The sequence below is a fragment of the Taudactylus pleione genome, unplaced genomic scaffold, assembly GCF_031769625.1.
Source record: "Taudactylus pleione unplaced genomic scaffold, aTauple2 ptg001027l, whole genome shotgun sequence".
Taxonomy (NCBI): domain Eukaryota; kingdom Metazoa; phylum Chordata; class Amphibia; order Anura; family Myobatrachidae; genus Taudactylus; species Taudactylus pleione.
This window is the reverse complement of record NW_028285428.1, coordinates 3,743,073-3,813,272: the sequence shown is the minus strand read 5'-3', so window position 1 is coordinate 3,813,272 and position 70,200 is coordinate 3,743,073. Positions and strand designations below refer to the sequence as shown.

At 47.0% G+C, this 70,200-nt stretch overlaps 1 protein-coding gene across 2 annotated transcripts; it reads right to left on the bottom strand.

The window, feature by feature from the left end:
- Positions 1 to 9,516: 9,516 nt before the first annotated feature.
- NFE2L2 (NFE2 like bZIP transcription factor 2) lies at positions 9,517 to 35,416 on the bottom strand. 2 transcript variants are annotated; one of them, XM_088461201.1, is made up of 5 exons: positions 35,184 to 35,415; positions 17,568 to 17,840; positions 17,402 to 17,476; positions 14,257 to 14,439; positions 9,517 to 11,736 (listed from the first exon to the last, which is right to left on the bottom strand). In XM_088461201.1, the coding sequence occupies exons 1-5, from the start codon at positions 35,223 to 35,225 to the stop codon at positions 10,558 to 10,560; spliced, it is 1,752 nt and encodes a 583-aa protein (XP_088317327.1). In that variant the 5' UTR covers positions 35,226 to 35,415; the 3' UTR covers positions 9,517 to 10,557. The 2 variants fall into 2 exon arrangements, with proteins under 2 accessions (XP_088317327.1, XP_088317328.1); XM_088461202.1 differs by lacking the exon at positions 17,402 to 17,476 and having other exon boundaries at positions 35,184 to 35,416.
- Positions 35,417 to 70,200: the final 34,784 nt, after the last annotated feature.

Here is a 70,200-nt window from a genome sequence, read left to right as displayed (position 1 = left end):
GAAGATGAAGATTGCTCTGAGTCTCAAACCATACTCCTTCCGACAGTGTTTGTTCAAACCCAAATAGTCACTCCACCTCTGGGCAAAATCTTTGTGGTTCCTGATTTCCGAAAACTGCTTCTTACGTGGGCCCATGCTTCTTTGTTCTCCGGGCACTCCGGTGTCTTAGACTCTAAAGCTTCTACAACGTTCTTACTGGTGGCCAACTATGGCAAACGATGTAAAGGAGTTAATTGCTTCCTGTGTCAAATGTGCCTGGCATAAGACTCCTCGAAGAAAAAAGTTGGGACTTCGTCCTCTACCTATTCCTACTAGACCATGGTCCCATGTCTCCATGGATTTTGTCACTGTTGTAACCTTTGGAGACGGCAGGTCACTGTTTGGGTGGTCGTGGACCACTTCTCCAAAATGGCCAATTTTATTCCATTGGCTGGACTACCTTCTGCACCTCAACTAGCCAAAATCTTTATGCGGGAGTTTTTCGTCTGCACGGTCTACCATCTGAAATTGTGTCCGGTAGGGGTGTGCAGTTTGTGGCTAAATCTTGGCGAGCATTGTGTTTCTCTTGTGGAGTTAAACTAAAGTTCTACTCTGCATACCACCCTCAATCTAATGGGCAAACTGGGTGAATCAAGAACTGGAAACCTTCTTAAGGTTATTTTGTCCTCTTCTCAGGATGATTGGCTGGATCTTCACTCATGGGCGGAGTTTGCCCATAACTTTTGATACCATATTTCTACAAATTCTACACCTTTTTTCACAGTATTAGGCTGCAGTATCAGAGTGTAATAATGCGGCCTGGGATCGGTCGCTACTCACCCCTACCCCTGCGTTTTCGTGCTTCAAAGCGTGTGGATGCCAGGTCTAGGAATTGGTAGTGGCTGAGTATTCTCCCGAGGGTCTTATAGAATCCACATGTGCGTGTCTTGGTTGCCACAGGCATGGACATGGGCGCTGCCATGTTGGTTCGTGTCATATGACTAGTATCCTCCACTGGTAGCCTGCAATCGGTTAGCTGCCTTGTTTGGCCAATGACCAGCTACCTAAGGGTATTTTAGTTCAACTGCTGGAACAGGAAGTTGCCTGTGCAACTTCGCTTCTCTAGTGTTCATTTGCTGAGATTGCGTCCTAGGCTCAACACTATTCCCTAGTGTTCTCTATCAAGTTGCAAACCTTTGTGTTTCTCATCGCTATTTAGCATCTGGATTCATAGTCGCCTAAAACCTTCGCTACACAGCAAACTCACCAGAACTGTTATCCATCGCTATTCAGCGTCTAGATTCCCAGCTACCTCCCTATTCAGCATCTGGATTCCCAGCTACCTCACTATTAAGCGACTGGATCACCGAAGCTGTTCTTTTCACCATTCAGCGTCTTAGTTCCCCAGTACAACTAATTGTGGCATACAGTCTCTGGATCTCCTGAGTTGACTTCATCGCTAATCCGTGACTGCCACATCTAGCTGATTCTCCTACTTGCTCCTCCAGTACATTCCAAGTCCTGTCCTTGTCTTCCTGCTACTCTCAGATACCTACTTTGGGGCCGCGACCTGTTTACTTGGTGCAGCGAAACCCATATCCCACTTGGAGGGGTCACTGGTGAATAGACTCTGTGCTATGGAGTAGGTCTCGCCAACATTTGCGTGTAGCCTATGATTATATTCTGCCTCCCCGTCTCCAATCTCCAACTCACCATAGCCCCCCGGCTACTGAACCCACAGCTGAGAACAATCCACTATCTGTGCTGTGTCAGGCCCTGATGTAGACTGTGAGCCTCTCATTTACACAAGGCGGGTAGGAGGAGCGACCCAGACGCGGCAAAACCTTTGATGGGTCGGGGGAGGAGCTGCCGGGGGAGAGCCTACCTCCCCTAAGCTGCATCAACCGGCCGGCTACGCTGGCCTCATGGCAGCAGAGGCGTCTGCTGATAAGGCCCCGGTGGTCTAGTGATTGAGTGGATGGCCCCGGGCCCTAACTTCCACGGCTTCCGTTGCATCTCCAGCTCTGGAAGCAAGGACTGCCGCGTGCGCTTCCCCGTAAGCGAAAAATCGCCTTACCTGACCTCTCCGTGCGTCCGGTTGCAGTCCGGGCCCCAGCATCGCTGCTAGCAAGCTTTGCCGTGACCCACCGAAATCACCAGAGACGTTACTAGTGTTGCGGCCCGGCGGAGGTAGACAGTCGCAGTGTATGTGTCTTAGCAGTGCTGAGCATCTTAATTAACTCAAAAACATAAAAATAAAAGCTTGGGACTGCCCAGTCCTCTGTTACAAAGGTTTGCCTTCAGTGCCTCCATTTCGGTTGGCAGGCTGGATAGTTTGCGCCTCTTGACTTGATCGTAAATGTTGTTGGAATGACTCGCAGAGCGACTAATCTTCATTCTATCTTGGGGGGGGTTTGCTGCGGATAAGACATTCTGTTATGGGTAAGTATGCAACAGCAATGTGTATGGCTGTCAGTGAGGCAGGGATGTGCCGCTGTCGGTGAGGCAGGGATGTGCCGCTGTCGGTGAGGCAGGGATGTGTCGGTGAGGCAGGGATGTGCCGCTGTCGGTGAGGCAGCTGGAAGTAGTTCATTCTCCCTCTCGCCCCTAACCCCGTCACCCCCCCCCCCCCCCCCCCCCCTCCTTCTCCTCCTCCCCCGCCCCCCGGGTCTTCAAGATGTTTTCAGCAGTACAGAGATTATTATTTGGTAACAACACAATATCATCCGGAGAATAATATCCCAAGAGTCACATTATTTGACCGAGTAGATGGCCTCACCCCTCTGTTTTTAAATGAGGGTTTCACAGAGTTTGGAGATGCTAGAATGGTGGACATAGAGCACTACAAAAGCAATGTCTCCCATTTGCACGATTTCAAAAATATGTCTAGTGTAGTGTCTGGGGGAGGCAGAGCTTAATGATGCAGTAGTGATAAGGTCATACCTGGCGTCTAGAGATACTAACTATGGGGAGAGGGGGTTGTCCCCCAATTGAAACTATAGTGCTGCTCCTACATTGCACTACTGGGTCTAAATGTAAACTACACCTTTTGTGGAGCCTTCATTAACCAGATATGTGCCATGGAACATATATACATGTAACAATCATCAATATTGTGTAGGTCCCCCTCCTCCCGCCGAAACAGCTCTGACCCATTGAGGCATGGAGTCCACAAGACCTCTGAAGGTGTCCTGTGGTATCTGGCACCAAGATGTTGTCAGCAGATACTTTAAGTTCTGTAAGTTGCGAGGTGGGGCCTCCATGGCTCGTTTTTCTAGCACATTCCACAAATGCTCGATCGGACTGAGATCTTGGGAATTTGGAGACAAGTCAACACCTTGACCTTTTTGTCATGTACCTCAAATGATTCCTGAACAGTTTTTACAGTGTGGCAGGGCGCATTATCCTGCTGAAAGAGTCCGTTGACATGAAGGGGTGTACTTGGTCTGCAACAATATTTCGGTAGGTGATACGTGTCAAAGTCACATCCACATGAATGCCAGGACCCAAGGATTCCCAGGAGAACATTGCCCAGAGCATCACACTGCCCCCACTGGCTTGCCTTCCCATAGTGTATCCTGGTGCCATTTCTTCCCGGGTAAATGACGCGCACTGACTTGGCCATTCACATGATGTGAAAGAAAACGTGATTCATCTGACTGGTAAACCATCATGTTTGAAGTTCTAAAACACTGTTAAAATGCTTTACATCGCTTTATTAGCATGGTGGTGCCTAATGTTCAACCCATCAGTGGCCCCGTTGTCATTAAAGACTTTAAGATTGTTGAAATGGCAACTACATCAATATAAAATAAGTAGCAGCTGATTGGTTGCTATGGACAACATCGCTCTTTAGAACATTTGAGAAATTTTCCTCTGTAGGTTGTTTTATTTCCCCCCAACAGTGCTGTCTACCCTCTTTATAACAGCCTAAAGCACAGGCCAAAAAGGTATTACAAAGGTGATGAATATAATGGAATGAATACAGTGTGTACTGTATTTGGTTACAACTCCTTGGACATTCCTTTATATAGACCAGTAGTCGCAACAATACTGCCCGCTGCGGGTTTAGGACATTGTCCAAGAAGAATCATAAAAAGAACATTTTGTAACTTGCCTTCAGGCTCAGTAATATTTTTTTCTTCTGATTGTTTTACATGGAAATTCTGACCATGGGCCTGATTCAGCAAGGATCGCTATTGCAATTACGTACAAAATTGGGCGATTGTTGCGTTCTGCGCATGCATGAACCCTACACTGCGATTGCAGTGACTACGCAGACCCATCGCAGAGTGACAGGAAGCACCGTTTGGGAGTGTTGACGGTGAGGGGCTTAATGAATCGCGTCACTTAGCCCCACCCTTATTAAACTTTAAGCCAATAGTGACAATGTCCCAAAAAGGGGGTGGGGCTTAATTACGTGAGCTGTCAGGCCCCGCCCCCATCACAGCCCACCTGCTTTTACCAAGGCTTCTCCTGGAGAGGAGAAGCCAAAGGTAGGCAACTATGCTTGAATGCTTTTGCAGGGGCATGCATAAATTATCCATTGCGATGCCATACGAAGCTTAGCAATTATTGAGTAAGGTCAGACTTTGTGCCAGTGTGCGTGAGGCTCCGATGTTACCGATGGTTTCGCAGTCTTGCTAAGAATTATGGATGTGTGTAAGGTAAGGTGGCCGTCCTTATGGAAGGCTGCGTATGGCATTGCTATTGCAATCATTAGCATATCTTCGCAGTGAGACTGCGTGCGTAATTGCTATTGCTATCCTTGCTGAAACAGGCCCCAATGTCTGCTGCTTACAAAAGATGAGTTGGGCTGATATTTAGCATATCGTATGTCTGCTTTTTCTGAGTGCACCTAGGTATTATTGACTATGAATATTTCTTGTGAAACTGAATGATTGTGCAATAAACAAAGCAGATGAAATAGTCCCAGTGGTGTATTTCCAGTTTACACTACTAGCCAAAAGTTTTAGAACACCCCATTTTTCCAGTTTTTATTAAAATTTGGACAGTTTATTTTCAGTACATCGAGACATTAAAATACTTGGAGAAGGGGACGTGAACGGCGTCAGAGATACTAGTTGAGTATGTGAGATAGTGAGTGTCATGTATGTGTTAATAAAATTTTGCTGTTACGATGTGTGTGTGTAATGTCTTTATTTTAATATTTATTTTGCAGTAGAACTACAGGTACCAGTGGGCCCGTAATGCCCCACATGCTGGTACTTGTGGTTCTCCAAGTACCAGCATGCGGGGGAGGCTTGCTGGGAACTGTAGTTCTACTGCAAAAGACAATATTCTTACTTTTATTATGTGCACTACACTATACACCTGGCACCCACCGCTCCAGGTGTATAGTGCCTGGGGTGCCCTGGAGAGGGGGACCCCTTTATTGGGGGGGTCCTCACCTCTCCAGGGATCCCCAGCCTGGGCTGACTAGCGGTCAGAGATAATGCTTTGGCCGGGGGACCCGGTGAAAAGGCTCCCCTGGTTGTGGCATTACTCCCCCGCTAGAAAGCACTTGGTGCTAGTTATGGATAATACAGGGGACCCCCATGCTTTTTGTCACCTGTATTTCCAAAGCCAGGACCGGCTGAGCCCAGTGCTGGTTGTGCTAAATACAGGGGACCCCTACATGTTTTTGTCCCTTGTATTATGTCAACCAGGACTGGCTCTGAAAAGCCCGGTGCTGGCTGTGCTAAATACAGGGTACCCCTGTCGTTTGTCCCCTGAATTTTCACAAACAGGTCCGCCGGTGAAAAGCCCGGGGCTGGTTGTGCTTTTTTGGGGGGGAGGGGGCGCGCCGTTTTTTTTTTTTTACACTGATGCATAGATGGATCTCACTGATCCGTCCATGCATCTGCTTTTTTTTTTTTGTTTAACCACAGCTACTTGCAGCACGGATCGCACTGATGCAGCATCCACTTGTGATTCTTTTTTTTTTTTTTTTTTTTTTTTTTAACACGGGTGCATGCATTACGGATCCCCGATCCATGCATGCATCTGTCTGCTATCGCGCAAATCTAATGATATGCAAATAGTTAGATCATGCATGATAGATCTTGTGTCACATTGTGCAGTTTTTGCTGCACATCGTGTCCTGGAGTGCCGGGGAGAGTTCAAGGGAAATAGTGTTGTTGCCTACATCATTCCCTGTGTAAGGGCCTTTATATCTTTCCAAGGCTTAGTACCAACCAATCAGCTCCTGTCATTTTTTTCAAACACAGCCTGTAAAGTGACAGGAGCTGACTGCTCTCCAAGTCTTCGTACATATCTCCCAGTGTCTTTTAGGATAGTTGGTAGGCGATGATGAATGATAGCTGCTTACATGTATGCAGGATCTCTCAGAGATTCTTCTCAGACCCTGCACGCATGTAGCGCATCCAGTCTGAATCCCTATGAACCACCTCAGTTGCAACGAAAGAAAGCCCACACTGCAGGCCATCGGATGGAACAGGCAGCTTCTATGGGGGAAAGCAATTGACTGGATCTTGCTTATTCCTGTATAAACGTAGCTGCTAGTATATGAAGGATGATAGGCAGCAATATATAATTTGCTATTTCCGGCGCAGGCAGTGAGTTAATAGTGCTGGAAAATTCTCTACTAGACCAATAACTCTGTATGCTCAACGCTTTTCTCCGCACACCGGCAGCTTTTCAAGAAGAGGAAGTCTGTGATATTTTATTGATCAACTACAGGAGTAACTTGCTTGTTGACATAGCTCTATTCTAGTGCTTGGATCCATGTTCACATTGTTGGATGTTATTATAAATTATTTTTTTATAAATATATGTGTGGACCACTAGGTGTTTTGCCATTGCCTTGTTTCAATTTTGGGCTTAACTGTGGTAAGTGATGGCTTTTACAAGCCACTCGGTAAATAAACTTCAAACGCTGAGGAACTTTTTGCCTACTCAACAGTTTACAAAAACCCTGCGTGATGAACCAAAGATTTTAATTGATTCTTCCAGTCTTCAATAGCCAACTGGCGGTGCTGCATGGCCCAGATAAGCCTTTTTTATGTCATTGCTGCAAAACAGCTGTAAGGCCCCTTTTTAAAAATAAAAATCAGAAATTTTGTTTTTAAAATTTTTGCCAATCTAAACTTTTTTCTTTCATTTTTAACATGTGGCAGTTTATCGCTTAAGGCACACATCCACTAGACGATTAAATTGAGCGATTGAACGATATCGTTCAAAAATCGTTTGCAGATTGTTAACAAAAAAAGTTCTTAAACGACAAGCGATGCGTGCTCCCGCTGATTGTTTAGACATCTATAATCGAACAAATATGTTGTACAACCTCACAATAACGTCAGGTTGAGCATGTTTGCAGATGATTGATGAGCCTACACCACTCGTTCAGTGTAGGCACATCACAGACTGACAAACGACTTCACGATTACAATGTTGTAATTGTGCAGTCGTTTGGAGGTCTTTTAGTGGATGTGTGCCATTACTTTTGTACCGTTTCAGATGATCAACGGGCTTAAATTGCAATAAGAACTGGAGAAATGGGGTGTTCTAAAACTTTAGACGAGTAGTGTATATGTATAGCAAGACTGAATGATATTTCTCCCTGCCCTAACAGAATAGTTGCAGTTGACATGACTTGTAATTGTTAGGTCTTTTGGAGTGCCCTGGAAGATTTAATTCAGGAACAGCTGCAGAGGTAGTTAATCTATAAGCATAAATGATAAAAGTCCAAAACTTCAGAAAATGCTATTGTTTCCATAACTGTGATCCTCTTTCTTGAAACTCCAATGTACGAAACAAAGAGAGAAAGGGAAATATGTGCATTACCCAATGATGGGAAATAAATACACGGTGCACACACAAAAAAAAGTGACTAACGTTATGAGGGGTTGGGTGCAGGATGCCGGTTCTCGGGTTCCAGATACCGGCATCCCGACAGTGTTAGGATATCGACACCTGTCGGTAAGTATCCTAACCCTTCCTCCCCGCACCCCAAACCTAACCTCCTTCCCAGTGCCTAAACCTAACCCTCCCTACCTAGTACCTAACCCAAACTCTTACCCCCTAACCCACCCCCTACTTACCGTTGGTATGCCGGTGCCAGGATTCTGACTGGTGTCGGGATTCCAGCGCCGCCATTCTGAGCATCGACATCCCAACAGCCGGGAATTTCAACTACCTTCCGTAATGGGGTAGGTACAGATGTGTCCTCATACATCTTCTTGCGCGTTAACAGTCTTTCTACTGCCATGGCGTGACTAGGTAGCGCAGAGCGTCTTTTTGTGTGACTTTTTACCTTCAAATACATCTTATTCACACAGTGATGTGATTAGCTAGCACAAGCAGCTTCTGCTGATTAAAATGATATGCAGCATGCCTATGTTCTATGTGAGTCTGCGGGTGTATCTGCATGCAAAACGCTACATTACAGTGTTATGGTGCGTACACACAGTACGATATTTATAAACGATAACGTTCAATGATATATCGTTCATTTTTATGCAGTGAACAACCAACGATGCGCGTTCCCGCATGAACGATAATATCTATGATCGTCCATATATGCAGGCCAACTTGCTCGATATCGTCAACTTTGCCTATTCAGAGATGTGGCACGATGACTTCACTAAAAGATATCTTTGAAAGATCATACCGTGTGTATGCAGCTTTTAACACTGTAATGTAGCATTTCACATGCAGATACACCCGCAGATGCACACAGAATATAGGCATGCTGCATATCATTTTAATCAGCAGAAGCTGCTTGTGCAATCTATTCGCATCACTGTGTGAATAAGACGCATTTGAAGGATAAAAAGTCGCAAGAAAGACGCTCGGCGCTACTGAGGCACACGGCGCTCCCGCGTTGTGCGGTGCAACTTGTAGTACATGGAGGATAGATGTATGTGGACACATCTGTATACCTATCACAAATTCCTTAGTTTTCACCAACTTAAAGTTTTTTCCTCAGTGATTTTAGTAGTCACTTTCTTTTTTGTGGTGGGTGGCAGGTCCCAGATGAAACGCAAATGCCTAAAAAGAAGAAATCTAGTGCCTTACCTTTTAACGTAAAAATATTTTATTTTGCATAGATAAAAAAATCCAGATTTAGCAATCCATAAAGTAAAATGCTCTGTACTATAACAGAAATAGATGCTGCTAAAACAGTTTGGATAGACAAGGGTCCAGATAAACTGGATACTCCCGCGAAACCCAGAGACAGGTAGCTCAAAGGGTGCCCCTTCTAACACATTTCGACACCAAGGTGGTTTACTCAAGGATCTTTGACTGTCTTTGTCTCAATAGACTTTTATGAGGATTTAGACTTTTATCATTTGCGCTTATAGATTTTAATTACATTTGTCGGGTTTGTGATTTTATGAATTTGGGGATATTCTATATTGTTCAAATCTGGGGCTGCAAATCGATTGTGGGGCGCTTCAAATTGGTGCTCATCCTTTTCTGTATAGGACATAATTCATGTTCCACAATGAAACCAAAACAATATCCAATAAAGACCATGTTAAATATAATAAATCTAGCAGACCACAGATAGAATAAGTTGATATATGTTTTATTAACGGTCATTGGACTTGCCTAATGGAAACATATATATTTATTTAAAAAAAAATTCAAATTAAAACTGGCAGAGTTAAAATAAATGAAGTCTCTATAAAAAAACAAAAACAAAAGAGAATCTGCAATTACAAATGTGAACTGAAAGTAATTACGCTCTGTGTAGTCACTTTTTTTTTTGGTACATCAGTTAACAAATAAAATTTTATATAAATATGATGTATTGCACTATTTACAGTTATTTTTAGATACAGAAATAGGAAATAAAGTGGGTGCATTTACTGAGGTAAGCATGGTTTTAAATGCACTGAAAACCTACATCAAATGTTCACGGTTTTACCATTTGAACTAGAACAACTGCCTCAGTAACTAGAGGACGACCTCTCCTACGATAGTTGAAGTGTTTACCTCCTTGTTTCTTTGTAGGTTTCTGTGGAACCACAGCCATAAACTTTACAGCCAGAATACGCAAAACTGAATGTTCTTTACTTTGACCTCCCATAAACGCTACCCATTGTATTGCTATACAAATCAAGCCCATACAGATCTACAGTCAAGAGATTTTGGAGCACAGTCGCAAATATAGAACAACAGCGCACACAGAAGAGGAAAGATGAAAAGTCAAAGCCATATTACTTTTACTTAAAATGCCCATCTGTGCTTTAAAATGAACCAGACCACATATTTGCTGGATAAACCTGTAGAATTTCATTCCTGTAGTCCTTCCAGTTACCGACTGGTTATAGAATGGACTTTACAGATTAGACACAATTTTAATATTGTACATAGACATGCCATTCGACGTCATTTCTAAGTCATCCAAAACTTCTTCATCTTAGTATGTTGACAAGCTTAACTGTGTACTTCTATCTAGCTTTAAAGATTTCCATTTTGTTATTCATTGGAAGGAAGTGCTATGGTACAAATAAATGCTAGTTCTATTAGAGCTAACTTTAAAGTACAACTCATCCACCCATCCTTTAAAAGCGTAGGGTATTCAAGGATAATAATGTAATCTAGATTCTAGGTCTCTTTCTTAATCTCGACCTTCTTGGATTTCGGAACGAGGAAGACATTCCCCTCTTTCGTTTGCTGAAGGGAGTACTCGTGGGGAGAGTACGGTTTCCCGTCCTCGTCGTGTAGCCTGTTGAAAACCTCCATGTACAAAGTTCCGAGTTTCTTTTTCAGAAGACGGAGGCTGCTGTTGTATTCTCCCTTCTCCGCAAGCAGCTGCTCTTTCTCGTACTTCAGTTTGTCCAGATCGCTTTCCAACTCCACAATGTTCTCCATTTTCCTCTTCCGGCAGTTCTGGGCCGCTACTTTATTCTTGCCTCGCCTGCGTATGTCTCGAATGAGAGCAAGCTGAGTTTCATTGAACTGATGCTTGGACATTAAAATATTGAAGGCGTCCACCGGCAGATTTACGATTTTATCCACAGAGAACGGTACTTTGAGAGCCTTCGCCCTCTGCTCGTCTCTAGTGAAACGAGCTTCCTGACGGCTTGCAGATTTGTCTTTCGTAAATGGGGTCTTGCTGTGGCCAGGACTAACCGGAAGATCGCTCTCTGGGGAATTGTGAAGCTCCATTTCAAAAGAGGAGTCGTGTGGTATAAAAGGGGAGAGTGAAAAGAACGCGTCCTCTGTAAGTGGCATGATAAACTTTTCCGCATGATTCTGTTGTACGGTTTCAGGGGTGCTGTCCATTTCTTCCACTTCAGAGTCGCTGCTTCCAAAGTGAGCATCTCCATAAATGGATGAGTCCGTGGACTGGCCAGGTGAGGTGGCACAGGGGCTTGTGTTAACGGAGATCCCCGAATCGGAATCGTTGAACTCTCCTGGATTGCTGCCGTTAAAGGCTTTGCACAATGACAAGTCCGTAATGTCAACAGGTTCGTTTAAAAGTTCAGTAAGGGACTGGCCCGGATTGTCTGTCAAAGGCACATTGGTCACTTTTGGGTCAATAAGGGTAAATAGATCATCACAAAAAGATTCTACATTAAATGTTGCATTGTTTACTGTGGGTACATTAGTAGGAAAAGAATCTACAAAGTCACTAGAGAAAACGGGGGTAGGGTCAACAAGTGGTTTTACGATGGTCGGTAACGGATTGTGGAACATGTAGTTGGGCGATGTCTCGGTCATGGTTTCTGGATTCGGATACATGCTCAGATCAACCAAACTTTCAATCTGACTGCTGAGACACTGTATGAAAATAAGATTTACAATATGTTAGGCACCGAAATTTTTTTATTTTTTTTTTATTTGTATAAAATAAAAAAACTAGACATGGTATAATAATTTAAACACTCATTTTATTGCAATCTCTTTACTCGAAGACCATTTCTACACCCAAGTTATTGTTTTAATCAGATATTAAAGGAAAACAATCCCTATAAGGTTCTTGATGTGGCTTGTTTTATCTCTTTTGGTTTTCAACTTGTTGCCAATAATGCAATCACTGATTACTGTACTCTTGTGTACCCTTTTATTGATATATTTGCTACGGATGGAGCACAAATTATTTAGGAATGCCTAGTAGAGCGCAGTCACGCATTGTCCCATTATCTGGAAACGTGTTGCTCAGGAAACCCCTGAAAAGATATATATATTTTTTTTTTTCTTTTTTAAAAAAGAAAATTGATGTCTTTCAGTCATTTATTTATATACAAGGATATAATCACTTAGGGTTCTATGTACAAAGAAAAATATGAAAAATAAACATGGCTTATTTCCACTGTTTCCTCCGGAATTGCCTTTCTCCGCCAATTTGTGGAGCCATCCACTACCGGGAGGGTCTGGGGTGTGCGTGGTAATAAGCTTAATCGTTCCTATGTAGCGTATGTTCTGCCCCTATCCTCAGTACACCAAAATCATCGCCACCCCAGAAATGGCCAGAGAGGTCAGCTCTGTTTTGCTTTTGGAGAAGAACAGCAATGTATTTAATAAACAATGACTCTGACTAGTACATAGCACAGAGCCTAATACTGGGTACACACTAGGCAATATATTATTTATACAGCCACGAACGATAAATCATTCAGTCCATCTGGAAGTGTGTACACACAGTATATCTGTGAAAAAAGTAGTTCACAGATACGTGTATTGCATCGGCCATGCTGCACGGCAGATGCAATATATTTGATTGATATATCCTTCACATCTGTTTGTGTGTGCACGCGGCTGACCGACGGATCCATATGCTGGCTACAAGAACCAGCGATAATGACATCACAGCTGGTTCTTCTGGCCAGACATATCAAGTGGCCAATTGGTAAATGTGTACGCACATGGTCATTTGTGCATAACCTTGCCAAATCATTAGATTGGCCGGCTGCTCTAACCATGTACCCCACATTGTAGGTTATTGTGGAAAAAACCTTGCTCACATCTCTATGGGGTGATTGCAAAACGAGCAAAGTTTTTCTGCTGGATAAACTGCATTTTGATAGCAGCGGGTGAAGTCAGCCGAAAACTCGCCTGTAATAGAAGCTCCCCCTTATGATGCAGAGCTCTGCTAAACAACAAAATGAAGCAGGCGACCGCCAAGGGCAGTGTGGAGCATTGCATAGGCATCTTTTGTTTTATCATGTACATTTTAGGCATACAGCTACAAACTATTACTGAATACAACAAAGAAGTTGATTTTAAGTGAAGCAACCAGGTCAGTGAAATAGGTTTTCATGCAAAATTACCCTGAGCTTTCTCCCTGTATAGTACCAAAATGACTATTAAAATCCAACATGTACAGCCATTGTACAGCCATTGTACAAATACCATGAGAAATAGCAGGAATGAAATTACAGGTCAGCAATATGTCTGACAAATGTTGTGTACAGCAGTGGTTCCCAAACCTGAAATAGGTTTTCATGCAAAATTACCCTGAGCTTTCTCCCTGTATAGTACCAAAATGACCAATAAAATCCAACATGTACAGCCATTGTACAAATACCATGAGAAATAGCAGGAATGAAATTACAGGTCAGCAATATGTCTGACAAATGTTGTGTACAGCAGTGGTTCCCAAACCATGTTTGAATCATGGTGCCCTAGAGTATCGGCATTGTTTTCATGGCACCTCTAGGCCAAAAGTTTGTTTTTGAGAAATTCAGAAAAAATGTAGTATAGTGCAGTAGTAAAGTGAAGTAAATTGTGCTTACCTGTCATCCTTAGGTTCAGTTATGTCAGGGGTCTTCAAACCTTGGCCCTCCCGCTGCTGTGGAACTACGTGTCCCAGCATGCACTGCTACCTTTTTGATATAACAGCATGCTCAAACTATGGCAGTGCATGCTGGGATGTGTAGGTCCACAGCAGCGGGAGGGCCAAGGTTGAAGACCCCTGAGTTATGTGGTGGTGGTGGACAGGTTTGTGCTGCTGTTTGTACATTACATTGACCATAAATAATTTGCTTTCGTGCTCAACAACCAACCTGAGGCACCCCTGCAAGTGTCCTGAGGCACCCCTGCAAGTGTCCTGAGGCACCCCTGCAAGTGCCCTGAGGCACCCCAGCGCACAGTTTGGGAACCACTGGTGTACAGTATGAATTGAAGATCAACACATCTTTTAGCTTACAATACTTGTGCACTACTTGTGCAATACTTGTGCAGGCTGCCGTTAAAACAAAACTTAAAATAAAATAAGCTCCAATTTTTGGCAGCACTCGGTAATTCTGACCTTGCTTGTGATTGGTTTATAGGCAGAAGACACAATAGCAGAAGACTGACCTGCAGTTCAGGGAGAGACAGTAATTCTTCCCATGCAGTTTCCACTTCTTGCATGTTGCCTGCACTAGCTGCAGAGTCCTGCAGACTGTCTGGAGAAGGGAGCTGTTCTGGGGGTAGAAAGTTCTGGCTGGCTTCTATTTGAGGATTGGTTACCGGTGCAGTTTGGTAGGTCATTGCAGGTGCCTGAACGAGGACAGAAAATAATGACTGAATGTTCTCATGCTGAAAGAAAGAAAACTGTAAAAGGAATTTTTTTTCGACATATAAACAGTAAACTATTATAACACAAACAGGGCAATTCAATTTGGAGCGAAAAGTCATTTTTTGCAATCATTTCACACCGATGACGTCATTTTCGCTGGTTTTGGTTTTACGCCGTATTCAATTTCAAAGACTTTTCGCAGGTTCAAAAAGTCTTTGAAAAAAAAACGGGGATAACTTTTCACCACTGAATAGGTGGCCAAAAAAAGTGCAGAATTGGGGTTTAGGGGTGCAGGCTTAAAAAAAAAATAGCCTGCATCCCTGGGAATGTCATTTTAAAATAAACTGTGTCAAAAAAAGTTTAAAAAACAATAGGGACACCCCAAAAAAATAATTTAAAATTTGGGGTGAAACAAAAAAAAAAATGGGAAAAAAAAGTGTTTAAAAATAGTGAAATAGGTTCAGGGCTATTCTGCATATATGCGGCAGGTGTATTCTAGAATAGGCTATTAGCGGCAGGTGTATATTTGCAGAATTTTTAAATAAAGACTTTAGGGACTTAAAAATATGCTAGTACCCATTTTCATGTACCCCAAATTTGATGGGACCACTTAAAAAAACGAAAAAAAAAAAACCTAAGTGCTCTTCTGCAACACTTGTTCAATGTCGGGAAAAAAACACCTACCGCGGCTATTTAAAACCACGACTCATTTGCAGGCTAAAACGGGGGTACCCATAGTGATCCCCCATGTTTTTACAGCTTTAGGTGGGTCCTACAATTTATTCCAGGAAAATTTCGTTTTTTTTTCGCCGATCCAACTTCGCCGGGTCCCGTTTTCGTAGCTTTTATATTGAATACAGGGATAAAGCGGGCGCGCGCCCGATACTTTATCCCTGGAAAATCTTCCTATGTGGAGCGAAAAGTCCAACATGGACTTTTCGCTCCCATATTGAATACCCCTGAATGACTGTAGACCTTGATAAAGGGAAGAAGTTCAATATGGATGAATGAATTTGGCAGTAATCATGGCAGATTGTAAAATGTATTGAATGAAAAGTTAGCAGGCTGATTGAGACATACAATCTTTTATTGCATTGTGTATTGTCATTCTCAATTATTTGCAACACAAACGTATTGTGGCAAGATTTTAACGTGAACCTACATCTGAGTAGGTCCTTTACTGTACATAACTATGATGCAGAAGTTCTAAGGCAGTGTTTCCCAACCTCAGTCCTCAAGGCACCCTAACAGTCCAGGTTCTAGTGATATCCATGCTTGAGCACAGATGGTTAAATCAAAATAACCAAGGTACTAATTAACACACATGTGCTCAAGTGTGGCTATCCTTAAAACATGGCCGGTTAGTGTGCCTTGAGGACCGTGGTTGGGAAACCCTGTTCTAAGGTCTCAAATATGAAAGGGAAGTGCTACAGGGGCTGAGAAACGTTTAATCTAAACTCTGCAGAGTGCCATTGTTTTTGTCTCTATGCCATTATTCCCTTGTCTGTTTCCCAAGTCTTCCTTTCAGTTGTATTGATGCGCAACAATCCTCTCACAATAGTGAAGCCTGCAGATATGCTCTAGTGGCAGGAGGCCAGTTTCACATCACTATGGCATAGTATGAAGTCTCAGTAAGGGTGGGTATAACCAGGTCCTAAAATCTGAAAATATGTCAAATACCAATATGTTTGTTTATATACTGTCCAGAGAATGAGATACAACAATACTATTTCTAGCATAATGGTGCATACACATGATCAGATTGAAAGAACGATATAAACGATCGTTTATAGCGTTCTTTTTTTAACCCCTCAAACGACCAAACGATGGTCGATGCGCGGGCACGGATGGTCGATATAGATATCGACCATCGCCCATGTATGCAGGCCAACCTGGTGGATATCGACCAGGTTAGCCTGTTTGCTATAGGGACCCGAGATCGTCGATCGCGGGTCGTTGCATCGTTTGGAGGTTGGTGCGTGTTGCTGGATGTTCGATATTGAACATCCAGCACACGCAGGACGATCAGACAACTATGGGCCTGATTCAGAGCCACTCGTAAGCGGCAGCTCGTTCGCTCCGAGCGATGTTTGCCCAACTGCGCATGCGTACGGATCGTTATACGCATGCACGAACCAGTCAGTGCGGCCGAAATTCATGTGCTCGCAAAATAGCGAATGCCTGCTATTTTGAGTGACAGAATGAGGCGTATGTGGGTGGCAACAGGGGAAGGTGCTTGAAAACGGAGAGTGGAGATCCGATCGCAGGCGTGCTTAAAGGTCAAAACGGGCGTTTTAAGGGAGTGCATAATTAATACAGCAGCGTCATTGACCACGTCACTTGGTTTTTTTTAACTTAGAACTGCTCGCAAAATAGTGGTTGAAAAAACCAACCACAAGAATAGCGAGCAGTTCAGACGCTGTTCGATGTACTCGATTAATCTAATAAATAGCGGACATGACGTATGGTGCGAGCGGCCAGGGGGCGTATTTTTCAAATTTACGTTCGCATGTTTTGCTCGCTCGTTCAGACTTAGAGGCGTGAACAGACCGCAAAGTGCGAACGGTTCATTTGAATAGCCACCCCTTTTTAGAAAACGAACGACCGCAAATAGCGAGTGGCTCTGAATCAGGCCCTATATCTGATCGTTGTCTGATCGTTCCGTGTGTACGGGCCATTAGCCTTACCCTGGCCAAGACACATCCTTGCGGTTAGAATTCATCAATATAATTAATGAAATTATTCACAAACCAAAATGATATTCAGGCTACTTTAAGTGTTTGTTTTTTAAGATTAGCAGTCTGTCCAAAATACGGCATCTCTAGATTATTAAAATGTTAAACCTGAACATCAGTAGTAATATTCTAGATACTATATGTTGGAGAAATGTACAGAGAGGAATATGAACCACTGTTTATAAAAGTCCACCGTTCCGATATTCACCTCATAATGGAATGTATCAACTAAAATCTTCATGCATTCATCAAAGGAGAGTTCTTGCCCGACATTGGACTTATTCTATAAAGAGAAAGGATTTCATCACTATTGTGTTGTTGCTGTTACACGACGTTCCGTGACACGCTACATCAACAAGATCAAGGCTGATTACCTGCAAGGAGCTTGTGCCTGCCTGTGTGACCGCGGAAGCCTCCATGGGTGCTGGCTGCTGGATGGGGATGAACTCCCCGGTCTCCTCATCTAATTGTAGCTGAGCGTATAATGCTTTTTCCTGTTCCTTCAGAAGTTGTTCCTGATGCTCCTTTTCAAGCTTCTTCTGCTTCTCCCGTTCATACTCCTTCTGTCTTTGGTTGTAGTCAAAAACTTCACGGCCAACACCAAGGTCAATGTCTTGTTTCCACAGAATGTCGATGAGATCCATATCCTGAGAAGGGCAAGGTTACATCAATGAAAAATATAATGCTAGGACCAACAACAATATGTTCTACCATATAGGACTGTGCTCAGGGATAAGGGTTTTGTTTGTTTTAAAACCAGATTAAAAATGATACAGTCTCTGCCCACCCTCCCCTGGTATTCCCCTCTCTATTACACCTTGTGTATCAGTGCTCCTCACAGTGACTATGTGGAGATGCTAGGTGATTATGTGGAGATGCTAGGTGATTATGTTGCTGTGCACGACCACAAGAGGCATCAGCAATTATCTTGTTTTTTTTTGGAATGCTCTGGATGCTAGATCCCTGGATAAATAATCCCAGTAACAACCCACCCAGGATCTTCCCTTCCCAAGTTATTGATAACATGTCTGCCCGGCCCACAACGTGGCAGAGTACTTATTCAAAACAGCCCGACTTTTATTTTGAGAATTATTACACCCATCCACTACAGAGATACGAGAGAGTTTGTTATACAATTTAAAAATCACTAAAGTTATGGACAAATACGTACAAACATTACTGCAGTAAATGTTTACAGCCTACAGGTGGCACCTGTGCTTTCAGTGTCCGTGATAGTTGGACAGATCCAGTGTTTCCACTTTTGTTTTCTTTCCTATTTTTCATGGTTGCAGCAGAGATCTGGAGAATAGACAGAAGATCTCATGCTGGTATATGCAGGGGGGCGGCATATCAGGGGCATCGGATTGCCCAGTGTGTGACGGACCGCCCGATACGTTGGCCGTCAGATCGTGCATCGTATCGCTGGGTGCACATTGCACAGTGTATGGGGCCCTTAAGAAAAAAAAAAATGTGCCAGGGAATGTTTCCTGGAAAACCAGGACAGACACTGAAACATTTGAAAATGAAAAGCCTAGACAGATGCCACAAGTTTAGCAGACCTCATCTTCACTACTAGATTTGTATATAGCGCTCTGATCCACTACTGATAAAACATGGGGGTTAGTAGAATGCTAGATCCCACCATGGCTGCCCTCTGTGTACAGCTACACACAGCAGGGTAGGAAGGGAGTAAAGACGGCTTCACACAAGATATTTATCTAAATCCAGTCAAACAAGTAAAAAAAAAAAAAAATCAGATTACTAGGGTCCCTGCCCTATATATTGCCCACCCGACCCCCTTTTGCTCTTCGTGTTAAAAAAAAAAAAAAAAAAAGAGACACAACTTGGACCATATAAAGACCTTAGTGAAAAGCATGGAAGGAATGCATTAAGGTAACAGAATGTATTTAGTGAAAGTTGCAGATTGGCACGTACAAACCGAAAAATTAAGTAATCCAAGAAGACGACCCCTCTTTAACTAGAATTCAATTTTATTTTCTCTTTAGAGTGAATATCCATGTGATAAAGACTTACTTATTGTCTAATTAATAACCACAAATGGTGCCTGTGCTATATTTGGTTATTCTGTAGGGGTATACCGGATAGGCAATCTCTATTTTGACACTAATACAGTTCCCAACATACCCTGGGATCCAGACCTACTGATAGCCACGGATTGCCTATGTCAGCTGTAGATCTCAGCGGCTCATATATAAATGTACATCTTTTGTGCTAAATCTAAAGATATCCAAATCCATTATACACAAATGACTTTGATCAGGGGTTCCCACCATGATCTAGGTTATTATCTGCCCTAGGGTACAGGAAGTAATTTGTTTTTTCCTTGGGCCCAGCCCCTCCTCCCCAATAGGTTTTGCAATCACAGGCAGTGTCACATGAGATCCCAGCCAGCAATAGGGAACTATCAGAGGAACTGGTGCTCATTTCATTTCCTGTCAAAATAATATTCTATTGCGCACAATGGGCTTAATCTAACTCAGGAAAGAGAGGGGGAAAAAAAAAAAAACAGTGTTGCGATTCTGCAAATAGCTCACATTTCAGGATCCAAGTCTAACAAGCATAAAGAAATCCTGATATATAACCACCTGTAAATCATTATTCGCTACATTTATTTATTTATTTATTACCAGTTATTTATATAGCGCACACATATTCCGCAGCGCTTTTACAGAGAATATTCGGCCATTCACATCAGTCCCTGCCCCAGTGGAGCTTACAATCTATATTCCCTACCACATGCACACACACATACACACAATAGGGGTAATTTTGTTAGGAGCCAATTAGTGAACTCTTTCATATGAGACAATGCAAAGGTCGTCGTTAACAACACAATGCTACCTATGGTGTCATTTTACCAGCTCTAGTTACAAGTGTTCATTTATTTTCCCAGTTATGTTCTTGGAATATCTATAGGATTAAAAAATAAAAAAATAAAAGATGGTGCGACATTATAAATAGACTTATCGCCTCGGTGACACAGATATTTATGAATTTATGGCATTTGATTTGATTGATTTGTGTTCATTTATACGTCACAAACGTGCTTCTATTGATTGAGCAAGTTGTTCTTTAATCTCATTTGGCATAACTGGAGCAATAATGTAATAGAAGTAAAAATATATAGTATTATACAACACATTCGTCTGGTTAGTGTTACTGTATGCATATGAAAGGCTCAGACAGCAGACATGCCAGGCTTTGTATTGAAGAAACCGTCAATGTCATTCCAATTATATGCATGACATGTCAGACGCTTGTTAAAAGGGTCATTGTTTTAGTCTCAAGAGAATTTAGGCCAATGAATGCCTGGGAGAGATAAAAAATTACAGACGATATAAAAATTCTGAAACGTACACAATATAGAACTTATATAATGGTTTGGTGACACCCTAGCATCCAAGCCAATTAAGAACTCATTAATGCTTTATAAGCTATAAGATGTAGCAACATTTAAACCCAGTAAAATGGCAAGTATAGCTGACTCTTATGGGTGTTTGCACTACGCCACCTCTCTGATGGCCACGATGGCTGTGTGATGCTCCTAGGGGTACTGACAATTTCATGGGCAGGATGAAGAACACGTGGAACGATTTCCTTAGAGCACAGGTTCTCAAACTCGGTCCTCAGGACCCCAAACAGTGCATGTTTTCCAGGTCTCCTCACAGAATCACAAGTGAAATAATTAGCTCCACCTGTGGATCTTTAAAATGTGGGTGACCTGCAAAACGTGACCTGTGTGGGGTCCTGAGGACAGAGTTTGAGAACCACAGCCTCAGAGGGTACCTTGAAGAGTCACTTTTCATTTTTACCCTTGTAAGCCTCATCTCCATGTATTACTTACCTCACACACTGTAACCTACGTAGTGCATCCAAGATGGCTTCCTCATGGGTAAGATGAACAATGCATTTAGCTAATGATTTTGTAAGGATCATGTACTTTGCTTTAGTATGCTGTATTTCCCCTATTACCTGTCATCTCTTCCAGGCTTTGCCTGTTCCACTCAGTGTAACTTATGAAGTGCGCCCAAGATGTCTGCATAGCCTGGAAACTTCATAGGTAAGAGGTTAGAAATTATGTGCACCCTTAGGGGTAAATTTACTAAAGTGAGAGTTTTTAGAAGAGATGTTGCCCTTAGCAACTAATCAGATTCTAGCTATTATCTTCTAGAAGGTGCTAGTTCAATGTTAAATAGAATCTGATTAGTTGCTATGGACAACATCTCTTCTAAAACTCACTTCTAAGAACTCTCACTATAGTAAATTTACCCCTTATAGTCATAGTTTCTCTTTTTCTACCAATCTTAACCTCTATATTACAGTGATGGTTTCTGAAAAGCACCTTGGGGGCAATTCAATTAGCCGCTGGATTTTTAGTTCCCAGGTTAAGGCCGCAGCTATTCAATCACTGCCCATGGAAATCCCAGAAGTTGCACATAACACACTAGCCCTCAGGGTGTGCTGTTCGGTGCGAACAGAAATCCGCGTACAGCACACCCTCAGGGCTAGTCACGGGCACGTGCTGCTTGGCCAAGCGGATGATATCGCAAGCGGCCTCCTTGCAGGTAGTAAAGGACGGAACGAGGTATCGTTCCGTCGTTCATATGTGTACCCAGGGCCGGTATATCGGCCAGGTAGACATCGCTCAGTGTGTACCCACCTTTTCATAGCTCCGGGAACACATGCGACCAATAGCGTGTCCCTGTACATACAATTTTTCCAGCTTAGGAGCCAATCACTACAGTGCACTGGACCTCGCTCTAGGACTACAGAGACCATCATGCAATGCAAGTGCAATGTAAGAACGGCTCGCACGACCTTACTCGCACCTTATAGGACTAATAAGTTAATTTGGTACATGTATTGTTGTGGGAGGGTAGACAAAACCTCTCTATACGTGCAGCAGCGCACTTTGTTGTGAATTTTATATACACTCCTGCTGGTGCCTGGATTATTTGTTGCCTAATAGGACTGAGCCCAGTGTATGTGCACTGCACTACACTACACACACAGTATGTATAAAACAAGAAAAAAAATTCAAAGATGAAAAATAAATATACATATCAAACGCCGCAAACATTGCTCCATCTGCCCACCCTATGTACGGTACAGACATGACCACACACATATAGGGGGCGATTCAATTGTTTCATTGCCCCCTATCTCCCGTCTAAAGAGACGGAAGATCAGTGTGCGATACTCAATTGTGTTTGGGCGGCCATGCATATCGCGCCCAAACAGACAGGGTTTAGCTGCGTAAAGCGGCTAAACCCGTCTAAAGTCCCACTTTGGGTGCCCAGAGTGCCAACTTATCACACATTTCAGCTCGCAGCCCCTGGAGCTGTGAGCTGAAATGTATGCTCCCGCGGTTGTACGTGCCTTTACAGAGCAACAATTGAATTGCTCAGTCGGGTGCCTGGCACATGTAGCCACGAGGGTTAGCAATTGGATCACCCCCATAGTGATTTAACGTTCCCGCTAGGCAGTTTTAGCAGGGCACCGCGCCGCGCCCTGCCCCATTTCAAAAGGGCAGAATGTGCCCTGCCCCTTTTTGCAGCACTCCACTAAAACAGCCTGCGTGTGTCGTACCCACCCACCTGCTGGCCGCAGTGTCCCGCAGGTGGGGAAAACTGCGGTGTAGCAATCACCGTCAGTGAATAGATGCCAAGAGTATGCGCCCGCCATCTATACACAAAGAAAGGAGAGTTCGGGGGAAGTGCTGGAGTGCCCTTTCTCTAGGTCCGGCACTGGACCTAGAGTGAACACTATGGGCGGAAATCAATTGATTTTGCGGCCCGCATCTCCCGTCTAAAGTGACAGGAGATCGCGGGCCGCTATTCAACTGTGCCAGCGTTTCACGCTGATCGCACCCAAAGTGGTCAGGTTTAGCCGCGTAAAACGGCTAACCCCGACCAAAGTGCTGGGCGCGATCGCGAAAAGTGCTGTTTGGGCTGCGAGCTGAAATTGAGCGCTAGCAGCTGATCGCATCCGACAGGAGCAACAATAGAATAGCTCCGTCGGGTGCGAAGGGGGGGAATAATCAATTGAATTCCGCCCTATGACTACAATGTCAGGCTCCACCCAAATACAAACACAGGGACTGTTAATCCCTCCAAGTCTCCCCCTTGCACCCCCTGTACCATCACCCATGCACCTGTGCAAAAGTAGAACGAGAATCAGAATAATCCGCAGAAGCAAATTCTACCGATCACTTACACTGCAATAGCCTTTTGCCTTTAGTTACTAACCGCATGTCATAAATGTTGTGCAATACATATCAGATGTCAGGGCTCCGATCAGTCCAGGGCTATTGTCCCTAATGGAGAATACAGTGACTGATGTTAATAGCACGAGTGTGTTTCCTCCCATAACAATCACTTCATTATAAAAGGCCTGAAGTAATTAGGGACAAAGCAAACGCATTCTGCAGCCCGGGCTCCATTCAGCAGAACCAGCCTGGGCGCATTCCCTACTGGATTCCACAAATGCAGAATATCTCACGACAGGCAGAGGTGACTTGTGGGACACATTAAACAGCATTAGAACTAGACACAATGAAGACTAAAAACCATTTTAAATTATAAAAATAACCACTGTCCTCAGAAAACCACAGTAAAAGCTCAAATCACTCGAGCCAGAGACCTGCCGTTATGATGAGGCACAGATTAAATAATGGTTATTATAAAGGCAAAGGGGGGAAACAATGGTTTTCTGCATGCCTGCTCTTATGGGAGCCTGACAGAGCAATTCTACTGTTGCTTCTATCGCGCGCAATTACCACGGACACAAGCATTCCTGCTCGCACCCTTCTGACGTGGCAAGCAGAAATGTGCAAAAAGTCGGCTATTTTGTCACTCAAACAACACCCCTTTTCCCATCACACCCATTAGTATAGACGGGATTAGCCGCTTTGCACTGCTAAAACCTGATGCTTTTGGGCTGACAAGCCCAAAACAATTGAATGGCTCCGTCGGGCGCCCATTAATTATGACCGCCCGATAGAACAATTATCACCCCCAAAGACTATGTAGATTTTCGTTATAAAATTATACAGATCCAGCAGGATCCTATAAGGCCACATCACAGACAGCAAGAGTGGTCCCCAGCTGACTGCATTATGCCCACAACTAATAATAATATTATGGAGAACAAGCAGGAAACATCATTGTTTTCCAGCACAGACATAGGTAAGTGTAAATATAAACAGTGAGGTGTAATACGGAAGTCTACCAGACAAACTGCGGCCAGGGCCACTGGATACCAAACCATTGCAGTTCCAGATATACTACTAGTTGAGAGAAGGGGTTAGTGAAGTGGTTCCCAAACTGTGCGCCGTGGCACCCTGGGGTGCCTCAGGACACTTGCAGGGGTGCCTCAGGTTGGTGGTCCAGCACCAAATCAAATTATTTATGGTCAATGTAATGTAGATATGTGGACAAACAGAAGCTTAAACCTGTCCACAACCACATTACTGAACCTAAGTAAGCACAATTTACTTCACTTTACTCCCTTTTTTCTGAATTTCTCAACAGCAAATGTTTGGCTTAGGGGTGCCATGGAAACAATGCAGGTACTCTAGGGCGCCAAGGTTCAAAAAAGTTTGGCAACCTCTGGGGTTAGTGTAAAACTGGTCTGAAGCTGCAGTTTTCCTTCAAACTCAATCATATTTGTAATTTAATAATTTTAATAGAATTCTACAAAAAAAATAAAAAATAAAAAGCTGTAACAGGTGAGTTATGAGAATTCTGCAAATGTTTTTCGCACAGGTCGCATGTTCCTTGCACACTTCAAAGCTCGTGCATCATGCAACGGCAGATCAAGGCGTCAGATTTCCGCTCGCACCTCCGTAGGCTGTTCCAGCCGCTGTCAGTGGCTATTTGGACTTGCCTGACATGTGAATGCAGTTGTGTTTACAAGGTCTCAGGCTCAGGTCTGAAGCACAGAGACTATCACACCTTCACTTCACTTAGGGGCCAGATTCAATTAAACGCGAGCAGCCATCAGCTGCTCTCGCTGTGCATCTCTGCCATTTATAGTATGGGATTCTGCTTGCACCGTCATAGGATGAGAGTAGAATAAGCCCGTTAATTAATGCGCGGAAGCTGGGGGGTTCGGAGTTTAATTGAATCTGCAGGGTTAATAGAAACACGTGCACTCAAGCTGAGAAATCCTAATTATACTGGCCTAGAATATAGAAGTTACAGCCACTCCTTGAAAGGTGTTTTCCACTTCCTTCACCAAATTATTTCTATCTACCTATATCCGTGTTGTGGCTCTATATCAATATTTCAAATTTGTCTCATTCCAGGTAACCACGATGGGCACTAAAATAAATGCAAATTAATATATATAGTGACTTAACATACAAAGCACAAGTGCTCCACCAATGTTATATAAGATTTCAGTTTTTAAAACAATCGAATACATTTAACAAGAAACCTGTGTTGATCCAAACAGCCAACCCCAATTTCATTTGTAATCAATTCTGATGCAAACAGTAGGCCAAACTAAACAGATCTAATGGTTTGGTTGCAGGGTTTAAATGAACAACAAATTGAAGGCCCCGTCTGACCCAATCCTATTTTGATAAGTTTAGTGATACCAAACAAAAGCTAAGTTCAGGCCAACAGGGTCACAGACAAAACCGAGCTGTCATCCGCAATTGTGTGGCTAGCTCTAGCGCTGTTTGGGCACCTTGCCCTGACAGCCATTACGTAGGCCGACCATAAAGTTTACCAGTGTCACAGAGGCATACAGCTATAAGAACGCTGTGACAAAGTCACCCCTGACTGTACCATATACAGAGTGCACATGACATGATAGGTAGCCACGGATGACTGCTTTGGTATGTTAAGTGAACAAGTTCATAAACAGAACATTTAGATGGGGCAGTAAGATAACAGCTGGAACCTAACAGATGTCTCATAATAAATGACCTGCATGTCATTAAGCAGGAGAGCAGATCCTGTAATATATCTAGGCATGCAGGCACAGCTGAGTAGTAACCTGAATATCTAGTGTCAGGCTGGAATGAATAAACTCACATTACAGAACAGTTTGTAGACATATGCACCATCTACAATAGAGACATCACATATATGTACATTAGAATACGGAGGTGTAACTGGATTTGTCTGAGATAATATTTAGGGGTCTATTTACTAAGCAGTGTTAGGAGACAGAGTGAAAAGTGATAAGGTGCCAGCCAATCAGCTCCCAACTGTCATCTCACAGGCTGTGTTTGAAAAATGACAGTTGGGAGCTGATTGGCTGGCACCTTATCTCCTTTCACTTCTCCTAACACTGCTTAGTAACTAGACCCCATAGTGTTCCCTCTATAGCACCTGCATAAAACACATTAACATAAAAATCTGGCTATATAGTGAAAGAAGTGTAGAAGTGTAGAAAGATGGTGACATACCACAGAATAAATGCATTAATACACTTCTGTGCCAAGACTATTGCTGGTGGTAAGGAAGGGTGACCTAATACAGGGTGGCTAAAAAATAAACGCACGTTGGTCTTCTAGACACATAACAGAGGCCTGATACCAAACCATACAGCCCTGTGGCAGCCACTCACAGCGTTCCCCCCTTTATACGCATCACCCAGATTATTACAGTCTTATCACATATATAGCATTCCCGCTAGGTTGTTTTAGCGGGGTGCACAGCCCTGCCCGATTTCATAAGGGCAGAATGCCCCTGCCCTTTTGTCAGCATGCTACTAAAACAACGTGCAGTGTGCCGTCCCCCCTCACGGGCCGCAGTGTTTCGCCGGTGGGAAAAATTGCGGTGCAGCGCTCACTGCCGGTGAATAGATGCCGTGCACATGCGCACAACATGTATTCACAGAGAGGGGAAAGCTTGGGGGCCGCTCAGCATGTCCCTAAGTGCTGGGCACGCCCCCAAGAGTGATTTAAAGGGGCACGCCCCTCTTCTCATGGCCATGCCTCCTTTTCACCGTGCGCAAGAGTGCCCTTTCTAGGGTTGGGCTCCTTGCCCCGCTCCAGGGGCAAGGATCCCAACTTATATAAAGATGTATCGTAAGCATGAGGTCCTGGAGTCACACAAATCTGAAACGGTAACAGCAGAAAATAAAATACTGTTGGTGAATACAATATTAGTATGTTCTAATGCCATGTACATGGTAAGCAAATACTGTATTAAAAAAGTCTGTTTGACGAGCTGCTGCCCATTGCAGGATTCTGAAGTTCAATTTCAGTTATCGGCAGAAAGAGCAAAGTGTTGTGTAGGAGGAACTAAGAGAACCACATTGCAGTTTATCATATATCACAATCTGGTCATTCACAGCAACCGATCACTGGGGCTGCAACGTAACTGCCAGCTTATCACACTGAGGGGTACTTTTTACCTCCCAAGTGGCATTTCCCTGGCATCTAAAATGTTAGGTCTGTGCCCAAGCACTACATCATTATCAATCTGGTTTAAATAGTAAAAATAATGCATTTTGTTTTCATCTAGATGTAATTATTAGTAATAAAAGAGCTTTGTGACTGAAAAGAAATATTTGCACACACCAGCTTATCTGCAGACGTATTGGCCCATGTGATGGGAAAATACAGGCAAACGTGTGAAAAAGTTACGCAGGCTTAACACGCACTGACAGCTGGGATCGGTATGATTTACCGTCGGACGCATGTCCGGCGGTTCAAATCCAGATGCCGGAAGACTGGCACCAGTGAAGTTCCCGACTGTGCTAAAGGTAAGTACTACCTAACCTAACCCCCCACAGAACCCTCCTTTAGGGGTGCCTAACCCTAACCTCCCTCCCTAGTGCCTAACCCCCCTCTAAGGGCCCAAACCTATCCCCTCCGGGGGGGTGCCTAACCCTAACCTCCCTCCCTTGTGCCTAACCCTAACCCCCCTCTAAGGGCCCAAACCTATCCCCTCCCGGGGGGGTGCCTAACCCTCCCTGGGGGGTGCCTAACCCTAAGTTCCCCCAGGGAGCCCCCTAACCATGTGGTGCCCAAATGGACCGGTTTTAGAAACGTAAAATGGCTTCACCCGCCTAAAGTCCTGGTTAGCGTGCCCAAAACACAAGTTTGGGCTACCAAGACCAGGACCTTTTTTCGCATATTTCTTCTCGCCACCTCCGGAGGGTGTGAGCAGAAATTAGTCTTCCCTCTGCAATTCACGCCCAAAACTGAGCAACAATTGAATTGCTCCACCGGGTGCCCATTAGTAAGCCACAGGCTAATTAAGTTATCTATACGTAAGCATGGATATCCTTAAAACCTGGACTGTAATGGCGGTTTTTGTGAAACTCTGCTGCAGATAAAGCTCAGGCATGGAATCGAGGTATGTGACCATGCACGTTCACAGTACTTATGTAGGATTGTGTGGTTTTACCAGTCTATAACTTGGGGAACTGAAAATATGATGTCAGAAGCAGTACCGTCAAGAAATGATGAAGAAGTAAAGAGGGGATTTCACGAGTGCCATGAGAAATCAACCTACATATTCCTCATTTTCAGATTATACAATTCTAAGAAGAAAATCCAATTGAATCCCCCTATCAGTACAATAACATTCAGATTATTTTTCTAAGTATCAGGCCTGGAAATTCTTGTTTTCCAGTCACATGGGAGAGGTGGAGACAGGAGGGTACTTTTATACATGGTATCTCCATGAACAGTCACCAGATTCAGGGAAAGTTCTGTAATCTTACAGTCCCTGCTAGCTGTATGCCCTACCCCTTATCACAATGACACACCCCTTCTCTCCCATGCTATAGCACTCAAGGATATGACAACTAGGTTAGAAAAAATACAGTCTGCAAACAAACCGTAGGACTGGCAGTATATATTGGGGTTAGATACGGGATGCCAGCATTCAGGATCCCAGCGGTCAGAATCCCGACACCGGGCATCCCGACAGAGCTAGCATACAGACACTTGTTGTTAGGTATGCTAACTTCCCCCTCTCCCTACCCTAACCCTCCCTCTTTGGTGTCTAACCCTAATCTCCCCCCTTAGTGCCTGAACCTAACCTCCCCCTCCTCAAACCCTAAACCTAACCCTCCCCCCTTAGTGCCTAACCCTATCCCCGCACCCTAACCCTCCCCCCCACACCGGTACTTACCTTCGGTATCCCGGCGGTTGGGATGTTGGCACCGGGATTGTGATAGGTGTCAGGATTCCTGCGCCGGTAATATCAGCACAGACATCGCTGCTGCTGGAATACTGACTGTATCCCCTGTCAGGATATTAAACATATCCCTAGAAACTATACTGAGAATTATACCTTCATTGCAGAACGGACACAGGTGGGACAGTACATTACAAAACTCAAAAGATATATAATACAACAACAACAATTATTTCAGCCACCAAAATCATCAATCAAAAATAAAGAAAAATGCCCCTTTCAGTGTAATCAATTTCACACCGCTTTATCCAAAATATTCTATCGTCATCATCAGTGAAGAAGACAGCAATGTTTATTAAAAAGTCCAGAATATTTTAATAAGTTTACTAAAGTGAGTTTTTAGAAGAGATGTTGCCCATAGCAACCAGATTCTAGCTATTATCTTCTTGAAGGTGCTAGTTAAATGTTAAGTAGAATTTGACAGGTTGCTATGGGCAACATCTCCACTTCTAAAAACCTCTCTCTTTAGTAAATATAGCCCCCCGGAGTGTATTCACCATCAAGTAATGTGAAGCCGCTGACGGTTTGTGGGTCTATGAAGACTAGCATGTTGTTCACCCATGTCTTATTCATATACATGTCTAGTAACTAGAAGAGCTTGGGCTCGTTGCAGGGAAGTACAGCTCAGAATCATCCGTCGGGGGATTGTGCAATCTGTAAGTAACATCCCTTTATGTGGGTGTAGATGGGCTGCTGAAACCAGATGTAGAAAGGAAAAAAAAATAAGAAATAAATAAATAAAAGGCCAGGAGGCTGCACTTGGCACAGGGAGTGGAAGGGAAGTGCAGCCCTGGTGGTTGTGCAAGAGCCTCAGCAGTCCCAACAACTCCCTGCTGTGCACAGAGCACAAGAGCTCGCACGCAAAGGAACAGGGATCCTCCAAGGGGGCTGCAGACGTGCAACAAGCAGCGACACATTAATCCATGTGCATTGCACTTTTCCCCTGCAGCTTCCAATTTGCAGGTTTGAGAACGGTAAAATCGTCACAGGAAAAAAAAAAAAAAACGTCTTGATCTTATTTCACCAGCCAATCTAACATGAAAGATCAGACCGTACCATGATGCAACCATATACAATTACCAAGTATAGAAGACATAAATATATACATATAAAATATATGTTTAGGGAAATTATGTAAGAGCCCAAAAATTATCACAGATTTTGACAGAAAAAACGTCATCATCGTACTCCACATTCCCTCAGCGCAATGCGCACTTCTTGCTCCCTCAAACCAAGTTTAATATTAATACTGAAGGCTAGAGAGCGACACGTGACGTAGAGCCATTTGGTTTTGATGCCCGTGACGTGTCGGGACATTTATCAGGCGGCCCCCTGGGGAAATGGCCACGTTTCCATATGACTGGGGCACTCATAGGTTACAGCTCTGTCGGAAACCTGGGTAACCGTGTAATTGGCAGTCAGAGGAGCACAGAGTGTGACAGCCAGCTGAGTGAGGTGGACAGTGATGCAATATATGGGGATGTGACAATGAGAAGTGTAGCCAGTCCCACAGGAAACCACTTGTTACAGAATCACAGAGGACGTATTAAAAAAAAAAAAAAAAGTGGAAAATTACTGGAAAAGGAAAATAATAAAAAGCTACAAGACAATTAGCAGCAAACGTGTTGAACAATTAAAAAAGCATGCCCAGACTTCACTTGAGGAAAAGATGGGCATCTTAGATCGCGGCATATCAGTACGATAATCTCTATATGACAAACAGAAGTGTTATAACGTGTATAAAAAGCTTTCCCAAGGTCGTTTGTGACTGAGAGGTCTATTTACTAAGCAGTGTTAGGAGACAGAGCGGAAAGTGATAAGGTACCAGCCAATCAGCTCCCAACTGCCATCTCACAGGCTGTGTTTGAAAAATTACAGTTGGGAGCTGATTGGCTGGTACCTTATCACTTTCCGCTCTGTCTCCTAACACTGCTTATGCTGGGCATACACTGCCAGATAAAATGTCTGTCAGACCGACAGACGTAGAAGTCGCCGGCATACACTGTGAGAGAATTCTCACAGTGTATAGCCCGACATCCGCGCTCCGCCCCCGGGGGAGGAGACATTTCCCTGGAACACAGGAAATGTCTGTCTGTCGGCCACGCTGGGCATACACTGTCCGATGCGGCCGACAGTTTCCCGGGTAAATATCGCATCGGACGGGCATGCTGGACAATCCAGCATGCCCGAACGAGCAATATTTAACCCTCGGTCGCCCGCATACACGCTGCAATTATCGCGGCGATCCGCCGATATCGGGCGGATCGTCCCGATAATTGCAGAGTGTATGGCCAGCATTAGTAACTAGACCTCTTACAATCTATTTGTCATGTTTGTGACTTGTGTCACACAGGTGACTTTGCAATTCTGCGGGGGCCAATTAAAGCCGCAAAAGTGACACTTCATAATTGTGCTACACAGATCCATCAATTCCATAGTATAATTAGTCTCCACAGTAACCCAATGGATGTCCGTGCCAGTCAGGTTTTAGGAATATACGGATTGCCATGGAACCACTGATCTAAGTTAAATATCTTCCAAATTCTGAATATGAAAAACAAAGTTTCTACGGTTTTATTGCTTACAGAGACATATGATCTTTATTAACTGTAAAAGAACCCTAAAAATTAAAATGAGAGAATTTACATTAAGATTTTATTTTTTATGTTTCATTATAGGTATAGCCTTAAACATCACAATTTTGTTTTCCATATTGGAAAAATAAACATAATAGTAGTGGAATTATGTCCATCCATAAACAAAAATTATGGTTTTGATTACTGGTTTCAGTACTTTAACACTGCACACTTTTTAAATAATGATAAAAATAAACAGCAAATGATCACTGTACACCGGTACTAAAGGAAGGGATGGCCAAAGGGGTGTGGTCAAATCAGCTATCAGCAGGGGCCTATAAAGGAACGGCATGGCAGCCATCTTGGAGATATGGTTACACCTCCTTCGCAGTCCCTATATTGAAGCCCCTGAAGAGAAGGCCTTGTTTCTCTAGTTTAAATATAAAATATTATCAATACGCAAAATGTGACCCTTAACCTCATGTCTAACTCCTAGGGCAATATTCAATTGTATTAGCGCACCCGATCTCCCGTCTAAAGTGACGGGAGATAACGGGGCGCTATTCATTGAATGCCCATTGTTGCGCTGATCGTGCCCATAGAAGTCGGGCTTATTTGTGTAAAACTGCTACACCCGACTAAAGTGCTGGGCATGATCTCGAAAAAAGGGCCGTTTGGGGCGCCCAAATGGGTCACTTTTCACGCATTTCAGCTCAGACGCCCCCCCCCCCCCTTTTATTGAATCCATTTATTTCTATTGCAGCTCCACTCCAGGCCTTTACCACATCCAGTACGTCAAACCTAAATGTGCTGCACTCAGGGCCTTACTCAGGTTGGATCGCAAGGCTGCGTTCGCACGCACCGGGCGATGTTTGTGCTCTGTGCATGCGTATTCATCGCAGTGCGCAAGCCGGCCACTGCGATCGGGTATGCGAACGCAGCGGACACGGAACGGCACAAAGAAATTATTGACAGGAAGCACTGTTTGGGGTTGGAGAGGGGGGGTGGTCAGAGAAACGCAGGCGTGCCTTTGCGTTTGAACACAGTTACAGGGGCGTGCATAATTAAGCCCCTGCGATTGTATATGCTGGCAGAGGTCTAGATGGCGACAGGAAGTTTAGCAGTTTGTGAGGTAGGGTCAGGTCAACCACAACTGTGCGAATGGTTCCGATGTTACCGATGTTTTCGCTGACTTGCAGATGCATGTCATGGGAAGTGGGCAGCTTTATACAGTGGTGGGCGTCTTGCTATAGTGCTGCGGTTGCCGTGCGATTGCATTCAATAGCATAGTTTTGCTGCGAGTAGGTGCGTGCTAACGCAGCCTTGCCATCCGTACTGAATCTGCCCCTTAGATCACATATCTGGACCCAGGGCCGTCACTCACTCAACTAGAAATCAGTAAGAAAGAAAGATAGTATCTCTATTGTTAGTTTTGTGTCAAGGGTAATGGGGAGGGGACAGGTCTATTTTTATTGTAGGGTATTTTTCTTGCCTGTAAAATTACTACCAAAGAATCTCTCACTTTCCACCCCGCCGTAAAATTTGGCTACAATTACAAAAGTAGGTAATCCCATTTCTGGAAGTTTTTTCAATTTACTTTAGATCACTGCTCAGTAAAGTGATGGAAGCTTGCTACCAGTGTCCACCGGGGGCACCATTCCACTGGATCCTATAGATGGCGGACCCTCTAACTTGATGCTCTCCATCTCACTTTCCCACTTGCTTCAGTTAAATGAATTAACGAATGATAAAAAAAACAAATACAAAAGCACTTCCAATTAAATACTTAATTCAGCACTGCGGTGAGCCATTTGTGCAGGAGGTTGGGGGGAGCAAGACATTTTGTACTGGATGCAAGGAGACATGTTTGAGGGCCTGCCATAGCCTGGACCCAAAGATGGCAGCCATTTCATTCCCCAGAGGTACACAGTACCTGCTGAAAGGCTGCAGGTCGCCAATAATAATGGTTCACACCACAAAATGTCTGCCACCATTGTATATAGCACTTACAGTCGTATTCAATCTACCTCTGTAGAGGCAGAACCAATGCCCCTCCCCCTCATTTCCATAAAAAATAAGACGGTTCTTTATTCTGGAACGAAATCTCTCTTAATAAAACATAACATTTTCCTTTTATTAGAAATATCCTTCAAATAACCTTAAGAATTATTGAGTGATACTATTAGTAACGTGTACTGTTCCCAGGTTGTAAAGTTCCTGTTTATCTTTATAGATAAAACACAGGCCTCTCCCATGCCACTTTAATGTACATAGCTCAATGTCACAAACAGGCAGCAGATAATGAGTGGTTATATTGTGGCTAAAATCGCTTTTATATAGCACAGAAAACACAAGACAGTTACATTTCATATCCCTACACAAACCCAATGCTAGACAAGCCACCAAATAAACATTACGCCAGCTCACAAGGCACCATGCAGCACTGCAGGGAGAGAATAAGAGCTCGCTAGTCACTTGGAAGGAAAAAAAAAAATACTTAATACATTTTAGGCTGCAAAAACAAACTGGACATTTCAGAGTGGATGAGGAGCGCCTGCTCCTTTGAACCCCCTAAGTAGCCCCCCTGGGTGACTGTGCACATTCAGTTGTCAAGGAGAGAGAGCATGCAAAACTCTGTCCACAGCTCCAGTATGGGGACAGGGGAACCAGGAGACCCACAGTGAGGGATAGTAACTGCAAACCTTAAACACAAATGTTTACCAGGCTGCCAATGTTAGGTAACTACCTGGTTGCACTTTTTAACACACACAAATATATATATATATATACACACACACACACACACACACACACACAGCTAACAAGCCCATGAGCACCCACTTCCAGCACCACTGACAGTAGAGAGGGTGTCTTTGGGGTTGCTGGATCACATATCACAGTCCAGCTGCAGGGGGTTCTGCATAGTCCACCTAGTAATCCACAGCAAGGACAGCCTCCCACACCTGGTAAATCCACTTGGGGAAGGGGTTCAGCTGTTGTGGAGCTATAAGTCCCAGCTGACATCCACGGTGGGAGCTGTGGGATGGCACACACTGCCTGACACCCTGCCATGTATCCTGCTCCATGTAATACAGAGGGTTAGGGAGCACCCCAGCCACCAGCAGATCCCATGAGCTGCCGATCAAGGTGACAGCTCCGGACAGTGGGTCTCTGGTGACCACCGGGCTGTGTCCCGGGACCCGCCCCCAGGTGCCCCCCTCACCTGCTGTGACTGAAGTGCGGGGGGCAAGTGTATCTCCATCATGATGGCCCCTGGCCGGGTGTCTCCTCCTCGGTGTGCTCTGCTCAGTGTGATCCCCTCGGTGTTGCGCGCCCCCCGTCTTACTGTCCCCGGCCCGGTCACTGGTGGTAATCCGCCCAAAGGACCCGTCCTGACTCCTGAGCGATATGACTGGGAAAGTCCAGGGCAACACTGGCAAAGTCGGCCGTCACTTCCTCTCCACCAATAGGAATGCGGCGTTCTGTGGGCCACGCCCACTGGAACATGACGACAGCCACACCAAGTGACGGCTCGGTCTCCGCCCATCACGCCACGCCCTCTTTCATTAACCCCCATGGCTGCCGGAACCTGGAGAGCTTTTGATGGATCTGTGTTCTGTGATGTGCTTATTCTTCTGAGCATGGAAAATTACTCTCTGAATTTAACAAAGTTAATATATATATATATATATATATATATATATATATATATATATATATATATATATATATATATATATATATATATATATAGTAAGTGGCAGGGACCGAACTATTGGAGACAATGGGGGCGCCTGCTGCCTGGCTCCAGCTTTGAAGGGGCATCTCCTCCATTGTCCACAACATATTTACCACACTTAGGGCTATTACTATGTACCCGGAGTGTACCGTCATGGCTCCCCAATACATGGCACTCCTTCCACCTGAGAAGCCACCATACAGGGGCATTTCTAGAGAGGAGGGGGCCGTGTGCAGTCTCCGACATGGGCCCCCTCCTCTCTGTCCGGCGGCCGGAAACGCACTGAGCAGTGTGCGGCCAGCGCTGGAGTTATAAACACTGGGCACTAGCGTGCGCCCAGAGTCTATAGAGTATGAGCTGGTCACCCGGAAAATGGCAGGTGCGGGAAAATGGCCGTGGCGGCCATTTTCCCTGTACTGCGCATGCGAAACAATGGGAAAATAGCCACGGCAGCCATTTTCTGTTCGTTTTTACAGTGCCGGACCCCCGCGCCGCCGTGGGACTCCGGAGGGTAGGTAATACTATGGGTGCAGGGTGTGCTGTGCGGGACCCCCCTGCACCCATTATAGATACGCCCCTGCCACCATACACTAGTGGAGAGCTCCATGTCAGTCCATCAGCTGCTACCTTCGTTTATCTATAGCCTGTCTGCATGCTACATTACAGTGTCAGCGGCTGTGATGGAGGGGGAGGGGTGGCACCAAATTATAACTTGCCTCCGGGCATCTGGGATGAATTTACGCCACTGGTAAGTGGGGTAGAGAACAAGCGCCTAATACTGTAGTAATTTACAGCACAATATTAACAGGAAACAACGTACAAAAGGAGGTTATTTTTGTCTTTTCTGTAAATTCGCTGACCCCTGAGGAAGCCAATTACTGGAGAAACGCGTTGGGCTGCATCCACTTCTACCTATTTCTAAGAGAACAATCAATTGGGAACCAGTTTCCTCCAATATTCATCTTTTCTACATCCAGCAACCAGAATTTACAAATAAGCCAAAAATAACCTCCTTTTGTACGTTGTTTCCTGATTATATTGTGCTGTGAAATAAATGTGTGTAAATGTATATTAAAAAACTACAATATGGAGACTTCTTATATTGAGGTTGAAACTTGATATTAAGCTGAGCAGAGGTTGCAGAATAACCATCAAGGAGCATCAAGTGTATGGGAGATAGAGGCAAAATGCGAGCGGTCGCTCTGAATGAGGGCGGCCACTTGGTTCTTGAAGTGCGGCCTCCTGGTCGCTAGCTAAGCTGTGGGTTACCACCCACAGCTTTAGCGACCGACCAGGTTGATGGTCGCGATGGTCTACCATCGGGGCTTGCGACGAGACCCTAAGGTTGGGTCTCGGCAACCGCAAGCCCCAGGGAGCTTCCTGCTCTGATCGAGCAGGAAGCTCCCCACTGACATCAATTCAGTGCGGCCGCCCACAAAACGGCAGGCGTTTCTTAAGGAACGCCTCCGTTTGTGAAACCACCCCCGCGCCACGCCTACAAAACGGGTCGAGCTGTCGATCACCATTGGCAGTCGCCCCTTTTGTAGTGAGCTCCGGAGCGAGAGAATTTCTCTCTCGCTCCGGGGCTTGTGCACGCGCCCTATACTCTAAATATATATATATATATATACAGTATTTTTTTTCCCAGTCAATTCAGAGATTATTCCCATGTGGAAAATTACAGGAAGTCTCCTGTACAGGGGCAAATGCAGAACTTCTGATGGGGGGCTTTCACATCACACCAGACCATGTAAGAGGCGAGGCTATGACTTTAGGACAGGGGTGGGGAACCTTTTTTATGCCGAGGGCCATTTTTCTATATATATATATATATATATATATATATATCATTATTTGCGGGCCCGGTGCAGTCTACGCCCCCTCCGTGTGACATCACACAGGCGGGACAGCAATCACTAGTGATTACAGCAATGTCCGGAGCATCCTGAGAATGGTCCGAGGAGCAGTAAGGGCAGCAGTGTGACCGTATGAAGCATCCTAAGGATGCTCCAGGTGACACTGCTGCATAGATTCTGGCTGCAGTGTGCCATTCTAGGTACCCTGCTAGCCAGATGAGGCTAGCAGAAAAAAGCTCAGAGGGCCAGACCAAATGATTCCGCGGGCCTTATACGGCCCCCGGGCCTGAGGTTCCCCATCCCTGCTTTAGGACATGCTTGGCCACTCCCCCACTTCCTTCCTATACCCTTAAAATAAATAGCCCCCAATAATACATTTTTAAATCCAGCACACCATTAACTGTTTAAGCCCCGTTACCCCACCATTAAATCATTGGTACACACCTCACTGAGGGGTTTATGTATCAAGCAGCGAAAAGTGTGGAGAAGTGGACCAATGGAGAAGTTGTCCGTTGCAACCAATCAGCTTTGAAGTAGCATTTATCTAGTACTGTCTATAAAATAATAGGTACGAGCTGATGGGTTGCTATGGGCAACTCCTGCACTGGTCCACTTCTCCACACTTTTTACTGCTTGATACACAGACCCCTGGGTGTTTCAGAGGAACAGTGTCAGTGGTAGATGTCCAGCTAGGCACACGCCTATAGGTACCACCTGCTGGGAGTGGCACAACAACCTCCCTCCCCCTCCTTCCTGCACCAGAGCTGCTGCTGATCCTTATTTATGTAGCAGTACCAACCAGGATATGGGGAAGGGGGTAGCAGGCGGCAATTTGTCTGCACGGAGAGGTAGAGGCTACCTGCTGGGTCCTGGAGGCTTCAACTTTGGGACCAACCTTCATGAAGGTGGGGGAGCCAGAGCCGCCTATGTTAATGCAGAGTCGCCCTGTTGCTGTGACAATCAGACCCTCCAACATGACCCCTTGGGTTGGGTATGATATACTGACAAGTGGAATGTCGGTTGTCAATACACAAGCATCCCGATGCTTACAATCCCGACAGGGGAATGGTTAGTAGTATTCCCCTGTCCTATTTACCCCCTAACCATCGTTTCCTGCACCCTAACACTAACCTTTCCAACCCCGCATCCCAACCTTCCCTGTAAGTCCCTAAACCTAACCCTCCCCCATTAGTGCCTAACCCTCCCCTCTTAGTGCCTAACCCTAACCTCTCCTGGTGGTGCCTAACCTTAACCCCCCCTGTCTGGAGCCTAACCCTTACTTCACCCCTCCCGCAGCCTAACCCTAACTCCCCCTGGGCTGCCTAAACCTAAAACTCCCCCCCCGCGGCTAACACCTACCCGGACCCGCTATACTTACGGTCGGAATACCGAATGTCGGGATTCCGGCGTCGGCATCTCCAGCCATGTCGGGATTCCGTCGCCGGTCTTTTCACGCTGATCGGGATTTTGGCAGTCGGCATTCCTGGCCGTCTGTAAATTAACCACATCCTGACCCCTTCCATCAGGTACAAAATGCTTTGATACTGGACTTCCCTCTTTATTTATGATTGCTGTCACCTGTGTTAAAACACATAAATTATCTAGTTCAACACAGGTGACGGTAATCGTAAATTAAGAGGGAAGTCCAAGAGCAGAGCATTTTGTACCTGATGGAAGGGGTCATGTTGGAGGGTCTGGACAGATGGCTCTGAATAAAAACAGCCGCCTCTGGCTCAAGCAAAAGATTCAGGGCCTGATTCAGACCTGCTCGAAAGCGCTATGCGCTCGCAAGCGGGTCAATGGCTGGGCAGTGCGCACGCGCGGTGTGCGCACTGCGCGTGCGCGAGCCCCGTAGCAAGCGAGAAATCACTAGCTGCGGGACTCACTACAAGACGGGATGGCTGTCGATGTTGATCGACAGCTCGCCCCGTTTTGTAGGTGGGGAGGGGGGGTGGCTGGCCAAACGGAGGCGTTCCCGAAGGAACGCCTGTCATTTGGGGGCAGCCCTACTGACATCACGAGTGATGTCAGTAGTGAGCTTCCTGCTCTATTAGAGTAGGAAGCTCACTGGGGCTTGCGGGAACAAGACCCTACCACAAGGGTCTATTCGCAAGCCCAATGGTCGCGACCATCACTACCATCACCTGGCCGCTCGCAAAAGCTGTGGGTGGTCACCCACAGCTTAGCGTGCGGCCAGGAGGCCAGCTCCATAATAAAAATAAACGCCCTGATTCAGAGCGAGCGCTCTGAAAGAGCGTCTGGCTCTGAATCAGGGCCTGATTTAGACCCGCTCGCGAGTCCTGAGCGCTCGCAAGCGGGTCGATGGTGGCCCAGTGCGCATGCGCACGACGGAGCCGACTCCGTCGTGCGCATGCGTGAGACCCGGATAGCGATGGGCAAACCGTCGCTCCAGGTCTCCTACCAAAGGGGGCATGCTGTCGATGTTGAGTGACAGCATGCCCCCTTTGGTGGGCAGGCCGGGGGCGATGTCAGTGGGAGTGCTTTCGGCTCTGTTTGAGCCAAAAGCACTCCAGGGCTTGCAGCAACGAGACCCTACCACAAGGGTCTCGATGCAAGCCCGATGGTCGCGATGGTCTTGACCATCGCGACCATCTTTTTGGCCGCTCGCTATAGCTGTGGGTGGTCAGCCACAGCTATGCGAGCGGCCATGAGGCCTCTCTAAAATCAGGAAGGACGGCCCTGATTCAGAGCAAGCGCTCTGTCAGAGCGTCCGGCTCTGAATCAGGCCCTCAGTACGGTGAGGGAAGGGTGGTTCTGTGTACTCAGAAAGAGACCCTGCGTGCGCCATTGCTGTATAAAGTGACCGGGGTTATAGTTATTGTTGCAAGTTATAAGATGAGGGTTACCTGTCAGTGGTTTATGGAACTTGCAATTCAGCAAAATCTTGTGTAAACCTGGTTGTTTGACTCATATGGGTTATATGCTGCCAGGATGTGTTTACTTTAGCCACAGGCAACGTATGGCTGGGTAGGCAATTTATGCAGAATAAACCATCAATTCTCCACCACAGTGTATTACGAAGGTAACGTATGTGCCTCACATGTATTGTAAGAAAATAAGAGGAAAAAAACTGGGCTGTCCTAAGGACATAATAGACTTAAGACATTTCAGTTATGGCCTCATATTGTTCTATGCCTGGCCATCAAAATGACCGTTCTATCTAAACCATTAAAATCTGGACAGAATGATTGTACGGCAAGGAAAAATTTGGGTGTAATCTGTGGCAGCTGTGAGGTCATCACCTGGCCTAGAAGTACATAATTTACATGGAAATCCATTCTTTGTCCTAAAACATGAATGACTCTGTGCAATTTGACTCAACATGTATGTTGCTAAATGCGGTTGAGCTAATCTATATAACAGTATATTTGTAAGCCTAGACCGCCAAGGTTCTGTCAAACTAACGCATTTTGCTGCCTATGATGCCACAGTGTCATATTTAAAGGTGGAATCTGAAGATCAAAATTAAACATTTCAAATATTATATACCAACTGACGCCTGTCCGCTAGCAGAACGTCCATACAGAGAAATTTGGGCAGCCGAACTCTCAACTCTGGTGAAACGAGGAATTTCTAATAGCTTAGGGTGAGACCTTTTATTTTCCTTTTTCATTCGTTTATTACTGCCTCGTTCCTGATGCACATTTTCACAATAGAGCTATATACATTTACTAATTAAATATTTGCTGTATGTTCTATGTTGTCCATTTACATTGTATTTAGATCTTGACCTGCATTATAGTGTCATCATGCTATATATATTTATCTGTAGTTATGTCTCATTATACATGTACATCTGCATTTTAGTGTCACTTTATGCATATACTGTTGATATGTCATATTGGAGTAGAACAATAGGCACCAGCAGAATTGTGAAGCGGAGTTTAGGCCAGACAGTTTATCCTTAACCAGACTTGCAGATTTATTGATAACAGCAGGATAACAAGTAATGCAGTGGTTAAACCGTGGTATACACACAGTAGTGTTGCAGTGTTAGCCTGGAGCAAGCAAGGGGTTGCTGGGCATTGTGGTGCTCATTCTGCAGAATGCACCATAAGGCTGCTTACTCACTGTGAGGGCCAGGAGTGCTTGGGCACTTAAGCAGTGATGGTACAGAGTGGCCCTTAGCCCTTGTGGCTGTGGCAGGTTCCCGAGCCTATGGGGCACATCCATGCGCCCAGTATGCTGGAGGCGGAAGACGCGAGGCATGGCTGCGCTTGATCAGTGGGGCATTCTGGAGGAGAGACATCCAGAGAGAGCTACGGCGGGTCTTAGTGCCCGCCGGCTCTATGCTTTAAAGTAGGGATGTGCAGGCTCGGTTCTACTCGGTTCCGTTCGTTTTTTTTTACCGAATCTTATTGGCTATCCAAAACTCGTGACAGCTGAAACCCAATAAGATTCGGTAAAAAAAAACGAACGGAACCGAGTAGAACCGAGCCTGCACATCCCTACTTTAAAGTGACGAGACAGCGCAGAACTGCTCTGGCTGGACTTCTTTGGGGCATCACTACTTAACTCTTATTTTTAACACTTTATATCACTCTGTTTGTTTTTTTTATCTTACATTTTCACAAAGTTATATTTCACTTAACACTTCTAACACTAAGCAGATACTTTCACTTACCTAACACTTCAACACTTCACTGCTATTTTTCATTTGTGTGGTGCACCGGGTTGGTTTGGCTGGGCTGGTTTGGGTGTACCCCATGCCCCAGACATGAACCCTTGTAATGTTAGGGACTTTGAATGAGGTTGCATTGACGTTGGTGGGTAAGCGCATAAATTTGGCCAAATTTATGTAAAAAACTTTGTATATGATGTATAATTATGAAATGGTTGTATGGTGCATCTGTCCCCGCTTTTTCCTATGTTGTAGTACATAGGGCTCGATTCAGACTCGCTCGCTAGATGTGTACGTTCGCACCCAGCATATGCAAATTTGAGAAGGCAGGCGATCGCACGGCAAGGCATAAGCACGCCCACTATGTCTTGGCGTGCGATCGCGGTGTGTATGCAGACGTCCACCAGCCTGTCTTAAAACACCCACTTGCGCACGTCATGTCCAGGAAGTGTATGCAACCATCGGTACATCGAATACCATTGGATGTGAACGCAGTGCTTGAGGCAGCCATACTCTACCGCAAACACTGCGAGCACTTCAGTGTAAAAACTAGCCAGGTGACGTGTACTGTGACGCTGCCTATAATTTATGCACGCCTCTGAAACGGCGTTGGCACGCTCAGGCACGCCTGCATTCGCATCTTCACTCCCCAGTGTATAGTGGCCAGCCCCTGTCACCACCCACAAATGGCTTCTCCTGTCACTCTCTCTGCTGGGCTGTCTATGCGCAGCGAGCGATCGCTCCCCGATCTCTCGCTGCGATTCGCGCATGCGCACTGTGATGCATACGCATGCGCACAATGTGAAAATCGGCCAGCTACGAGCGAACGCATCCTAGCGAGCGGGTCTGAATCAGGTCCTAAGTCTCAGCTAGGTAGCACATCACATTAGAAATAGCGCAGAATGCTGATCTACTCTCACCTTATATATATCTGTATTTTACATCACATTCTTGACGGACTCAAAGCACTAATTTGTTTTGTGTTTATTTCAAATATTATAATTAATATAAGATAGAAGTTAATCTTTGCAAAGAGTCTTGCAAATTCCAGTTAAAAAATAATCTACAACTACTAAAACAGTCTTGTGATTGAGCCAAGAGAAAATATTACTGTGCAGGTGGAAAATATGAGGGTATATCATAGTATGAGATATGTTACAATTACTCATCTAGTGTAAGTAACTACATGCAACCAAACAATGGGCCTGATTCAGACCTGCTCGCGAGCGCTGAGCGCTCACAAGTGGGTCGATGGTGCCCTAGTGCGCATGCGCACGACGGAGGGAGCTCCGTCGTGCGCATTCGCGAGACCCAGATAGAGACAGCCAAGCTGTCACTCCGGGTCTCGCACAAAAAGGGGGCGTGCTGTCGATGTTTATTGATAGCACGCCCCCTTTGGTGGGCGTCCGGGGGCGTGGCTGCCAGACGGAGGCGTTCTCATGGGAACGCCTACCATCTGGGTCCGGCCCCACTGACATCACTAGTGATGTCACTGGGAGTGATTTTGGCTCTGAAAGAGCCAAAATCACTCCAGGGCTTGCGGTCACCGAGACCCTACCGCAGGGTCTCGTCGCAAGCCCGATGGTCGCGATGGTCTTGACCATCGCGACCATCATCCTGGACGCTCGCATAAGCTGTGGGTGGTAACCCACAACTATGCGAGCGTCCAGGAGGACGCTCCAAAAAAAAACAAAAAACGCCCTGTTTCAGAGCGGGCGCTCGTTCAGAGCGTCCGGCTCTGAATCAGGCCCTATGTCTCCAATTCACAAAGCTTTTTTGGAAAGGGTGAAAATAGGCACACATCTGTTAAACAAGACTAATGCTGTATTACTTCAAGTGCAAACATGTAAAATTGTCTTAGGGTGGGTACACACCTGCGTGATATCACTGTGTATGCCCAACTGCGTGCTACAGCGGGTCACCAGCGATGTCCTGTGATTGGCCTCCTCCATCGGCTGTGCGCTCGCAAGCGGCTCGATGTTTGCGCACTGCGCATGTGCCGGGTCCGGCGTGCGTGTGTGCGAGCCCCGCTGAGCGACTGAAGTTCAGTCGCTACGGGCTCGCAACAAGACGAGGCGGCAGTCGATGTTGATTGACAGCTTGCCCCGTTTTGTGGGCGAGTAGGGGGGGGTGGCTGCACAAACGCAGGTGTTCCCTTAGGAACGCCTGGGTTTGTTGGGCGGTCCAACTGACATCACTATTGATGTCAGTAGTGGTCTTCCTGCTCTATTAGAGCAGGAAGTCCACTCGGCCTTGCGGCAGCTAGACTCTACCCCAGGGTCTCATCGCAAGGCCGATGGTCTCGATTATCACGACGGTCTCCAGCCCGCTCACACAAGCTGTAGGTGGTCACCCTAAGCTTTGCGAGCGGCCGGAGACCAAAAAAAACAAACGCCCACGTTCAGAGCGAGTCAGCCGCCAGCAGCGAGCGGCTCTGAATGAGCGCCTTAGTTTGGAAGGATTATAAATGTAAACTGTTTTGTTTTTTTGTTTTTCCTAAAAAAGCACTTTCATAAAATTGTTATTTTGTGACAGGCGCCAGCAGGGTTAGTTGGAGGAAGGGGGTCTCAGTCTCTCTTTGCAGCATGTGCAGCTTGAAGACAGGCAGTGAAAACTGAAGAGGGACTGGAGAAAAGTTTAATTTTGATCTGATCTGTAGAAACAGCAGCTATTTGGAAGTGATAGTTTAGGGCAGGAGGCATGATGAATGCCTCCTAAACAGCAGCGTGTTCAAACCATAATTATCACAAGTGGGAGATGATACCCGGGAATTGAGGTTCCATGAGGAGGGGGCGATGCTAAAATAACATGATTCGTGCTGTTTAGCCCCTCCCCTCCTCACAGGCCCTATATTCTCTGCATTTTGCCGCTACGGGGCAGGGCTTATTTATGAAAGTGCAATCCTAAAAAATAATATTTAAAAATAGGCCTCTACTATATCTTTTATGGAGAGATTATAGGGCCTGAATCAGGGCCGGCCTTCTGTTTTTTTAAAATGGCCTCCTGGCCGCTCGTATAGCTGTGGGTGACCACCCACAGCTATAGCGAGCGGCCAGGAAGACGAGACCTTGTGGTAGGGTCTCGTTGCCGCAAGCCCTAGAGTGCTTTCGGCTCTAACAGAGCCAAGAGCACTCCCACTGACATCACTTGTGATGTCAGTGGGGCCGGTCCCAGACGGTAGGCGTTCTCATGGGAACGCCTCCGTCTGGCCAGCCACGCCCCCGGCGCGCCCACCAAAGGGGGCGTGCTGTCACTCAACATCGACAGCACGTCTCCTTTGGTATGAGACCCGGAGCGACAGATTGCCCCTCGCTATCCGGGTCTCGCGCATGCGCACGACGGAGCCGGCTCCGTCATGCGCATGCGCACTGGGCCACCATCGACCCGCTTGCAAGCGCATAGCGCTCGCGAGCGGGTCTGAATCAGGCCCATAGTCTAGAAATAATAATAAAAATATAGATATGGGTGGGTAGATTTTTAACTGAAAGTGGAAAACATTCTATGGTATTTTTTTTTCTTTCTTTACTACATATTTGCTTGAAAGTATTTTGTTCCATGTACTATAGGGCTGTGCTCTTTCTCAGGCATGCTCCCACCATGTAATGTATAGAGCAATCCAGCCCAGGCGTGTTTGTTGGCGATTTGTAAATTTGCAGCTTATTACAAACAACGATTTGTAGTCAGAACACAGAAAGATATACGCATGACGATTTGCGGGAAGTGGTGTTTGGAAATCGTGATTTTCAAGCAATTTTCTAGCGAGTTTAACCCTAACACATCCAACGGTTGGTAACTCACCACCAACAAAAACACTCAAAAACTTGAACAAATCTCACTGTATTGCATTTCCCATTTATATTCTTATATTTTAAAGCACCATGTTACACATGGCTTGTCAGAAAATTTGGGGGAGCAAAGGGCACAATGGAGGCTACTTCCCCCTGCATCTGACCACAATAGAATATTATTTTGGGAAAGGTTCTGTTAGTAACACCATTCAACCTGTAAGTCTTTATTAGTTTCCCTGATGTCTCTCAAACAGCAAACAAGAAAACTTTGTTGAACCTACTTGACTAACGTGCTTGTTTTGTGTGATCAGCAGTTACACTAACATTAACTTTTACCTACTCGTGCTAAACATTCCTGCCAAGGTATTCCGCAGTCATAGGTCACCAGAGTTTTCTTCTGTAATATAATGTTGTGTATGTTTTAAATGTCCCAGCCACGTGTGGTAAATGTTATATATAGTATTTTTGACCTATCCTCATCCCTTCCAGGATTTGTATGGGAGTATTTTGTTGTGTATATATATATATTATATCTCTCTCTCTCTCTCTCTCTCTCTCTCTCTCTCTCTCTCTATATATATATATATATATCACACACGTAAGCTGGCCATACACCTGCACTATTTTGGGCCAATTGCCCGATTTTCGATGAGTCATATGATGGATCTTGTGAAAATTGTGTATTATTTTAGAAAGATAAGATCCGATGTGCGCTTCCGCAACTCCTATAATCGGATCTTATGATCAGATGTGCAGTCATATGTTCCATCGTATCGTGTGCAGATCGTGCCGTTTATTTTGTTCATGCGATCCATCGTGCAGCAATTCAAGTCATTTCAATGACTGTTTCCCTAATGAGCGCGTGAGGCACAGGATTGATCACATGACAGATCCTGTGCTATGAAAAACAACAAACATGCTGCCGGGACTGCCAGGGATCTCCGGGGAGTCGGATTCTGAATCGGAACGTATGCTGGTCGTGCAGGTGTATAGCCAGCATACAAACTCACACTTAATTGGGAGTAAGATGCCACAGGATGTTGGTTGTGGGGCGGTCTGGGCACTTTGCATAATTAGTCCTACCCCCTGGTGAGCATAATACCATGATTTACGCGTGTATATGGAGTGGGTGAAACTAAAATTATTGGCATGGGCCTGGGTCTCAGCAAAGCCACCCCCTGCATGTACCACTGCCATCTGTGTCTATCCAGCCCCATCCCTCATTGTTTTCTCCAGCCTTATTCCCCCACGTGTCTTTCCAGGCTCAACCCCCCATGTCTCCCCAGCCTCATGCCACCCCTATGTCTCTCCAATCTCATCCCCCCTTTGTCTCTCCAGCCTCATGCCACCCCTATGTCTCTCCAATCTCATCCCCCCTTTGTCTCTCCAGCCTCATGCCACCTCTGTGTCTCTCCAACCTCATCCCACCTTAGTCTCTCCAGCCTCATGCCACCTCTGTGTCTCTCCAACCTCATCCCACCTTTGTCTCTCCAGCCTCATGCCACCCCCCGTGGACATGGCCCGCTCTGTGTCTCTTCAGCCTCCTGCTCCTGTGTCTCTTTCATCTCTTTCCCCACTCCGTCTCTCTTTGTGGGGGGTTTGAGGGTGGGGCCATTATGGTGTGCGGGTGTGTGCAGAGGGTTGAGCAAGTGGTCACCAGCTCCATGTTTTGACAGGTGTCTTTTCTCACCTTCTCTTCTCTGCCCCCACACCTGACTTTCTAACCTCTGTCCCTCCTTACCCTGTCTGTTTCTCTTTCATCTGTCCCCATCCCCCCATTTTCATCTCAATCCCACTCTCACCACCTCTATCTATTTAATCTCTGTCCCCCCACTGCATGTCAGTCTAGCAGCCACTAAAAGCTCTGAGGGGGTTGGGGTCTCCCCTTATCTCTAGGGCTACATTTAGCAACGATACTAAATACTGGTAGAATATTTTGTTTAGCATCAAAATGATACTTACAGATATGCCGATGGTATTTAACATTAATTACCTGTCCAGCAAGGTTCTTCGGCGTCCTCCTCCTCAGCAGTGTCCTCTGCCCAGCTCCCAGCAGCCTACCGCCGCCAGCAACTGGTTGATATCTAATGCTTATGCACATTGCACTTCAACCCAGTGGGGACACAGCAAAGCCAGGAAGTTTTCACTGAAGCTGAAAAAGCTGTAGCTGGGTCCCTATTTCCAGAAATGGGGACTGTAACTCAAATTCTATCTATGGTAGGCATAAACGGTACAGTCACAAACAGTGGCAAACTAAGCTGCTAAATACTGAATGGAGGTTATAATCCCCTTTGCTATTTGTTATTCCTAAATGTAGCTCCTAGTGTGTAGCTGCTAGACTGACATTAGCCTACTCATATGTCTATATCATAATTTGCCAAGGTCTGTCCAGTCTCCAACTTGCATGCGCAGTGGGAGCCAGGACATGTGCTGCTTACCCAAAGGGTTCTCACTGTGAGGGGGTGGGACAACACGGAGCAGAGCAGAGAGGGTGGGGGGTTGAGACAGAGCGGATCGGTGGTGGAGGGATGGGACAAGTAGCAGTCACAGCGGGGACGGGCAGGATGAAGTTTTCTATGCATTCTTTGTGACATAGGGACTGACTCAATGCAATGCGCTATTGATAGCGTCGGGTGGGAGCTCCCGGAGCTAGTCAATTCAGCGTGCTTTTAGGGCGACTCAAGGATTTCTCAGGAAGGTGCGAGGAGAAATCCGAATAAAGCGCCAACTCAAGACTGTTTTCTGGTTTGGCGCGGCACTAACATCCTCGCGGTCAGCACTTTAGTCGGAAAATGACGGTTCTCGCGACTAAACACCATGCTTTAGTCACAAGAACCAGCATTCTCCAATTTAAGTGATTATAGTCGGATTAGAATTGAATAGCTCTAGGATCAACATCCTGGCGCTATTAACATCCCGGTCAATTGAATCGCCCTCATAGTGCCGAGATCAGAGTAAATTTTCTCTTCAGGACTTGGGTCCAGCATCCACCCAAAAGGAATCGGGAATCACCGCTGCCAATAGGATTTACTTACACAGCTGGGTGGCAGGGCTCAGGGAAAATGGCGCCGACCCAGAGCTAGAAGAAAAGGGTGGCCAGAGGCACAATGGGGCTTGCGCAAGTAGAGCAAATCCAGGAGTGAGAGTGACGTGGCGGGTCAGATGTGGTACGCAGAAAGGAGACAGCAGAGCAGCAAGGAGCCTGTGATGGCAGTTGGAGCTGCCAATGACTGGTTCAGTGTGTGACAGACTGGTGTGAGGTCTGTCACAAGAGAGTCTCTGCACTTTAATTAGAAACCCAGCTACCATACCAGGGGGAGCTGGATGTACCAGGAGGATATCCATAAGGGGGATACCTCCAGTATCCCAGCACAGGGGATACCAGCACTTAGAATAGTGACACCGGTATCCTGGCACCTGTCAGAATCCCAGCGTCGGTATCCCGAAGGTAAGTATCAGGGTTTGGGGGAGGGTAAGGGTTAGACATTAGGGGGAGGGTTAGGCACTAAGTTCAAAGGGTTAGGTTTAGGGTGCAGGGAGCGGGAGGTTAGGTTTAGGCACTAGGGGGGGGGTTAGGTTCAGGCACTGGGGAGCAGGGGCAGATCCAGAACAAACTGACAGGGGGTGGGGGCACCATGATAGGGGAAGGTGTTGGGCGTGCAGTGTTTTGGGCGCACCAAAGGCACGCAAGTTCCTGGAAAATTGGGTGTGTCCTCATAGAAAGGGGCATGGCCTCACAGGGAATGCTATACCCTCGAGCCACGTCCTCATTGTCATCACGCTGAGGGCATACAATAAGGCCATGTCAATTTATGTCCTACCTGCCAGCTGATGTTCTAGGGTCCGCTGGTAGTTGTCTAAATCTTGGAAAGTTTCAGACCCGTCTGGAAAAGAGATGGGGAATAAATACCTGCATTTAAAAGTGTCAAATAATTTAGATCCCTCCCCCTGAATCTGCCAGCCAACGTATAGCATTAGAATGCATGGATCTCTCACATTGCCCTCTCCCTGCCCATATCTATATTACTGCCCCCTCATTGCCCCCTCCCTCCATTGTTGTCTCCGTGCCCTTGCATAACTCCATGAATGCCCCTTCATAGCTGTCGCATCTAGTTCTCCCTGCATATATCCCTGATTGCCCCCTCCACAGTTGAATCGCTGCCAGTCCCTTCAATATAACACTGACCCCTCAGAGCTCACTCGTTGACTCCCCCACTGCCCCCTAACAGCACCCACTGTCCACCTCAGAGCACTCACTGTTCCTTTCATTGACCACCACACAGCACTCCCCCCTTCACTGCCATCTCACAGCACACCCCACCACACAGCACTCCCCCCTTCACTGCCACCCCCCAGCCCCTTTAGCAACCACCTCACAGCACCCCCTTGGCCCATCCAATGTCCACCTCACAGCACTCCCCACTCACTAGCACCCTGTGTGACACATTTTTTAGCGCACTCATCCACCTGTATCCATAATTAAGACTTTTACTATTTTTAATATTAAAACACACACAACATTGGCCCCCACAGGAAAAAAATAATACACCCCAGCCCCCTCACAGACGAATGACCTAACCTGTTAGTAGCAGAGCCCGGCACAACCTGTTAGTAGCAGAAGCCGGCACAGGTCTGGTGTTTGGCAGGGTCAGAGAGTCTTTGGATACAGGTCTGGTAGATGACAAGGTGAGTTTGCGGAGACAGGTATGGTAAGCGACAGTGTGAGGGGCAGGTCTGGTAGGTGAGAGGGTAAGTGTGTAAGGACAGGTCTGGTAGGTGACAGGGTGAGTTTATGTGGGGCAGATGTTGTGGGTGACAGGACGAGAGAGTCAGTAGGCAGGTCTGGATTCAGACCCAGACGCTATGCTGCGCTCACTCGCATTGAGCTATTTTTCGCAATGCGCGTGCGCGAACCAGCCAGTGTGATGGGAAAGCGATCGCCCATAGCCCGCAGTCGGGCTGCTATTTTGAGTGACAGATAATGCCGTTTGTGGGTGGTGACAGGGGAAGGTGCTTGTAAACGGGGGTGTGGATGTGCGAACGCAGGCGTGCCCGACCGTCAGAACGGCGTTTAATGGGTGTGCATAATTAGCAAAGTAGCGTCATTACACACGTGAATAGGTTGTATTTTAGCCTGAACTGCTCGCAATGTTGTGGTAGGAAAAGGCTACCACAAGTGCTGCGAGCAGCTCCGATGGCTATCGATGTTCCCGATTAATCTTACAACTGCCGGAGATGACGTGTGTTGCGAGTGGCAAAGGGGCGTCTTTATTCAGGTGCGAGCGCATAGTGCGGCCGCTCGCTATTACTTAGTGCAGTGTTGGCTAACCTTGACACTCCAGCTGTTATGGAACTACATAACCCAGCATGCACTGCTACAGTTTTGCTATTAGGGCATGCTAAAACTGTGGCAGGGCATGCTGGGATATATAGTTCCACAACAGCTGGAGTGTCAAGGTTAGCCAACACTGACTTAGTGGGTGGTTTTACGAGACGCAGTGCGAGCACATCATTTAAATAGCCGGCCCCTATTAGCCAGCGAGCAGCCGCAAATAGCGTCCGGGTCTGAATCAGGCCCACAGCACCCCATCCCTTCAATGTTCTCCTCTAACAGCACTTTCCCACTTCAATGCACTCTCTCACCTTCCTTCATTATTCACAACATTACAGCACTCTAACCCTTCCTTCAATATTCACCTCACATTGTCACGGGCAGCACCAGCAAACTGCTTACCCCCAAACTGATGCCACTGCAGTATGGGCGATAGCCTGCTCTGATGTGACACTGCTGGGGAAGAAGGGAACTAAGAAAGGCAGAGCTGCTTGGCTGCTCCGATTGTGTTATAAGTGTAATAATAAATGCAGGGCAGCCCCCCCCCCCCCATGTTTCTGCAACTCTTCTCTGTCCCCAGCTCCAGCAGTCCCACTTCTGTGTCTCCGTCCCCAGCAGTCATCCATCTGTGTCCCCATCGCCAGCAGTCATCCATCTGTGTCCCCAGCCAGCCTCCCTTCTGTGTCCCCTGCTCCAGCAACCATCCTTCTGCATCTCCACTTGCCCCCTTTCTGTGTCCCCAGCCAGCCCCAGCAGACCTCCTTTTGTGTCCCTACTTTCCAGCCAGTCCCAGCATTTTATGTCAACACTCCCCAGCAGTGGCGTAACTAGGGCAGGGCGAGCGGGGTTCGTGCCCTGGGCGCCGTTGGACCGGCTGCGCGGGGGGGCGCCGCCGGCCATGGTACCGGCCCGCCCGCCCTAGTTAGCCAGTGTAGCGCCGACCGCAATGAGTGCGGTCAGCGCTACAGATTTGCACAGGACCGGCGCTAGGCTTCCAGCGCCGGTCCTGTGCTGCACGCCTGAGCCCGTTCCCTCCCCCTGAGCGCTTGCCCAATAGCGCCAGGAGGCGGGCTCAGGCTGTGCATAACACACGCATCGCCGCCAGCGCTGGCGGCGATGCGTGTGTTAAACAGCAGCCAATGAGAGTCAGATAGACTCTCATTGACTGCTGCAGCACCCACTGCAAGAGCCGGACTTCCGTCCGGCTCCTGCAGTGGGTAATGGGACTGACGTCATGACGTCAGTCCCATAATGCTGAGCGCGCCAGCCCGGGCGGACTGGAGGGCGGGAGCGGCATCGGCATCGCGGACAGGAGCAGCGTGGAATCAGGTAAGTATATTTTTATATATATTTATTTATTTTTAAACCTATATGCACAACGGGGGAGGGGTTGGCTACTACTGGGGGGGACATCTACTGGGGGGGACATCTACTGGGGGTGCCATTGGGAGGACCTCTACTGGGGGGGGGGTTACTCTACTGGGGACTACTCTACTGGGGACTACTACTTGGGGGGGGGACTACCACTTGGGGCATTCTAAAAGGGGCCTAGTATTACTAGAGGCACTGCTCTCGGGGGACCACTAATGGGGGCAATAATAGGAAGGGCCACTACAGGGACCACTGGCTAGGGGGGGGGTCACTACTGGGAGCCTGCATCAGGGGGACCACTACTGGGGGCACTGCATGGGAGGGGGGGACACTACTGCTGGGGGCACTATATAAGGGGCTTACTGCTAGGGGCACTGCGGGGACCACTACAGGGGGCACTAGATAGGGGGGATCACTACAGGGTGCCTGCATAAGGGGACCACTACTGGGAAAACTGCATGGGGGGGACTACTGTTGGGGGCACTATATAAAAGGGCACTGCATAAGGGGATACCGCTACTGGGCGCACTGCATTGTGGGGACTGCTACTGGGGGCACTGCATAATGGGGAACACTACGTGGGGCACTGCATTTGGGGGGGCCACTACTGGGGATACTGAGTAAGGGGAACTAATTGGGGGCTGTATAAGAGGGACCACTACTGGGGATACTGTATAAGGGGCACTACTATGGGCCTGCATGAGAGGGACCACAACTGCATACTGGGGGTACTACTGGGGTTAAGGTGCATATGGATAGGAATGTTCAGTTTGAAAATAAAGGGGTGTGTCATGTTGACACGCCCCATTTTTAAGTGACCACGCCCGTCTCCACTCCCCAGCCAGCCCCAGCCTTTTATGTTCCCACTCCCCAGCAGCCCCCATTCTGTTTCCACTCCCCAGCCAGCCCCAGCAGGCCCCCTTTTGTGCCCCACTCCCCAGCCAGCCCCCATCTGTGCTACCACTCCCCAGACAGCCCCAGCCTTTTATGTTCCCTCTTCCCAGCCAGCCCCAGCCTTTCATGTCCCCACTCCCCAGCCAGCTCCAGCCTTTAATATCCCCACTCCTCAGCCTTTCATGTCACCACTCCCCAGCAGGCCCCCTTCTGAGTGCCCCTCCCTCCCCTCCCCCCCTTCTATGTCTCCACTCCCCAGCCAGCCCCAGCCTTTTATGTTCCCACTCCCCAGCAGCCCCCATTCTATGTTTCCACTCCCCAGCCAGCCCCAGCAGGCCCCCTTTTATGTCCCCACGCCCCAGCCATCCCCAGCCAGCCCCCATCTGTGCTACCACTCCCCAGACAGCCCCAGCCTTTTATGTTCCCACTCCCCAGCAGCCCCCCATTTTATGTCTCCACAGCCAGCCCCAGCAGGCCCCCTTCTGTGCACCCACTCCCCAGCCATCCCCAGCCATTTATGTTCCCACTCTCCAGCCAGCCCCAGCCTTTTATGTCCCCACTCCCCAGCCATCTCCAGCCTTTTATGTTCCCACTCCCCAGCCAGCCCCAGCCTTTTATGTCCCCACTCCCCAGCCAGCCCCGGCCTTTTATGTCCCCACTCCCCAACCAGCCCCAGCAGGCCCCCTTCTGTGCACCCACTCCCCAGCCATCCCCAGCCTTTTATGTTCCCACTCCCCAGCCAGCCCCAGCCTTTTATGTCCCCACTCCCCAGCCAGTCCCCCTTCTATGTCTCCACTCCCCAGCCAACCCCAGCCTTTTGTCCCCACTCCCCAACCAGCCCCCCTTCTGTGCTACCACTCCTTAGACAGCCCCAGCCTTTTATGTTTCCACTCCCCAGCAGCACCCCCTTCTATGTCTCCACTCCCCAGCAGGCCCCCTTCTGTGAACCCACTCCCCAGCCAGCCCCCCTTCTATGTCTCCACTCCCCAGCCAACCCCAGACTTTTATTTCCCCACTCCCCAGCAGGCCCCCTTCTGTGCTCCCACACCCCAGACAGCCCCAGCCTTTTATGTTCCCACTCCCCAGCATCCCCCCTTCTATGTCTCCACTCCCCAGCCAGCCCCAGCAGGCCCCCTTCTATGCTCCCATCCCCAGCCATCCCCAGCCTTTTATGTTCCCACTGCCCAGCCAGCCCCAGCCTCTTATGTCAACACTCCCCAGCCAGCCCCCTTTCTATGTTCCCACTCCCCAGCCAGCCCCCCTTCTATGTCTCCACTCCGCAGCCAGCCCCAGCTTTTAAGTTCCCACTCCCTAGCAGCCCCAGCCTTTCATGTCCCCACTCGCCAGCCCCCCTTCTATGTCTCTACTCCCCAGCCAGCCCCAGCAGGCCCCCTTCTGTGCACCCACTCTCCAGCCAGCCCCAGCCTTTTATGTTCCCTCTTCCCAGCCAGCCCCAGCCTTTCATGTCCCCACTCCCCAGCCAGCTCCAGCCTTTCATATCCCCACTCCTCAGCCTTTCATGTCACCACTCCCCAGCAGGCCCCCTTCTGAGTGCCCCTCCCTCCCCTCCCCTCTCTTACCTTGTTACTACAGTGCTCTTGCTGCTCCTCAGTCCTCTGTTCTCTCTTGCGTGGCATGATGTCATGCACACCTTGTCTTTAAAAAAAAAACTTTATTGCATGGCACTGGCAGGCGGTCACATAGGTAGCTGCACGGGCCCGGGAAGGGCTGGCAGCAGCAGCCTCATCCTCGTTGTGGCTGTGCAGCTGCTATTAAAGTAAAATAAAACAATTCGTAAATGACTGGGGGGGCACGTGCATGAGTGCCTCCTCCCGCCCGAATCTGCCACTGCCGGGGATGGAGGGAGTGTTAGGGTTAGAGCAGGGAGGGGGGAGGGATTAAGATACCTACTGACAGGTGTCGGTATCCTAACCCTGTTGGGATGCCGGCATTGGTATTTTGACCGCCAGGATCCCGAGTGCCGACATCCTGTACCCATTGCCCATAAGGCTGTCACATCAGCCACTTGTGAGAGATATTGGGAGCCGGGCTGCCTCAACCTCTGTGGGACTACAAGGCTTAGCAACCCCCTCAGGCAAGTGTCTAACCAGTATGAAGGAAAAAGAGAGTGTGAGTCCAGACCCTGTTATCCTCCTGGGAAGACTGTTGAATTACTAATCAAGTCCCTTGTGGGATCCATACATCAGCAATCATTTGGGGCAATTCTGCATTTTGTAGATGATTGTCTAAAAAAAATGGAATATATTGGGTACACTGATTGCCAATTCCAAACAAAAGTCATCGAAATAGGAGAATCAGGTTGTCCAACATGTTGGTTTTTGCTGACTAATTGGGGCTGTAGATTGCTAGTGTAGGTACCGATTAGCCATTTACAGACTGTAACTAGTAAACTGAACCTTTCACAATTGGCAAATATGGACTTTAGTAAAAATGATCTGCGAATCGCTGGTACATATCAGCAATTGGTGCACTGGAGAATCGTTAGATCGGAGGGAAAAATGCAGAATCAGTTAATCTTTTTTTGTGATTGCTTATGTATGGGCCCCCATTACCCAAGATGGCAAGAGCGATCCTGGACAAACAGCGATAATCTTAGATTACCGCTGTTTGTTAAATACAGAAAGGAGGACATAACCCCTTTAGTGAGCGCTAAAGGGGTTATGCTTTGTTGATAAATGGGGGCCATAGATTTGTGAGCAGCTAGTATCTGTTATGTTTGTGTGTGAAGGTGTATATAGGGATGCCAGCTGAAGCTGTTGTATACTCAAGTACTGTCAGTTATATTTGCATTTGATTGTGATTCTGCTACTTTTGCAGTAGTTACTGATTATGTGATGCATAGCTGAAAGCATCAATATCTACATAAAAAATTAGCACACAAGTAATGTAGGGTTTCTGTTCACCCTCTGTATTTTACATAATTTCACACAGGATACCTGCCAAATCAAATACGCATTTCACACGGGATACCTGCCAAATCAACTACGCATTTCACATGAGATACCGGCCAAATCAACTATGCATTTCACATGGGATGCCTGCCAAATCAACTACGCATTTCACATGGGATACCTGCCAAATCAACTACGCATTTCACATGGGATACCTGCCAAATCAACTACGCATTTCACATGGGATAACTGCCAAATCAACTACGCATTTCACACGGGATAACTGCCAAATCAACTACGCATTTCACACGGGATAACTGCCAAATCAACTACGCATTTCGCACGGGATACCTGCCAAATCAACTACGCATTTCACACGGGATACCTGCCAAATCAACTACGCATTTCACATGGGATACCTGCAAATTCAACTACGCATTTCACTCTTCACGCAGTGTGCAGTGTCTCCTTTACTTTTTTCAGCAGTCGGTTGCCATTATAATCTTACATTTCTGTAAAACATATCCTTATTTTCCACAATCTAAACTAAATATACATCATTGTTATGTAATGTTTGCCAAATCCTATTGTTGCCTCACTAAACAGGAATATTTCTCCCAGGAGTTCAAGGCAGGGACGGAATGGAGCTAGTGATCAGCCATGGCAGTGCCCATGCAGCGTGCACGCCCATGAAAGGGGAGTGGCCATGCCACAAAAGGGGTGTGGTTATGTATCACAGGACGGGCCACGAGTCACGGGAGCCTGGCCTGGTGACACGCCCCTTCTTTCAGTATCCCGGCTGAGCAGAGTGCCGAACTGGCCCATCTGGCATTTGCCAGAAGTGCCAGATGGGAAGTACGGCCCTGGTTCCAGGGGTCATCAGATATGATGGCCTCGCTGTAACTCTCAAGCCCCAGCCTGCTCCCCTTCTGCCAGTCCTATCACCAATCAAACTATCCCGGAACCACTGATTACAGGAGGAAGCGCGATGTGGCATATACACCTGCACTTCCTGTCTGCAGTCTTTGTGTTAGGAGCACAATGAATAGTCATACTTTGGACAGAGTCATTGCTCGTGTACTCTCTCTACTTTCTACCATTTAGGGGGAGATGTATCAAGCCACCTAAATCACTGCACTACTAATATAGACTCTGCAGGAAAAAGCCAGGTGGTTGTTTTATGTGTTATACCGAACTTCGTCTTGTGCTGTTCCTCCAGCTTGTAACTCTTAGAGGAACGGAAGAAGTTCACAGAGCAGTGTAAGACAATGCTGAGAGGCATCTTTGAGCAATGTTAGTAAATAACAAAAGTGGTTTGACTTGCACTACACAGTTGTGTTTTTTTCATTTGCATTCGTTTGCATTGAGTGTTTTTTTTTTTTGTTTCAGTATTGCATTTTCCCCCCATTTTTTATCTTCCTATCTATTTGAGAAAAAAATAGCACTTCATAAAATACAAAATAAAGTCACAAATGAGGGGAATAAACAAGATATATAAAGCAAAACAGAAATGAGAGATGAACTGATGTGTACTATAATACATGGATAATGGATAAGTTATCTATGGCACGCCAGCGGTCTCACAGAGCATGCTGGGTATTGTACTGCAAAAGCATAGAAAATATAGCTAAATAGCCATAGGTTATCTAGCTTGCATTAGTATAAAGGTTACGAGAATGAATGTTGGCGGTGCAGACATGAACAGCCGGATATTCTGTTGCTATATATAAGTATGACATATGTATTTGTGAGATGTACATATTGGAATGTGTATTTATTGTGTTAGTTGGGCGTAACTAAAAACTCAACATAAACGATAGGCTAGAGTGTAGTTGCTGAGACATATAAAACTAATATTCTAAAAGACAAAACTATAAGAGAGAAATTGTAAGATTCACACAGATCCCAAGTTTGTGACAGATTCAATTTCTTTGCAGACTAAGGCCCTCATTCAGAGCCGCTCGTTACCGGCAGTACGCTCGTTCCGAGCGATGTTTGCACATCTGCGCATGCGTACGGTTTTTAGTACGCATGCGCGAACCAGTCAGTGCGGCCAAAAATCGTTTGTACGCTATATAGCGAGTGCCTGCTATTTTGAGTGACAGAATGAGGCGTATGTGGGTGGTAACAGGGGAAGGTGCTTGAAAATGGGGAGTGGAGATCCGAACGCAGGCGTGCTTAAAGGTCAAAACGGGCGTTTTATGGGTGTGCATAATTAATACAGCAGCGTCATTGACCACGTCACTGGGTTATTTTATAGCCAGAACTGCTCGCAAATTTGTGGTAGCAAACACCAACCACAAGAATAGCGAGCAGTTCATACGCTGGCCGATGTACTCGATTAATCTAATAAATAGCGGACATGACGTATGGTGCGAGCGGCCAGGGGGCGTTTTTAACAAATAAACGAGCGTATGTTTTGCTCGCTCGTTCAGACTTAGAGGTGTGAACAGACTGCAATTTGCGAACGGATCATTTGAATAGCCACCCCTTGTTTTTGAACGAACGACCGCAAATAGCGAACGGCTCTGAATCAGGCCCTAAGATGTTCGGAATATAGAAAGGTATAATCACATCTAGAGAACCAATCAGTAAGAGTCCGCCCCCTACACATGATGTAGGCAGCCATTTTATTTGGTGGCTCATGGCTTTGGTATCATACGTCAGGACCAAATGATGCGATTAACATAGAATCTCGCCATTAGGCCTTGCCCCCTACTCACGGAACTGCCGATCCCCGGGAATAATCTGCCCATTCTGCTCACTTTATTTGGAAGTGAGCGGAATGCGGGAGACGTGCCTACTCTTCCAGGGGGTGCTGGGGGTTAGCAAGGTCGACAAGCAAATTATCAACATTTACAAATGTCAACATGGTTAAAATGTCGACATTTAAAATGTCGACACCAGAATGTTGACAGTTTTTTGCATATTTTAGCCTAACCCTACCCTAAACCCCTAACTCTGAGCCTAACCCTAGCTCTAAAAATAACACAAATATATACTGTCGATATTCTGAACAAGTCAACATTTTAACGATATTGAAACTTGTGAATGTCAAAATTTTTCTTGACGACCTTATGTCCATATTTGACTGTCGACATTTAGAAATTGCCGACTTTCAGACTGGATACCTTGTAAAATAATGGTTTGTGAGCTATTTTTATATGTAAAACTACCCAAAAGATAGAGGGACAGACTCAAGTAACCGCCAGCTGCTGCGGGTGGATTCAATAAGCCGGCAGCTTGTGTTGCGTGTTTTATAGCCTATTACAATAGGCTGATTCTGCTAACAGCTACATAGACGTCAAGCATTAGCCTCTGTGAGATAATACGCGCCATCCGGCAGATTCTGTGCTTAATTGAATCTGCACCAGAGAGTTCCCTGCTTAATATCTGATTGTTTTACTTTATTGTTTAAATTAGATCAGAGAACAAAACATAGAAACATACAAATTGACAATAGATAAGAACCACTTGGCCCATGTAGTCTGTAACCTTAGTGTAACCTCAACCCTTTTGATTCTTAGTTCTTTGTAAGGATATCCTTATGCCTATCCCAAGCATGGTTACATTTCTGTACTGTATTAGCATCTACCACCTCTGATGGGAGGCTATTCCACTTATCTACTACCCTTGTGGAAGGCTGTGCTGGGATCACGTGTTTGATCCCAGCATCAGCCGAGGTGCAGGGGCAGGCAGAAGGGATGTGTCCTCTGCGGGACACATCCGTTGCCGGCGCTGGGACTGTAATGTCCCTAGCGTCGTTGCAGATTCCGCGGGCACCTGGTGAAGGGACCGCCTGGTCCCTTTCACCAGTGCCGGCGGTACTTTGGCGCCGGGAGAAGCTTGGCTCCGGGCGCAAGCTCAGCGGAGCTTGGCGCCCGGCAGCCAAGAAGCGGCGGGTAGCCGGTGCTGGGAGAGAGTACCTGCTCCCAGCGCCGGTCAGGCGTTGGGCGCGGCGTTCAGTGCGGCGGGCGTTTGGCTCTGGCCGCGAGCCAAACCTGGCTCGCGGGCCAGCAGCCAATCAGAGGCGGACGCGACGAGCCAATCGCGGCTCGCCGCGTCATAGCCCCGCCCACTCGCGCCGTCTTGTATTAGACGGCGCCGAGCGGGAAAAGTTAGTTCGGCGGCGGAGAGGGAGGAGAGAAGACCTCCCGAAGAGCAGAAGTTCGGCGGATCAACAGGGGCGGCGGCCGCAGAAGAGGCCAGAAGACGCCGCTGTCAAGAGAGAAGACAAGCGGCGCCGGCTGGAAGAAGAGAAGAAGAGGCAGCGCCGCTGGCCAGGACGGGCCAGCGGCCGAAGAATGCGGCTGAGGACCGGAGAGGATTGCAGGGAAGGGAAGTAAAAGAGCGTCACGAAGCTCCCCCCCGCAGCCTCTTCCAACGTAGCAGGTAGGCCCTCCGTGAGGCCCACCATATACCCCCTCCCTAGACCGCCAGGATTGTCGGGCGTTAGGCCCGTGGAGCGTTGTCGGGCACTAGGCCGTGGGTAATTAGGCGGGCACAAGGCCCGGGCACTATAGCGGGCATTAGGCCCCATGAAAGGATTGCCCCATTAGTAGGTGTAAGTGGCCTGGGTACTAGGCCCAGGTCACTATATAATAAAGTAGGCGGGCAACTGCCCGAGCCACCCACCATATAAAGTGGTCTGGGCATTAGGCTTAGACCGCTAGGCGAGCCCACAGATAGGCAGGCAAATTGGCCTGAGCCCCATAAAAAGTGGTCTGGGCATTAGGCCCTGACCACTACCAGAGCCCACCGTTTGGCAGGCACCTAGGCCTGAGCCGCAGGTAAGACCCTGGGCGTTAGGCCCAGGGCCCTGAGCCCATTAGCTGCAGTGCTAACATAGAGAGGCGGATGATTAGAGGTGTGAGCAGTGGTGGAGAGCTGTATGGCTTCCACCCATGAGGTAGTGGTTTCTCCAGTCACCGAGAAGAGGAGCTGGCCAGCTCTGGATAGGTAGGTAGCAGACATTTAAAGAGACAGTACCGTGTTTTGCTCTTGTATATTTGGTCTGTGATTGGTGTTCCGTGCAGGGCAAAAGTTTAGTTGTTGTTATATCTGTCGCACTACACACACCATAGGTTGAGGGTGATGCCGTTTTAGTATGTGTAGTTGCTTGACATAGGTTTAGGCCCTGCACGGCTGTGTTGTGTATCTCCTTACAGGGACCTGTAGACGAGTGAGCGGACGAAGAGCAAGAGTGGACACGTTGAGAAATATCTGTGTGTACTGTCTCTCCCTGTGTGTTTGTCACTATCTATCTTTCCTTCCTTCTGGGCGGACGGTGAACCTTGCAACCCGGTGCAAGGACGGATCTTCACCTGGTGCGTGAGTACCGATAGGTGAAAATTCGGGATCTGAGGCCAAAAGTGCCAATGATGATCTTCACTTAAAACCTGAATTTATCCCCCGGTTCGGTAGGGAGCGTCGGTCGACGTGAGGAAGGACGGTACTCACCTCGTCTCCTTCCCCCCCTAGGTCATCGTGTCCGTGTTCTATTTGGAGGTTCCAGGACCGTCTGCTCAACACACGGCCTGAAGGTGAGATGGTGCGACGCAAGGTAAGGAACAGACGTACACCTGCACAGCAGCAGGTATTGCACCGCACCCGCCTCTCACATTTGGCATAGTCGGCAGGATCACGGACACGATGTGGACCACCGGCAAGAGGACCCCCCTACGGACAGCTCCGGAGTGGAACCATCCCCGGGCATATGAGGACAAGAGAGACTGGATTACGGTGTCGGGACAAGACATCGTGAAGATGGTGCAGCGGTCGGTACAGCGCGGCAAGGAAGAGCGCCGGGAGAAGGGGCGCAAGAAATCCGCTGTGACCCCCTGCAAGACGTGTCAGCGGCTGGGACATGATGCCAGCGAATGTCCCTGGCGTGAATTTAGGGCGACAGAAGAGGAAGAAATGTCCCCGTTGGAGATCACACAGATGGCCCAGCAAGCGGTCCAGAGATGTGGTCAGAAGAACTCTGTGAAGAAGAGACTCTGGTGTATGCTCTGCGGAACCTACGGGCATGAGCATAATAGCTGTCCACGTGATGAAGAGTGGCACCAGGAGGACGAAGAATTCCGGTGTGAAGGATGTGGAGATCCAGAGCATGAGCTTCAAGATTGTCCGTGGGACGAAAACCGGATGATCTTGGATGGCCGAGCCCAGAAGTGGATAGAAGAAGCCAGGGAAGTGGAGCAGAAGAGCCTGCTGGAAGTACGTTCGCAGGTGCCCATTGTTCCTGAGCAGGAGCCGAAGGGTAGAGACCCCTTTGTGATGAAGATGGCAACAGCACCCCTGTGCTGGAAGTGTCGGCGGCAGGGACACTTGGCCCATGAGTGTCCCTGGGAAGATGCAGTGGCGCTGTTATGCCCCGAAGAGGTCCCAGTGAAGAAGAATCCTTGCCCGCAGAGGATGGATGTGGATGACTGGGAGGTGAAGATGCCACGCTATAAGGAAGAGCGTGAAGACCCAGTGGCAAAGAAGTCTAGGATCTCCCCATGCTGGAAGAGTCCGCGACCTGGATACCCGGAGATGTCAGCGGAAGAGATGGAGTACGCTGAAGAAGAAAATTGTTGCCTGCTGCAGGAGTCTGTGGAGAAGAGTCCAGATTCTTGTAAAATGTCGGCAGAGACCCGGGAAGAAGAGGATGCCCCGGAGGAAGCGACTATTGGGTGGTGGTTAGTGCCACACCCTGAATTCAGTGAAGATGCCCCAGACAAGTTGGAAGAAGAGTGGGTGGCTGCGGCACCCTTAGAAGAAAATTCCCCATGGTGGCCCATCGTGAGTGGCACTTCCGAGTTGCCACTCCCACAGAGGATCCGCAGAGTGAAGTTAGGAGGTACGAAGATGGAGAGCCCGGAGCCAGTGGAGAAGGAATGTGGGGTCATGGTCGGTCCTGGCTGGGCCCTTGAACAGATCCTCGCTGGAGGGACCATACCCTGACCTGCGGACGATGGAGATGGAAGAAGACTTTGTAGGGACTACAAAGGAAAAAGGGGGGGGGAAATGTGGAAGGCTGTGCTGGGATCACGTGTTTGATCCCAGCATCAGCCGAGGTGTAGGGGCAGGCAGAAAGGATGTGTCCTCTGCGGGACACATCCGTTGCCGGCGCTGGGACAGTAATGTCCCTAGCGTCGGTGCAGATACCGCGAACACCTGGTGAAGGGACCGCCTGGTCCCTTTCACCAGTGCCGGCGGTACTTTGGCGCCGGGAGAAGCTTGGCTCCGGGCGCAAGCTCAGCGGAGCTTGGTGCCTGGCAGCCAAGAAGCGGCGGGTAGCCGGCGCTGGGAGAGAGTACCTGCTCCCAGCGCCGGTCAGGCGTTGGGCGCGGCGTTCAGTGCGGCGGACGTTTGGCTCTGGCCGCGAGCCAAACCTGGCTCGCGGGCCAGCAGCCAATCAGAGGCGGACGCGACAAGCCAATCGCGGCTCGCCGCGTCATAGCCCCGCCCACTCGCGGCGTCTTGTATTAGATGGCGCCGAGCGGGAAAAGTTAGTTCGGCGGCGGAGAGGGAGGAGAGAAGACCTCCCGAAGAGCAGAAGTTCGGCGCATCAACAGGGGCGGCGGCTGCGGAAGAGGCCAGAAGACGCCGCTGTCAAGAGAGAAGACAAGCAGCGCCGGCTGGAAGAAGAGAAGAAGAGGCAGCGCCGCTGGCCAGGACGGGCCAGCGGCCGAAGAATGCGGCTGAGGACCGGAGAGGACTGCGGGGGAGGGAGTAAAAGAGCGTCACGAAGCTCCCCCCCGCAGCCTCTTCCAACGTAGCAGGTAGGCCCTCCGTGAGGCCCACCATATACCCCCTCCCTAGACCGCCAGGATTGTCGGGCGTTAGGCCCGTGGAGCGTTGTCGGGCACTAGGCCCGTGGGTAATTAGGCGGGCACAAGGCCCGGGCACTATAGCGGGCATTAGGCCCCATGAAAGGATTGCCCCATTAGTAGGTGTAAGTGGCCTGGGTACTAGGCCCAGGTCACTATATAATAAAGTAGGCGGGCAACTGCCCGAGCCACCCACCATATAAAGTGGTCTGGGCATTAGGCTTAGCCCATTAGCTGCAGTGCTAACATGGAGAGGCGGATGATTAGAGGTGTGAGCAGTGGTGGAGAGCTGTACGGCTTCCACCCATGAGGTAGTGGTTTCCCCAGTCACTGAGAAGAGGAGCTGGCCAGCTCTGGATAGGTAGGTAGCAGACATTTAAAGAGACAGTACCGTGTTTTGCTCTTGTATATTTGGTCTGTGATTGGTGTTCCGTGCAGGGCAAAAGTTTAGTTGTTGTTATATCTGTCGCACTACACACACCATAGGTTGAGGGTGATGCCGTTTTAGTATGTGTAGTTGCTTGACATAGGTTTAGGCCCTGCATGGCTGTGTTGTGTATCTCCTTACAGGGACCTGTAGACGAGTGAGCGGACGAAGAGCAAGAGTGGACACGTTGAGAAATATCTGTGTGTACTGTCTCTCCCTGTGTGTTTGTCACTATCTATCTTTCCTTCCTTCTGGGCGGACGGTGAACCTTGCAACCCGGTGCAAGGACGGATCTTCACCTGGTGCGTGAGTACCGATAGGTGAAAATTCGGGATCTGAGGCCAAAAGTGCCAATGATGATCTTCACTTAAAACCTGAATTTATCCCCTGGTTCGGTAGGGCGCGTCGGTCGACGTGAGGAAGGACGGTACTCACCTCGTCTCCTTCCCCCTAGGTCATCGTGTCCGTGTTCTATTTGGAGGTTCCAGGACCGTCTGCTCAACACACGGCCTGAAGGTGAGAGGGTGCGACGCAAGGTAAGGAACAGACGTACACCTGCACAGCAGCAGGCATTGCACCGCACCCGCCTCTCACACCCTTTCTGTAAAGTAATTATTCCTCAGATTTCCCCTGAACCTCCAGTTTTAGTGCATGTCCTTGTGTTCTGCAACTTCTCTTTCTTTGATGAATGTCTCCCTCCTGCACCTTGTTAAAACCCATGATATACTGTATATGAAAGTTTATTTCATGTCCCTCCTTTCCATTCTCTGCTCCAAACTATACATATTAAGATATATTAGTCTTTCCTGGTAAGTTCTGTGATGTAGGCCATGCACCACTTTAGTTGCCCTTCTTTGTACAGGCTCTACTGTATTTATATCCTTCTGGAGATATGGCCTCCAGAACTAAACACAGTATTCTAGGTGAGGCCGTACCAGTTACCTATACAGTGGCATTATAACTTCTTTCTTACTGCCAGGGCCGGATTAAGGCCCATATGGGCCTGGAGCTGAAAATGTTCAAGGGCCTATACTGAGAAGGGGAAGAGCTGTGATCGGTGTGGTGTGGTCAGTCACCTTGGTGTGTACACCCCCTACACTATGAGACACAATGTCTCCCTAACTACATAGAAATAGAAAAATTGCATAATTTTTTTTAAAGGGAAAACTAGAAAAACTAAATAAATAGTTAAAATGTATGGCCAGTTAGGCAGCTGGTAATCATGCTGTCATGTTGATGGGCCTATTTTTATGTGGAGACCTGGAGCTGTAGCTCCATCCGCCCCATTGTTAATCTGGCCCTGCTTACTGCTACCGATTCCTCTCGCTATGCAACCAAGCATCTGACTTGCCTTTCTCATTGTTTTGTTACAATCAGTGGCGTATCTATAATGGGTGCAGTGTGTGCGGGGCACACGGGCCCCCCGGGTCCAGGAGGGCCCCGCACCGCACACACTGCACTCATATTATTTTAGATTTACCTGTCCGTGGTCCCACGTCGGGTGTCTGCGCTGCTCAGAACACCGGAAAATGGCTGCCGCACCATTTTTCCCGTGTTCTGCGCATGCACAGTAGACTCCGGGCACTAGAGTGTGCCTGGACTCTACTGCGCATGCACAGAACGCCGGAAAAATGGCCGCCACGGCACACTCTAGTGCCCGGAGTCTACTAAGGCTCCGGTGGCTGGCTAGCCGAATCAGTCGGCTGCCGGCCACCGGGGAGAGAGGAGGGTGCCCCACACAGGGAGTGCACACGGGCCCCCTCCTCTCTTAAGACGCCCCTGGTACTTACCTGCCTTTACGACACCTGAAATAGTGACTGTTAGATCCCTTTCCGCCTCTGTAGTTTCCATTATAGTGCCGTTAATACTATATATAGCCTCTGGGTTTTTGAGACCCAATTGTATGATTTAGCATTTTTTGGCATTAAACTGTAGTTTCAACTCTATTGACCATTCTTCCCAGATTGTCAATTATATGTTTTACCCCTCCTGGTGTGTCTTCCCTGTTGCATTCTTTTGTGTCATCTGCAAAAAGTCATACTTTCCCTTCAATACCATTTGCAATGTCACCAATAAGAATTAAAAAAACACTGGTCCAAGTACTGATCCCAGGGGTACTCCCCTGGTAACCTTTTCCTCCTGCGAATACACTCCATTTACTACAGCTCTCTGTTTTCTATCCTGCAACCAAGATTTTATCCATTCAACCATCTTAGAATCCAATCCCAAGCTTTCGCGTTTATCTAACAGTCTGTGATGTGGGACAGTGTCAAAAGCCTCACTAAAGTCTAGATAAGCTACATTCATCCCCCACCCCGATCTATTACTTTTGTCACCCATGGTCTCCCCTTAGTATATCCATGCTGTTTTGGATACTGTAAGTGGATTTGAGATATTCTACAAGTCTTTTAAGAGTGTTTCCAACAATTTCTCTACTACTGATGTAAGGCTTACTGGTTGGTAGTTGCTTGTCACTACCTTGCATCCACTTTTGTGCAGTGCGACTACTGTATATTCAGTGTTACCATGCAGAACTGAAATAATAACAAACTTCACTTTCAAGCAACAGTTACCTCCCAGATTGCTTAGATTGATCTGGGTTTTGTTTTTTTGGACATATATGGTTTTCTTTTGGTCAAGTAAATATATAGTCAAGTATGGGCATTTTGCAGCAGTTACTTTTCTTCTTTTTTGGTGTAGTATAGTATGTTGTGATGGACTCGGGCCCTGATTCACAGCCGGACGCTCTGACAGAGCGCTCGCTCTGAATCAGGGCCGGCCTTCTTGTTTTTTAGAGCGGCCTCCTGGCCGCTCGCATAGCTGTGGGTGACCACCCACAGCTATAGCAAGCGGCCAGGAAGATGGTCGCGATGGTCAAGACCATCGTGACCATCGGGCTTGCGACGATACCCTTGTGGTAGGGTCTCATTGCCGCAACCCCCAGAGAGATTTCGGCTCTGACAGAGCCGAAATCTCTCCCACTGACATCACGAGTGATGTCAGTGGGGCTGCCCCCAAATGGAGGCATTCACATTGGAACGCCTCCGTTTGGGCAGCCACTCCCCCGGCCCGCCCATCAAAGGGGGCGTGCTGTAACTCAACATCGACAGCACGCCCCCTTTGGTACGAGACCCGGAGCAACGGTTTGCCCGTCACTATCCAGGTCTCGCGCATGCGCACGACGGAGCCGGCTCCATCGTGCTCATGCGCACTGGGCCACCATCGACCCGCTTGCGAGCGCATAGTGCTCATGAGCGGGTCTGAATCAGGCCCTCGGTTCTAAGAGGTTCAAATCTCTAACCGCTGTCAATAACTTGTCACTATCAACACTTACTTGAGTTTCCGCGACATGTGACACAGTAAATAATAAAAAAAAACACATGGTCTGTCTAAAAAATATATCTATTTATATATATAAAATTCTTTCAGGAATTATTAAAATAGAAAGTCTTACGTTCTCCTTATACAACTACAATTAGACCATAAGTCAATCCCAGTTATCATTACCCAAATAATAATGTAGTACAGATACAGTAAGTAGTATTGAATCATCTGAAAAAGTACCCTGATAAGAATCACAATGACCAAGCTTATTAAATTTAGTTTAATACATGCCTGCCAGCTTGTCATTTATCCTTTCCAGATCGGAGAGTAGATGCAGATGTCCACTCTGGGGGCAGGGCTGGTCTCTTCACATGACATCATTAGGCCCCGTCACGGAAAAATGCTGCGAATCATGGGTCCATGGTAAGGGGTCAGGGCTGAAATAATGCAAATAGCATCATATTGGACCCATCTCTTCCCTACGGACCTGCGATTCCCGGTATTATCCCCCCATCTGGCCAACTTTGCAAGGAAGTGGGCAGGATGCGGGAGATCCACCCATTCTGCCCGGGGTCTGGGGGACTACCCAAAAAATCAGGAGTCTCCCGGCCCTTCTGGGAGAATTGACAAGTATGATTTAATATAAGAAAGTACAATGCTCAACGGAAAACAATGAATAAAAAGATAGACAAAAATATTCCTAGTCAAATAATTTCTTATAAACAAATCATTTAAAAAAGTAATGTCTCACATAATCATAGCTGTTTGTAGGGAGGCAGGAGAAAATGGAAAAATCTTCCAATTTCAGATTGACTCTCAAGAATTGAACTGTTCTATACCTTTCTCATGTCAATTTATCTCTACCTAGGCTGTGAAATGGCCCATCTTCTTGTGGTCAATGGCCAGTTTCTGTGTAGAAGCAAATTACTCAGGACTCTGCTTGGGAACAACAAATATTCCTGAGGTGGGGGGTGAGCATGCTGTCATGGAAGTTAGGCAAGTGTGGCAATCTCCAGGCCAGCACAATAAAATTTGGATATAATTGGATAGAATAGGACTAATGAGCATCACTTCAGAAGGGTGAGCCCGGAATATATAAGACCCCATCATTATACCATTGTCTATCTTTTTTATTAAGTGCTGGCAAGTCAGAATAGACAATACATAAATCTGCCAGCCTGCCCCTCACATGGCATCTTCCTATGGCAAATAATTAACTACCAGCTGGATATTCTGCATACAGGTTTATTTGCAGGTCTGAATGATAGGTTACAAAACTCATGTTATCATACATTCAATCAACATACATGGTTTCACGTGGCCAAATATCTCGTGATCAATAACATTATCACAACACATGTCTTAATATGCACTACCATAGTCTAGTATCTTATAGGGGCCTATTCATTAACACTAAAATAAAGTTTTTAAGGACATTTTCCTTAATTACCGTTATTTTAGTATTTATGAAGACACTTAACACAGGAGATATCACTGATATCTCCTTGTTAAGTCCATCTGCGTTAATTTCCACACTCCCCATACATTAGTACATTAGTATGGGGATATGGAAATTATGCTATTCATCAAATTCCCAAAAATATGTATTTTTGGAATTTGATGGAGTTACTATATGCCACTGTGAGGTGGTGTATAGCGGTTGACACTTACCTGCATTGGGCAGGTAAGTTGGGGACAGGGGGAGGTGAGCGAAGGGGGGAGGGGTGGGTGGGCACACAGAATTACTGCATCTGCATCTTTTACAGATGTAACTGCACGGATTACAGCTGCGGCAACTTAGTGTAGATAGAGATAACTATCTGTTTTCTGTAAAGCTGTAATCGCAAAAATGACAGCTTTTCTAAATAGATAGTTATGGGGAGGAGGAATTATGAATTCCTCCGGTAATTAAGTAGAACTCCATGGGAGTTCTAAACCGAATTACCTTCAGAGAAATTTAAGTTATGATGAATAGGCCCCATAGTCTTATAGTTTTGTAACTTAGCGAACTGTTGGAGCAGATGTCAGTTGACTTAAATTGTTTTATCATTAAACCTATAGAGGGCAATTCAATTGTGAGAGATGTGTCAGCATCAGTGGTCTGCTGTCCATGAGCAAGCTGCTGTTCCCGGCTTCTG

Bases quoted from the DNA above. Each gene is read 5' to 3' on its own strand.
- NFE2L2 (XM_088461201.1), bottom strand. From the start codon at position 35,225: ATGATGGAGATACACTTGCCCCCCGCACTTCAGTCACAGCAG. The intron at 17,841-35,183 runs GTGAGGGGGGCA...TGCCCTTCTCAG, and splicing joins CCGCACTTCAGTCACAGCAG to GATATGGATCTCATCGACAT. The intron at 17,477-17,567 runs GTAATCAGCCTT...TTCTCTTTATAG, and splicing joins CAGGCACAAGCTCCTTGCAG to AATAAGTCCAATGTCGGGCA.